Source organism: Triplophysa dalaica, chromosome 21 (assembly GCF_015846415.1).
Source record: "Triplophysa dalaica isolate WHDGS20190420 chromosome 21, ASM1584641v1, whole genome shotgun sequence".
Taxonomy (NCBI): Eukaryota; Metazoa; Chordata; class Actinopteri; order Cypriniformes; family Nemacheilidae; genus Triplophysa; species Triplophysa dalaica.
In genome coordinates, this window is record NC_079562.1 from 579,837 (window position 1) to 651,925 (window position 72,089).

At 39.2% G+C, this 72,089-nt stretch overlaps 3 protein-coding genes across 6 annotated transcripts; 2 read left to right on the forward strand and 1 right to left on the reverse strand.

Annotated features, from left to right (window-relative positions):
* Positions 1-4,525: 4,525 nt before the first annotated feature.
* On the forward strand, positions 4,526-11,905 carry opn6a (opsin 6, group member a). 3 transcript variants are annotated; one of them, XM_056735113.1, is made up of 7 exons: positions 4,526-4,611; positions 4,789-5,001; positions 7,710-7,915; positions 8,625-8,724; positions 8,806-8,910; positions 9,951-10,174; positions 11,309-11,905. In XM_056735113.1, exons 2-7 carry the CDS (start codon positions 4,884-4,886, stop codon positions 11,780-11,782), a joined length of 1,227 nt encoding a protein of 408 aa, XP_056591091.1. In that variant the 5' UTR covers positions 4,526-4,611; positions 4,789-4,883; the 3' UTR covers positions 11,783-11,905. The 3 variants fall into 3 exon arrangements, with proteins under 3 accessions (XP_056591091.1, XP_056591092.1, XP_056591090.1); XM_056735114.1 differs by lacking the exon at positions 4,526-4,611 and having other exon boundaries at positions 4,736-5,001; XM_056735112.1 differs by lacking the exons at positions 4,526-4,611; positions 4,789-5,001 and having other exon boundaries at positions 7,561-7,915.
* A 2,060-nt stretch (positions 11,906-13,965) lies between these two features.
* Positions 13,966-38,246, reverse strand: strn (striatin, calmodulin binding protein). Of its 2 annotated transcripts, XM_056734413.1 has the most exons (18): positions 37,872-38,245; positions 26,524-26,627; positions 25,590-25,663; positions 24,885-24,966; positions 23,129-23,305; positions 22,789-22,924; positions 22,215-22,377; positions 21,300-21,410; positions 19,893-20,036; positions 19,675-19,811; positions 19,301-19,476; positions 19,175-19,222; positions 18,951-19,072; positions 18,705-18,872; positions 18,304-18,450; positions 18,042-18,143; positions 17,187-17,273; positions 13,966-17,105 (listed from the first exon to the last, which is right to left on the reverse strand). In XM_056734413.1, the coding sequence occupies exons 1-18, from the start codon at positions 38,085-38,087 to the stop codon at positions 16,936-16,938; spliced, it is 2,364 nt and encodes a 787-aa protein (XP_056590391.1). In that variant the 5' UTR covers positions 38,088-38,245; the 3' UTR covers positions 13,966-16,935. The 2 variants fall into 2 exon arrangements, with proteins under 2 accessions (XP_056590391.1, XP_056590392.1); XM_056734414.1 differs by lacking the exon at positions 21,300-21,410 and having other exon boundaries at positions 37,872-38,246.
* A 1,064-nt stretch (positions 38,247-39,310) lies between these two features.
* Positions 39,311-40,714, forward strand: map1lc3c (microtubule-associated protein 1 light chain 3 gamma). Its single transcript, XM_056734415.1, has 4 exons — positions 39,311-39,516; positions 39,616-39,671; positions 39,748-39,854; positions 40,229-40,714. The coding sequence occupies exons 1-4, from the start codon at positions 39,459-39,461 to the stop codon at positions 40,416-40,418; spliced, it is 411 nt and encodes a 136-aa protein (XP_056590393.1). The 5' UTR covers positions 39,311-39,458; the 3' UTR covers positions 40,419-40,714.
* The last annotated feature ends 31,375 nt before the right edge of the window (positions 40,715-72,089 follow it).

Consider the following 72,089-nt stretch of genomic DNA (forward strand, 5'->3'; position numbering starts at 1 on the left):
TGATTTAAATGTTTATAAATCAATATGTTAAAAGATCTTCGATCTTATTATATGACCTGTTGTTAATTTTCATCTGTTTGATATTTCTGATCTCTGTTCACAGCTGCAACACTTCACCGTTCAGTGATTTGATCCAAAACCCTTAAAACTCTTTCTCTCATCCTGTTCATTTGTGACACAGACTTTAACCTCAATGTGTTTCATTCATATGTTTCTTTGTTGTATTGCAGACATCAGATGTTTTAGGTGGAGAGGCTTTTCTTTCCGTCTGTGGGACAAAACTGATCAAGTTCAGCTCAGTAAGTTCTATTCTGGTAAGACGAAATGAAAGCAGAAATGTTGTTTATCTGTCATGTTAGACTTCTATAGAAGTACAGGACGAGTCTACAGGAGAAGTAAAGATTCATCACACAAGTAAACAGAATATTTATTTATTTATTGACCCTAGACATCATGATGCTTGATTTGTTTGATGTGTTTAAAAATAGTCTTTGTTCTTTTGTGCAAAATCTAAAGAGATATGATCAGACTGGAGAGTTTCACCAAACAAATCACTTTTATGTATATAACGATTTTCACAATTTTCATTGTTGCAAAGCAGCTTTACATACATCATAATAATAAATGTAATAAAAATAATATTTGAGAATATACGGCATTTGCATAGCTTTCATGGTATTATCTTGTATATTTTTATTATCTCGTAAGTTTTTCTCTATGCAATGTAGACTGATGTCAGAAACTATTAATTATTCAATGGAAGTTTACTTCATTATGTATATTTTTATTTTGCATAATGTTATCAGGACTGGGAGCCCAAAATGTATATATTCCAGAACAATTTGCAATAATAATCAGAATATATTTAATTTAGTTATATTATTAATTAAATAGTGTTATGAGGACTGGGAGCCTAGAATTTCAATAAACCAGAACAATTTGCAATAATACCAAAATTTACGGAAAGAATATATTTGTTAAATCACAAACCCACAGCATATGGAGATTATAGAAGATCACCTGAGGAGCATCTTCTGATCTCTTTTTTCTAAGTTGTTCGTGATGTATGGAAGTAAAAATGTGTTGACGTTTACATTAATGTTCAATTTTATTCATCACCTTCATCTGAACTGAGTCAGAACTCTCCGTCTGTCTCTTAGAAGGTGCTTCTATTAAAAACAAAAGACTTCCACAAGAGCCACTTGACAGAATAAAAGCGTTTAGTGCATGAAAGCACACAAGTGCACTCTGACCAGTAAATGAAGAAAACAAATCACACGAAACGAAAGACGCAAGCTGTTCATTGCGTCAGAACATTATTCATCAGAAATGATGGGCTGGATTTTTATTTGAAGGTAAAACAGCTAACTCACGCGTGGAGACCTTTTTAACACATGCAGTAAAGGTTTAGAAATAAAATGCTGCTAATGTTTGATTCTATTCAACACAACTAGTGTAAAGTCTGAAGAATATGAAGCTCATTTCACAATCAGACCTTCACTTGATAAATTCATACAACTGAGACGAAAAATCAGTGATGAGAATATTTTTGTTAAAGGTTTTAAATGTCAAATTTCTTGTCCACATGAGTGAAACTCTCTATTCAAAGAATACAATAAATAGTCTTATTGGGGTTTTATTTAGTTATTATAAGTAAAAGATCAAATAAAAAATTGTTTGGCCAGTTATCCGATTGATGAAAAAAACAATCGTCCGATTATTCGATTATCAAAATAATCGTAAATTTCAGCTCTTATTTATTGTGTATGTCTAAATATAAACTTTATTTACTGAAATACTGTGCAAAAGGAGTTTTAGGCGCACTGCACTTGCTTGTAAAATTAATTGTGCATTAAAGTCCTGTTGACCGTCAGTTGTGACCGAAACTTCATCTTACAAAGCTCCCGCTTCAGAAATAAATGTGTCTCCCTCCATTTCAAACATCCCAAATCATGAAACACTGTCAGACCTCATAAACAACAGCAGATATGATGTTAAGTTCATTGTGGCGTGTAATTTTTTCTTTATATGTAATTTAGAAGAAATGTTGTCAGAAGTTGACAGAAATAAACAAAAATGATGATTTTACCAAAACACATTCTTATCAACATTTTTTTTAAATGGTCTCTTCATTTTTTGCGGTTATATGTGGTAAATGCCCACCCAGGATGTCTGCTAGCCCACCCTTTTGCAGGAACCGGGGCCTGGTGTAGACCTGTGAAGCAGTTTGTAAAAGGAAACCTTGATGCTTCTGTTATATTGTCACGTTCACATGATGTCAAATATAACAAGAATGACTCCAAAGGTAATATACAACTTGTCTGAGGATTTTTTAATTTGTTGTGTGTTTTCTATATTGGGATGACCGATGGGGCCAATCTCTGTGTATTGTACATTGCCAAAGCACAAGATTAAATATAAACATGCAGAAATACAGATTAAGATAAAAATAAAATAGAATAAAATTAAAAGTCTATAAGTAAAAATCTATATATATATACATCTCAATATAAACAGAAAAAGAGTTTAAATTAAAGTTCTCAATGAGGGTGATAGTGTCAGTTTGTGTGTGTTGTCCTGTCAGTGTTGTGTTGTGTTGTGCTGGTTGTTCTTTGGTCGCGGCAGGACTTGACATATCTTGCAGCAGGTTTGAGCTTCTTGACTTTTCTCCCAGTATGTATGAGATCTTGTCCTTTTGTTGAAACTGCTCAAAGTCTTTGTGTAAGTTTGTAAACTGGGGGAAGAATGTTTCTCTGATGTGTGTGTAGTTGGGACAGGAGAGGAGAAAGTGCAGCTCTGTTTCCACTTGATTGTGTGTGCAGTGTGGACACAGTCGCTCTTCTCTCGGTGTCCATGTGTGTCTCTGTCTGCCCGTCTCTACAGTGAGCTGGTGATCACTGAGTCTGTACATGCTCAACACTTTTCTTAGTTTAGGGTCTGATACGCTTGTGAGCTATTCTGACACTTTATATTCTCTCTTTAGTGACAGATAGCATTCCACTTTACTTTGCTGAGCTGTTGCTTCTGTCCAGTGTTTGAGATATTTCTCTTTTTGTCTTTTCATCATTTGGTTTAGTCTGGCTGGGGTTTGGGGTTGACTTGGGCATGTTTGGGGTTGTAGAGTTAGTTGTGAGATCAGTTGGATGAAGGGGTTTCTCTCTGGGCTCAGCTCTTGATGACTTAAGGCTTTGTGATGGAGTGTGTCTGTGTCGCTGTTCTTAAGGTGTGTGTAGAATTTTAAAGCTCTTTTTTGTATTTTAATGATTAGAGGATACAGTCCTAATTCTGCTCTGCAGGCGTTGTTTGGAGTTTTTCTCTGTACCCGTAGAATGTTTTTACACATTTCTGTTTGCAGAATCTCTATTGGGTGTTTGTCCCATCTGCTGAACTCTTGGTGGGCGAGAGGACCCCAAACCTCACTTCCATACAGCGCGATTGGTTCTATAATTGATTGTATTTTTTTCAACCAGATTACGGTTGGGATGTCAATTTTGATATTCTTTTTGATGGCGTAAAAGGCTCTTCGTGCCTTGTCTCTCAGGTCATTCACAGCCTTGTTTAAGTTTCCGGTGTTACTAATGTTTATACCAAGATATGTGTAGTTCTTGGTGTGTTCTAGGGGCACGTTGTTTAGTTTGAAACGGTGATGTTAATTTTGGCTACTGGGCTTTTTTTGGAATATCATGACTCGAGTCTTCTTAAGGTTAACCGATAGGGCCCATGTTTGGCAGAAAAGTGTGCAGGGTGTCCAGATGTTGCTGTAGACCCTCTTTTGTGGGTGACAGCAGCACCAGATCGTCTGCAAACAGGAGACATTTCACTTCGGTGTCTTGTAAGGTCGGGCCGGGTGCTGGTGACTGTTCTAGAGCTCCAGCTAATTCATTCATGTAAATGTTAAATAGTGTAGGACTTAGACTACAGCCCTGTCTCACTCCACGACTCTGGGAGAGAAAGTCTGTGTGCTTGTTGCCAATTTTAACTGCAAGTGTGTTATTGGTGTATATTGATTTGATGATGTCGTAGGTTTTCCCTCCAATGCCGCATTGAATCAACTGAAGAAAAAGTCCCTCATGCCAGATTGAGTCAAAAGCTTTTTTGAAGTTAACAAAGCATGAGTAGAGCTTTCTTTTATTTTGGTTTGTTTCTTTGTCAATTAAGGTACGAAGAGTGTATATATGATCGGATGTGCGGTATTTGCTGTTTACACATATTCTGCAGTAATTATTAGGGTGGAATTTGTTTCCACTTTTATGGATTGGAGTTATGAGACCTTGGTTCCAGATTGTGGGAAATATACCTGTACTAAAGATGATATTAAACAGTTTGAGGATGGCGAGTGTAAGTTTTTGGTCTGCGTGTTTAATCATCTCGTTCAGGATACCGTCGATACCACTTGCTTTTTGGGATGTAAGTTTTGGTATATTTTGGCCCAGTTCAGCGAGTGTAATTGGATAGTCTAAAGGGTTTTGGTAATCTTTAATTGTTGACTCCAGAGTGCATAGTTTGTTGTGTAGGTTAGTTTGTTCACGGTTTGTTGTGTAGGTTAGTTTGTTCACGGTTTGTTGTGTAGGTTAGTTTGTTCACGGTTTGTTGTGTAGGTTAGTTGTGTAGGTTAGTTTGTTCTCTCTCTCTCTCTCTCTCTTTCTCTCTCAATGTTTTAAATATTAAGGGGCTTAAAACTCTCTTTACGTTAAAGGTTATATTCTTTTGTAAAAGACAGAAACTTTAATGTGTGCTAAAGCTGTTTTCATTCGTGTTTTGCTCTTCCGGCTGCTGCTGGATTATCAGACGGGATATTTTTAACGGGGATTTGCGGACACGCGCTTTTTTAACGGAGCTGCTCGCGGACGGTGGCTCATTCGGCTCGTGGAAGCGCGTGCAGTATGTCTGTGAAGCACGCGAACATCCCCTGGAGAAACAACAACTTCAGTCTGATGAGCAGCGATCAGACTCTGTCCGATCAGGGCGAGACCATCATCGGCTTTTATCTGCTGATTCTGGGTCAGTCAACTCTTAGTTATTTTCTGCAGTTTAAAGAACTCTTGACGTTCTACTTTAGTGTTTAAAGATCATTTGTATATTGTAAACTGTTGTACATTTTTCAGGTTTCAAACCTTACAATAATAAATATTTTAGTATACAGCATTAATTGTTAATAGTTCAATTCAGTAATGTATATATTTAATGAAGATATACTCTGTCTATGAGGAGCCTCTTCCTTCTTGATTCAACTCTATCACTTATATCTCAATCATTTATAGTTTAATAATTGTAAAGACATTAAGCATATTAATCTGTACAGTACATATAAAAAATTATCTTTAAAATGCGTTTTAATAAATGATAAACCCCCAGTGTTATATTATAAATCATTAATGTTCTATTAGTGATTAAACCTTTAATTCTTGAACTTGTTGTAAAGTAGAAGGGCCTCATGTTTGTTAAGAGTGTTTCACTGAAGCAGACAGATTACAGAGATCAGACTTCTTATGTGTCTTGACGGTAGAATAAATCCTGTCCGTCTGTCTGTCTGTCTTCATGACAATCTGTGATGGTTACCATGGTGATATTACACTCATGCTGTCAGTCAGTAACATACTAAATTATGTCAACTTAACATTGTAGAGTAGAACGCAAAACCCTATAATATTGGACCTCTTATCGAGTTCACTTCATATAAACAAGTTAATTCACCATGAGTGCTTTGCGTAAGACTGTATTTAGACAGTCAATTTGAACATTTAAAGTTGAAAGAGTTTGTTGTATTTGTCAGTTTAATGTTTGTCATGTTTAGAAGAGTGCTACATGTGCTTAGGGCGTGAGAGGTATATGAGGTCTGTTGTGTAACTGTGCTAATGCAGTACTGAGATGCTTCTTATTACTACAGTTAACAACAGTCATTTGTAAACTTGACTAAACTAAACAAAAAATTCTTGTTTTTCGTGTGTGTGTGTGTTTGTTTCGTGTTGTATGTGTGTTTCTTGTTTGGGTTGGGTTGTATGTTTGCATGTGTGTTTATTGTTTTGTGTGTGTGTGTTTGTTTCGTGTTGTATGTGTGTTTCTTGTTGTATGTGTGCATGTGTGTTTATTGTTTTGTGTGGGTGTGTGTTTGTTTCTTGTTGTATGTGTGTGTGTGTTTCTTGTTGTATGAGTGTGTGTTTATTGTTGTGTGTGTGTGTGTGTTTGTTTCGTGTTGTGTGTGTGTGTGTTTCTTGTTGGATGTGTGTGTTTCTTGTTTTATGTGCGTGTGTTTATTGTTTTGTGTGGGTTTCTTGTTTTGTGTGTATGTGTGTGTTTTGTTTCTTGTTTTGTGTGTTTCTTGATGTATGTGTGTTTATATTTATATGTGTTTCTTGTTTTATGTGTGTGTGTTCGTTTCGAGTTGTGTGTGTGTTTCTTGTTGTATGTGTGTGTGTGTTTCTTGTTTTCTGTGTGTGTGTGGGACTTTGTTTCTTATTGAGTATTGCTTGTTGTGTATTTCTTGTTGTGTGTTCTTGTTGTGTGTGTTGGTGTGTGTGTGTATGGGTGTTTGTTTCTTGTGTGTGTGTGTTCTTGTTGTGTGTGTTGGTGTGTGTGTATGGGTCTTTGTTTCTTGTTGTGTGTGTTGGTGTGTGTTTGGGTTTTTGTTTCTTGTTGTGTGTGTGTGTGTGTGTATGGGTCTTTGTTTCTTGTTGTGTGTGTTGGTGTGTGTTTGGGTTTTTGTTTCTTGTTGTGTGTGTGTGTATGGGTGTTTGTTTCTTGTTGTGTGTGTTGGTGTTTGTGTATGGGTGTTTGTTTCTTGTTGTGTGTGTTGGTGTGTGCATGGGTGTTTGTTTCTTGTTGTGTGTGTTGGTGTGTATGTGTATGGGTGTTTGTTTCTTGTTGTGTGTGTTGGTGTGTGCATGGGTGTTTGTTTCTTGTTGTGTGTGTTGGTGTGTATGTGTATGGGTGTTTGTTTCTTGTTGTGTGTGTTGGTGTGTGTATGTATGGGTGTTTGTTTCTTGTTGTGTGTGTTGGTGTGTATGTGTTTGTTTCTTGTTGTGTGTGTTGGTGTGTGTATGTATGGGTGTTTGTTTCTTGTTGTGTGTGTTGGTGTGTGTATGTATGGGTGTTTGTTTCTTGTTGTGTGTGTTGGTGTGTGTATGGGTGTTTGTTTCTTGTTGTGTGTGTGTGTGTGTGTGTGTATGGGTGTTTGTTTCTTGTTGTGTGTGTTGGTGTGTGTATGTATGGGTGTTTGTTTCTTGTTGTGTGTGTTGGTGTGTGTATGTATGGGTGTTTGTTTCTTGTTGTGTGTGTTGGTGTGTGTATGGGTGTTTGTTTCTTGTTGTGTGTGTGTGTGTGTGTGTGTGTATGGGTGTTTGTTTCTTGTTGTGTGTGTATGTGTATGGGTGTTTGTTTCTTGTTGTGTGTGTTGGTGTGTGTATGTATGGGTGTTTGTTTCTTGTTGTGTGTGTTGGTGTGTGTATGTATGGGTGTTTGTTTCTTGTTGTGTGTGTTGGTGTGTGTATGTATGGGTGTTTGTTTCTTGTTGTGTGTGTTGGTGTGTGTATGTATGGGTGTTTGTTTCTTGTTGTGTGTGTTGGTGTGTGTATGTATGGGTGTTTGTTTCTTGTTGTGTGTGTTGGTGTGTGTATGTGTGTTTGTTTCTTGTTGTGTGTATGTATGGGTGTTTGTTTCTTTTTGTGTGTGTGTGTGTGTGTTTCTTGTTTTGTGTTTGTGTGTTTCTGCAGGCTGGTTGTCGTGGTTCGGGAACAGTATCGTGATCTTCGTCCTCTTCAAACAGAGATCATCTCTGCAGCCCACAGACTATCTGACTCTCAATCTGGCCGTATCTGACGCCAGCATCTCTGTGTTTGGATATTCCAGAGGAATCCTGGAGATCTTTAATGTTTTTAAGGACAATGGATACCTCATCACATCAGTGTGGACGTGTCAGGTGCATGAACGCTTCCGTCCGTCTGTACACACCAACACGAGCACATGCTTCAGTCTTCTAAATGTGACGCGTGTCAGAGTGTTGGTGCTCACTCGTTTATAACATCAACTTAACTTAAAAACTCACTGTGTAAAATGAGCATGCAGTACAAAAGCATGAATAGAGAAAATCATCATACAGTACGACTGACGTGACTCCAGTATGTGTCGTGTGTATAGAATGAAGAAATGAATAAAGGCATCTCATGAAGAGTGTTTTCTGAAGATGATAATGGAGATGATGTTAAAACCCATTAGATCTTCACACGTGTGAATAAAAGCAGCAGGTGCTGATGGATCTGACATTAAAACACAATTATTCATTCTCCTGCCTTTAAACAAATCATTAACTCATGTCGTAACTACAGCAGCGTCCGTTCACACATAAAGGAAGAAAAGCTATTGATGGATGAATGTTGAGTCGTTAATAATCCTTTTACTGCTTTCTATCACATCTGTATTCACTTTTCTCAGTTGTTGTGCAGCTCTGAATAATCCTCTGACTGAATACATCTCTTTTATTCCCTTCTTTCTCCCATTGCTTCTAAACATGGTTTAGTTTAGTAAACTTCATTTATTGTTTAGCTTTAGATAAATGAGCAAATGAAGATCATTTGGTAAATGAGTGATATTGATTCATGTGTACACACCGTTGTTTGTTTGTTTGTCAGGTGGATGGATTCTTCACTCTTGTTTTTGGTCTGGGGAGCATCAACACACTCACTGTTATCAGCATCACCAGATACATCAAGGGCTGTCATCCCAGTAAAGGTGAATAACAGCGGCACATTGATTCTTCACAGTGTCTGAATGAATGTTACGATCTGATGTGAATGTCTGATCCGTTCACAGCTCACTGCATAAGCAGCACTGCGGTCATCATAAGTGTTCTCCTCATCTGGACGGGAGCTTTGTTCTGGTCCGGTGCGCCCATCTTCGGCTGGGGCAGTTACACAGGTCAGAAACAAACGAACACATCCATTACAAAGCAAGTATACTTCAGGTTCATTAAGCTCAAGTATACTTCATGTACAGTAGCGCGGGTATACTTGTGTACTTTTTAGTTTGCAAAAACTGTCCTTTCAAGTTTACTTAAAGTGCATATTGCATGTTAGATTTTTTTTAAATAAAATCAATATATAACCTTGTATAAAAAATACCATATGAAAAGTTAATGCCGGGTTTCAAATGTTTTTCAAAATTTAGTAGAAAAAGTGACCGTTTCCTATTGTCTACATCGACCGATCGACCGAACTCCCTCTCGTGACGTCACTTCCGGTTTTGGCAGTTTTCAGATGCGACAAAGAAAATTCTCTCAAAAACGTCCCCAGAAGCCCAATTAGCGTATTTATAAGTATATTTTAAAGAACATGTAATTCCTATGCTAATTTTTCTATACATTTACTCTCTGGGGTCTCCAACTTGCAATATGCACTTTAAAGTCCCCATGAACCGGAAGTAGCGATAGTTTTACTTCCGTATTTTGACGCATTTCCAAGTGAAATGTAATTTCTAATGAGACTAATAGTGGCCGTGGCTTTCGTCCTTCTCTGCGATTTGATTGGATTTATAAATCGTTGCATTTTGAAATGGAACTGGCAGCAAACTGACAGTGCATTTTCAGATCTAAATGGAAGATTATGAGGGCACACCAATTTTAAAAAGAGAATGACCAACATTGATAAACTATTTTCTATAAACGCTGTAATATTTCATGAAAAAATACAAATTGTAATTTTTTTATTTCACTGGGACTTTAAAGTGTGATGATAATAATAGTGAACTTTGGGTACACAGCTAATATACGACTATGTTTTTAAGAGAAGAACATAAACAGTAAAATGAAATTATATATCCTTTTTTTTTGTTTAAGGGGATACACTTCATAACTTCAAAATCTAAACTCTAAATTGTGTTGACAGAGGGAAGCAGTGAGATGTAATGAATCATCCCGAACGAATGTTTGTTCAGTGTCTGTTTATGTCTCTGTTTGACAGATCGAGGTTACGGCACGTGTGAGATCGATTGGGTGAAAGCCAATTATTCCACCATCCACAAGTCCTACATCATCTCCATTCTCATCTTCTGCTTCTTCATGCCGGTGCTCATCATGCTCTTCTCCTACGTCTCCATTATAAACACAGTGAAACGAGGAAACGCCATGTCCGCAGAGGGAGACCTGACCGACCGACAGCGCAAGATCGAGAGAGACGTCACGATTGTGAGTCTTAAGGAGGATTTTTACTTCTGCATCAGACCAACGTGCCAGTTTTCGTTCATACTTGTGCGCAATGACCACTAGGAGTCAGTGTCCACACGCGTGCTGCTTGTTGCCAGAGAAGAAGCGGTTTGTCGTGTATGTTGTCTGAGAAGCATTAGCAGTAATAGCAGCAAGTAAAAAGTCACTTTTGCAGCTTGAGTTGTTAAAGTCCCAGTGAAATAAAAAAATAACAATGACTATTTTTTCCACAAAATATTGCAGCGTTTATAGTAAAAAGTTTATCAATGTGAGTGATTCTCTTTTTTTATATTCATGTACCCTCATAATCTTTAGTTTAAATCTGAAAATACACTGCCTTCCTGTTATGACTATCCATCTCAAACGACGAATGTAAAACGGCTTGGGCGGAGCCTCCGTTAACTCCTCCCCTTCATCTGTCAGTCTGCTGCCAGTTCTATTTCAAAATGCAACCAATGTTTTTATACATCCAATCAAACCGCAAAGAAAGATGCAAGCCACGCCCACTATTTTCTCATTCAAAACTCCACTTCACTCGGAAATGCGTCAAAATATGGAAGTATATTCATTTGTATGTTTATTTATTTACTTCTATTATTATTATTATTAACATATTTCTTTTCTTTTCATTCTTATGGTGGACTTTTGGGAAGGGTGGTGGGTTTTCGGTGTTGTGTTAACTTGTGCTCTTTGTTTTGTCTTGATAGACATCATGCTTTTCTAAAAATTGAACACTGCTAAAATAAAAAAATACAGAAGACGATCACAACTTCCGGTTCACAAGGACTTAAAATACATAAAAACACGTTTTTATTTATTTGCGAGTAAACCTGACGCTATCTGAGTTTCTTTCACCTGAAGGGAGGGGGTAAAGCAGACCAATCACAGTGTTTGCAGTCTGCGTCACATTGACTATGGATTTAGGCTATTTAGGGTAATGTACACATCTCTGCTTATGCTAAAGCGTTGGTTTACGCAGAAGTAAAACTCATGCTTTACTTTTATCACTTTGTTTATGTGAATACTTTCTTTGGATAAGAGCTTCAGCCAAATGCATAAATGTAAATGAATGTCTAGTCATGTTTCTCAGTAAGCTGTTCTCTTCTGTTCTCTCAGGTGTCTATTGTGATTTGTACAGCGTTTATTCTCGCCTGGTCTCCGTACGCCGTGGTGTCCATGTGGTCCGCTTGGGGTTTCCACGTGCCCAATCTCACCAGCATCTTCACGCGGCTCTTCGCAAAGTCCGCCAGTTTCTACAACCCGCTCATTTATTTCGGCCTGAGCTCAAAGTTCCGGCGAGACGTGAGCATGCTGTTGCCCTGCAGAGGAGATGGGAAAGATAACGTCAAACTTAAACGCTTCAAAAAGATCCGGGGGAGGGCGGACGGGTCACCTGAGGTCTTGCGGCCCCACAACCAGCAGCCCCAGTTACAGAAGCGTGAGATGAAGAACCAGCCGGGTCGAGAGCCGCAGAACCCCGCGCCCAGCCCTGACTCTGGGGTGGGCAGTCATCCTGAAAGCCCTCCTGCCAACAAAAACGTGTTCTTCATCGACACGCACGAACCCGAGTCTGAATGTGTCAGACTGTAGATCCGGGAATGTTTTGCTTTTTCCTCTTTTCTTTTATATTTGAACTCATTAAAGATCATTTTAGCAGCTCAAGATGCTATTTTGTAAAAATACAATGAATTTAAATGTGAACAGTTTTTTCCCTCAAAATGTAAACCTCTCAACTATATCACTATTAAAGTTTTTCTGAATTGCTAAACCACTAAACCCCAATCTCAGGACTAAATGGGTCAGTTTACTAACTAATGGTTAGAGAGTCGTACTCGTGACCAGAAGGTTGCTGGTTTGATCCCCAGGGCATCAGGTTCCTGTTCAATTGTACTGACAGGTACACCACCTTACTTGTGTGTACATTTGGGCGGTCTAAGTCACATCAGACCACCAACTGACGTAGATTTGTGGGGGTTTGGTTTCACCAGGAGTATCAGGTCTGGGTGAGCTTTTAGATAGAATACATCTTTTGTTCCCACACTTTCATTTCTGCAATTTTACGTCTAATACATGCATGAGCAACTTATAACACACCAAAGACACAGCTAAATATGACCCCTTTAAATTCTTTCTAGTAACAATAAGATTTACAGAGCACTATAATTCAATTTTTAATAGTTAGTACTAATTCTGATAAGAGAAGTCTTAATTATTACTAGTAAGAATACAATTACACAGCTCTCTAAATGAAGATCTCTGAAATCATAATTGTTACTTGTAAAAAATGAATACGGAGCTCTTTAATTAAGTAAGGTGGGCATACACGCTTTGATTTTAGCGAAGTTCTGGTTCGAACACGAGCTCTCTCTTGTGCTTATGTATGTTGAGGCTTCTGCATATAAGCAACTGTGGAGCCTAACATATAAACGTTACGACCTGAGTAAGTGGAACATATGTATGTAACATTTTTTTTAGATCTAACGAAAATGAACCATATTTTTTTGGTGCATTGATTACTTAGGACAAAACAATGGGTTTACTAGAGTAACCATGTTTTTTCAATTTTATCTGTGGTAAAAACATGGAAAATATTCGTAAGGGTGCCGACAGGGCGCATGTTGTCGACATACATTGCGTACGTTGGTGGGCTGCAGAGTGGCGATGACGTATTATACTACGGCATAGTTCTGACGTCACACTTTGATGTGGGCCTTGTTGGACATCCGGTGCAGTCAGGTCGCAGCATTTTGTAGTGATGTGCAGAAAAAAAAACATGCGACAAAGTATAACAAAAGGCCTTATTTCATATCTTTGCACAAGCAAAGATAAGACACAAGCTCAAACAGACAAATTTTAAACACGATTTGAAATATAAATCTAAAAATGTAAGTTCTTCATTTGTGGTAATTTTCAGATTTCGTGCGTACACATAGTGACACCTGGTGGTCAAGGTTGATATCACTGATCTGCGTTTCATTCATCAGTTGTCAATCTTTAGTTTCTTAAATCTTCGGATTAATTTTATGCAAGAACTTTGAAAAAGTAGAAAAATCTTGATTTACAACTCCAAAAATAAAGAGGGCAACTTGATTTTTAAAATAGTCTGTTAAAATCGTCATTGATATAAAATCATCAAGTAATGATCGAGACACAGACATGAGAGCAATGAGGAACTCCACAGTTTACAAATCTGAACATTCGTCTTTTGTCAAAACTCTGATCATAAATACATTCTTGTGATCAATAAGTTTAAGATTCATATCCAAATGTTTTACTCTTTGTTTTCACAACTTTGGATTCAAAACTGGTAATTGGTAAGAATAACTGAATAAAAAATGACTTTTGATACTTACATTTATGCATTTTGCAGACGCTTTTATCCAAAGCGACATATATTGGATTATCCAATATATTGGTTTCTAAATTTATGCAATCTCCTGGGATCCAACACACAACCTTGGCGTTGTTAACACTATGCGATTACCACTGAGATACCGGAAAGCTTCTTATGTACAAGTAAAGAAGTTTGTGCTTTTACAAGAACTCAAGTCTTTGTAAGGTTCACTTGTAATAAAATTAATATTTGACCTGTCGTATTTGGAATGAAGTTCTAATAAGAATGCATTTTACATACTCTACAAGCATGAACTCTATATCATCATCTCCACCAGGACTTCCTTAGTTTAGTGCAAGAAATAAAATGTCAAATAGGGTTTTTCCAGATCCCCAAACTCATGTATGCACATAATCACAGTGACTTCAACAAAACAATGTGAAATACAACATATTCTTTATTATTGTATTATATTGATAAATGTCCATCTGGTGGGGGAAGAATACAACAATTAAATCAAGAATAAACTGTAATATCAATAATAAAATATGTACAAGAGGAGTATAGCATTTATTCACACAATCTTTCCAAACTCTCTATACAACCGAAAGGTTAAAAGCTCAGTGACAGCTCTATACAGGCAAAATCCAGACTGCAAATTTCCCATTATGACATCATAATAACATTCGTCCAATCACATTCGAAGTGACTGCATGCCATACCAGGTCAAGGTGACGCACTAATGTGAAAACAGATTCAAATTCTCCTCAAATATACACTTCTCACTCTGTTTGTGTGAGATTTTATTGAAGCGTTTCAATCGATCAGTAATCAAATCATGGAGTCCGCGAACAGTACCCATCTCTGACCAGCAGGTGGCGCTAAACTTCACTCTCCTGCACAACTAGGATCACAAACATTGGTTAATCGTCACTGTTAGCTTTGCAGGTTAATATACACTGTATTCTGTTCATAAATAGATTGTTGACCAATACTTTAAAACTATACATATTTTATATCTCTAAGATTAATACGCACCAAATTGAACGAAATCGGAAAATATATTTACTATTACGAAAAACAACAAACGCTCGTTCACGCACGCACGCCAACGTCCCACCCAGCTACCTGTGCACGAGCTTTAAACCAAATTTAAAGAGACAGTTCGAAGTAAAATGAACACCATTTACTCATCCTCATTGTTCAAAATCCAACATTCATTCGACTAGAAATCATAAAGCTAACGTGTGGCTCAACAGGAGAGCGAATGAAGCTTATGAATCACACAGATTCACTTACATTTGAATCTGCGGATAAAATCATTCACTTGCATGATTAAAACATGTCCTGCTAAATCTGCTTTGTGCTCGGTTGCAGTAAGAAATGAACACTGGATTCAGAATGAGGGCGAGTACATGATGACAAGTGAACTCTTTAAAATCATTTGGCAAAGTCATGATTCCCTTGCGTCACAGGACCTGAAGGAAACACAAACACTTGTTCTGTAGTGCTCATGTTATCTGTTAAAGGCAAAACGATTCCAGATTAGAATGAAAACTCACACACACACACACACACACACACATTTCAAGTAATGACAGACGAATTCATATAAAACAAGAATTAAAATAAAACCTCTTCCTGCATTAAACTCGAGTCACAACCATCTGTAATCTCGCTCAGCAATCACACAATGAGAAAAATATCACTACTTCCAAACAATTATATATAAAATATATATATTTTTAAATAATCTCATCTAAACATAAACCATCAGTGATGCAGGAGGGAGTCGTGAGCAGAAGACATCAGGTGAATCACACACACCTGATGATGTAAGAACTAAAGCAGAGGGGGAATATCATAAAACATTACATCATTACATTAAGTGTGCAGGTCAAGTCTTACTCAACTCTAAATTCTAATTAATTTGGCTTTAAAGGCAAACAAAAATAAATAAACATCACGACAGATTTAAACGTCCAACCAATATAAATGTTGAATCATTGTACAGAGTTCAGCCTGTCAAAAACACACTGAAGCTCTAATGTAAGACTTCTGAGTGAAGAATCTGCTCTAAAATGGTCAAATGATGACATTCTCAAGTTTTTTGGTACGACGCGCATCACAAATGGCAATGTTTGAAAAAAAAAACAAGTCAAAACAGAAGTGATCTGCTCCGATACGAGCTCATACTTGACCATAAAACATTGAAAATAAGCTTCAATATTAATCCAACAGAACACACGTCATGAAGTTAAACATGTGTCACATGACAGATATTTTACCAGAAAATCAAAAGAAATGATTTGTACCATAAATCAATCAAACAAAGCCTATTGTTAAACCATTTAGAATTTCTGTACTGTGACATTATTTTCAACAGCAGTTTAGCACAACCCTCAAAAAACCTGTTAATCCTAAAATAATGAGATATTCTGTAGTATTTGTTATACTGCTTTCACTCAATTTTTTTAAATAAATGTAAAAATGTTGATGAATGTTATACAATAACTAAGGAATCTAAAGTAATTACCAAACCATCATAGTGATGATGTGCAAAACTGTCATGAAGATAGTGTCAGAAACTAAAAACACAGTTGAGCAGAAACAGGCTTCATTTTCGTTCAAATGTACTGAATTTCTTTTGATTTCCGCTAAAATGTTTAGTAAGATGTTCTTTCATTGATATTGCGATAATGACTGTCGCTCCAGTGTCACATCAAGTAAACGCCGTACAAGAGAAGTGACTTTTACATTCTGTGTTAAAATCACTGAACGGAATCAGATCTAAATAAGTCTGATGTAAGAATAATCGGATGCATTTGGTGACTTATAAACAAGAAAGACGCTACGCTGTTTTAGTTCCCTCTTTGAAAAATACAGTGTGAGAGCAAAGAAAAGACATTCTCAAGACTGTTTGAAGCAAAAGGCACATGTTTTTAAAAGGAGCAAATGTAAAACCAAACCAGAGGATCAAACATCGCACGGGTCAAACGAACTCTCACGCAAGGAAATCGAGAGAAGCGGGGAAGCACTCAACTTCCTGTGAGGCTGAAGAGAGGCCGGCAGTCAGTGGAGTGTCACAGATGTTTGATGGAGGAGCCCTGAAGAGCACCTTACTGCAGAAACTCCCATCTGAACGTTTTCGGCGGGGCAGGAATATCCCTCTGTGATGCACCCAGGCCTGCCCGGATGAGTCAGACGCTGTCAGGGGTTCATGAAGGGAGCGGGGGTGTCGGAGAGCTTAGATGAAATTATTCTACTTCCTCAAGACACCATCATTCATTCCTGCATAACCTCAAACCCACATCGGACCCCTCATTCACCGTCCTGTTTACTGCTCAGGTTCCACGCCTCACTCCCCTCTTACGACTCTGTGAAAGCAGTTTTGGTCAGAGGTCAAAGGTCATACGAACACTTTGGCGAGGGCATCTGCTCCCGCACTGCCGATGTAGCACTTGGTGGGGTGAAATGCCACATCATTGATGGACTCCTCGAACTTCTTCCTGTGAGCGGTAAACTCCTGAATACACGTCTTGCTCTCCATGTTCCAGAGACGCACAGAGCAGTCGTGACCTGAGACAAATACATCACAGTTCTCATCACAGAACATAAAGAGAGTCAAACAGAAAGTGCACGAGTGTGTGCGGTACTTACTGCCAGACATCAGATAGAGTCCATTTGGATCCACGGCGAGACTGGTCACAGCATCCAGATGAGCCACCATTGAGTGTATCAGTTTACCTAAAGAACATATAAATATGACTTATTACATCATTGCCTAAATTAAAATGCAGCGCTTCAGAGGTAATCCTTCAAAACAAATGAAAGCTACTGTATCCGTTCAACTCTGTTACAGTCTTCAACCCCGTCACACTATTCTCAACCCTGTTGTCATCTTCAACCCCTGTCACACTATTCTCAACCCTGTTACAATCTTCAACCTGGCACATTATTCTCAACCCTGTTATAAACTTTACCCCTGTCACACAAATCTCCACCCTTTTAATATCTCCCACCCGCAAACTATTCTCAACCTTGTTACAATCTCCAACCCCTGTCACACAATTCTCTACCCTTTCATCATCTTCAACGCGCAAACTATTCTCAACCCTGTTACAATCTTTAACCCCTTTTACACTATTCTCAACCCTGTTACATTAATATTTTTGAAAAATACAAATAAAAAGCTTTTCTTGCAGACGTGTTAAAATTGTGATTTTTAACTTAAACATAAGTACAAAAATCAAGAGACCAAAAACACAAAATGTATATTTATAACTTCAATCACATAACAATCATTAATGTTTAGCTTGTAAGAATTCAATTGTAATGACAGACATGTGGTGAAAAAACATGATTTGTTGAATTTTTATTGAATTTGTAAATACCCTACGTTATCAGGCACATTTCAATGTAGTTAAAACATGTTTGTGTTCAAGCCGAAGTATAAGTGAATCTCAGGAATACACATTAATAATAATTCTCTAGTACTGTGTTCAATCCTGTTACCTGTGGTGTTGTCAAAGAATCGGATATGGCGATCTTCCTGTGCTGTGACTGTTATCGGCAGCGTGGGGTGACTGAGAACTTTATTGATCTGACACGGCGCATCTGAAGAATTCAAATGGAGGTCAAAGGTCAGAGTGAATGATGCTTTACACTAATACAGTCTATATATACTGTAATACAGTAACAGTCCAACAGATCTTTTTAAAGATTTCAGTTTCATCTCATCAGTGTGTTTGTGTAAGTGAAGTGTTTGAACAGTTACCAGGTTTGCTGGCGGACTGGGACTCCAGCTCCAGAACCAGCTGTCGGGTCTCCATGTTGAAGATGCCCATCCTGCCGTTACTGAACGCCGTGACCATGTAAGCGGGATCACTGCACACCAGATCCACAGAAGATGGGATGCCCATTTCTATACGACACAAGAACATTTAAGACGGTTGTGTAGAGACGCTGTGGGAATCAGTCAGTTTTAATCGCTTGTCTGTTTAAATTTTTTTCTGTATTTTCAGTATTTAGCTTGACAACAGTTTTACTTATTTCACAAATCAATGTCCGATGGACCAATCAGAAGCTAACTGCGGCACAAACTTCTATTTTTCTTTAATATTCTCAACCCAAGAATAAATAATAAATGGACATTGAATATTTTTATTGCAGTGATACCTTTACTCTCATTGAAGACTGTGATGGCCGGTGAGGTATCCGCAGCATTCCACAATCTCACCGTCCCGTCCGCGGAGCACGACAGGAGTCGGTGATGAGCCGAGCTGTAGACCAATCCCCACACAGCATCTGTGTGACCACTCAGCGACCCCCGCAGCACAGACGGCTCTACAGGAGACAGAAAGTCAGCAATCATTTACACTACACATTCATATTACCTGCAGTGACATCTAAACAGGAACATACCATACGAGTCATACGGGTCGATGTTTGGATTGGGAGTGTTCCAGCTCTGAATGGTTCCATCCAATCCACCACTGAAACACTGATCTCCACTAGAACTCATCACCACACACAGAACCGGACCCCTACGACAGAGACACACAGAAGAACATCAGACATGTTTGAACAAGAGGATCATGACATCACATCCCATTCATGTTCAGATTTTGGATATGATTCGCACAAACCTGTGACCCCTGAACGTGTAGATGGGTTCCACATCCAGAGCTGCACATCTTAACACACAAACACAAGAGAAGATCAAGAACCGTCTGAATGTAATAACACAATGAAAGATTCAGCAGTGTTCTCACTTCTTGGCTGGAGCCGTTTTCTGCAGGTTCCACATCTTCAGAGTGTGATCTTCAGACGCGGTGATCAGAACCGGCTCCACCGGGTGGAACGCCAGACCGCGGATGGAGTCAAAATGGTTCCTCAGCGTGAACTTTGGGTTCCACGTCTTGCGCAGGGCATCTTTGTTGGTGGTGATCTGAGGGAAGGGAAATATTAGAGCTGGAATGTGAAGCCGCAAACCGACGTGTTAAAATGAACTGACATCATGAGACAATGCATGATGTCCAGTGTAAAACCCACATCGGTCAAACACAGATTACAATGTGCAGTGATACTTCAGCTCTGTGCTGTATTGTTTACCACGGTCAAATCTGGCCTTGATCTGTAAACTCACATCATAAGACAGATTCTCAGCTTCATTGGCCACTGTGAGACCGGCAAGTTCTCCGAGACCCAGTTCAGTCTCCAGAGCCTCATCTGGCCCCATGATAAATGACTTTCCCGAGGAGGGGGGGAACGTCATGGCTTCAACTGAAACACACACACATGTAAACACACAAGCACATGTAGCCTGTAGAGGAGTAAATGTTTGTGAGTGTTTTTTAGAAATACCCTCGTCCGTGCGGCCCAGCTGATGCTCATTGAGACGGGGCAAACTCGGGCGAACCGGAGGTGCCACCGGAGGCTGAATGGATGATAAATCCTCAGCGTCACGGAGATTAGCCAACATGTCCTGAAGTTTACACCTGTTGGGCCCTAAAGACAGAAGAGAAACGCACTTTATCTAGAACTCCCACAGTCATATATCACTGACTGATGCTGTGCAAAATCCAAACCATGGTCAAATGTTTCGAGAAAATAAATATATATCATAATAATACTTCATAGATCTTTGTGTGCAGTATATGATTATGATCGGCTGTTAAATATTTCAAAATTATATGACAGTAACAGGACAGGACAGGTGTCAAATTTTGATCAGGCATTAAAGACGTCTTCCCCTTGGGGTCTGAAGAGCGTAAGATTTGGTAAAACACCAGTCGTTTTAAATCTGTCTGCATGGAATGACCGTAATGACTCGCTTAAAACAGAAAATCAAAATGAAAACATAGTAATATTAAATATGGGAAGGGGAGGAGGAGTCTAGATGGGCCACACTCCCTCCCAGAGCACCAATCAAAAGGAGAGGAAAACAAACTAAACCAGTCGGTGTGGCATTGAACAAAATGTTCCACAAGAAATGAAAACGATGCAGAATGAGAGGAATGAGAATGTGAAGGAGAGCCAGGGTGACACCAGACTCGAAGGATGATGGGTAAAAAAAAACTGAAGGGAAACACAACAGAGAGGGAAAACTGAACAAGGAGTGGTGGTGAACCACTGAAGAGAGCTGCTGGTTTTTGCTTTTTGGTCAATCGAACAAAGAGTTTAAGAAAGAAAGTGTATGATTAGAAGAAGCAGTGATGAACCGATATTATTGATTACATCCTTCAATGGCAGATATTTAGCATTTCAGTTTAAACTGCAGAAATGAACATGAATGAAGAAACAGGTGTATTTTACTAAACATTGTCACTCAAAAATGATCATAAGACAAACATGCAAAGAAATTAAAGTCAAGATTTTTCTCTTCCTTTTTCATGACAGTAAAACCCAAATTTCTGCACTGTAAAAACGATCATATTTAAATAGTCAAATATTGAAACACCACGCTTGTTTTGACTTCCTTTAAACTCCACTTAGTGTTACCGTAAAACAAGAGAAAATAACTGCATTTCCATATTGAGAATTACAGAATTAACAACCAATGAAAATGTCTGTGAGTATTACAGGAAATGTAATCTGGGTGGCGGTGGTGTGTCTGGTTTTCTAGCACAAATTCCACTTGACTTTTTCCTTATCTTTGGGGTGAAATGAGAGCTGGACATGATTGTGTGAGATCTGATATGGGTTCACCACTAGAAGTATAAAAGTAAAGAAAGAGGAGACGGCGAATGAAAGAGCTCCCGGCCGACTTACTCTTCACCCCTTTCTTGCCCTTGCGCTCCTTCTTGTACTGTTCCTTGAGTTTAGAGATCAGCCCCTCATCCACGTCCCACGCCTCAGACAAAGGGCTCTGCTCTACCTTCTCTACATGAGGGAGGGAGGGAGGAAGACACATTACACGCCTGATACACGCCCTGATGATCAGCGCCTCCTTCACATGTGGGAATAACTTGATGGAAGCAGCCCGTAAAAATAAGATCAGACAATTACAGATGCCATGGCACTGTTGTTTGTAATCCACTGCTGTATTGCATCACAGCTTTTTGGCATAATAAAGCTGTGTTGCGTCACCAGTGCATCTCTCATTGAAACTGAATAACTTCAGGCGACTGTGAACAGATTTCAGTGTGAATGGCCATAAACACACGTCATCACGAGAATCCCCACACAAACAGAGCTTGAGGCATGAAGCAACTGCTTGAGATTTAAAGCCATGATGCCGATCGATCCGTACAGGGATGATGGAGAAAAATCAGTCCAATTCTCTTCAGGGGTGAAGGGGTGTGTGCGTGTGTGTGGAGAAACACACAGATAGACAGACAGACAGGCAATCAAACACAATCATCTACAGGAACACTTGATGTGGAGCTATTTAGAAATAAACGCCTTCACATTTACAGGAATTTACAAAGACAGGCGTCTGTTTTTATTTAAGATGTTTTTATTTATCTTTATTAAAAAAATAAAAAAAATACACTAACCCTTTCTCTCAACAGGTAGTGGTCTAGCTTTTGTTGAAACCAGTAACTTTGTATTGGCACCTAATGTATTATGGCTCCTGTATGAACTATCGCTTATTGCTCCTAAACTCTTTGTAAGTCGCTTTTGATAAAAGCGTCTGCTAAATGTCTAAATGTAAATGTAAATGACTGAAGCTGTGAGTCTCACCCCAGTCACCTCGCTCTCCAGCAGGGGGCGCTTCAGTCAGACCCTCCATGTCCTCACTGTTAGCCAGAAAATCAAAACCCTTCAGAACCTCGTCAGTTTCAAGATCATCGCTCGTGTCTGCTGAGGAAGAGGAGGGCGATGGAGACACCTTCCTCCTCACCATCTACACCACACACACAGAGAGAGAGAGAGAAATGTGTTAGTGATGACAGCTGGTGTGTGTCTGTCTGTGTTGGTGTGATGTTCTGAAGAGTTTCTCATGAAGCTGAATGTGTGTTTCACTAACATATACATCTCGTTCTCTCTCACATAAAGCACTCAATCATTTGTGCTCGATCGGATTTTAAATTAATTCAGTAAAATTCACCATAAATTCACAGGATCATTTTACACTTGCTTCAATACATTTTTTAAGAGAAATTGTGTAATGACATCCCATCGTTATATGATTATCCCTGCGTACTGATTTCCATGCTAACACATCTAAAACACTGCTCAAAATGAACATCATCAAGTCCCAAATTCAACTATTTTGAAACAAGTAAAACTATTTGTAGAGTGTAGCTGAACTCACTGTGGCAAGGTCCATGATGGTCTTGTTTTGTCCATCACTATCTTCATCCTCATCTTCATCAGTGAACTCTGCAGCAGCTTTCTCGATGAACTTGAAGGCTTCGAGCACCGAGGCAGAGTCGGACATCTCTGGTTTACTGCGAGCAGAAATCCACATGCGTGTGAAACACACAGAGTAAAAACAAACCTTCATATGAGCAGCTCATATCCTGAGGCTCATTCATCACATTACTGTTTCATATTACACATCATCACTTCCGTCTGTCTCAGCACATCGCTCGAGTCATGTACAGATGGACAGATAACTCAGATGATGTGTCTTTACTGTGATATACACTGACCCCATCATGGTGTTACTGCTGTCCTTCACTGAGGACGCTTCAGTTCCGTTCACCATGGGTTCCTGTCTCTGATCACCGGGTCTCTCTCCACTGTCTCCTGCCAGACCGAGCAGAGCTTTGACCCGCTGGGACTTCACATCCAGAATGGTGTCTGTGTAGCCCACCTCCTGTAGGTATCTGAAAAGGACAGAAACAAACACCAGAGGGTGAGTGAGAGAAATGTTCATGTGTGGGTTTATGTTGCGTGTTGTCAGTGCTGGAGAGAGTAAAGGTTATTTTCCAGACCCTTCAGATCGCTTATTAACTCAGCGAGAGGGCCACTTTCAATCTATATTCATATATTCTGTTAATACTTATTCAAATGAATGATCAAACAACAATAATTGTGACCCTCCTGATTTCAGCTGCTCTTACACAACTGACATCAAGAGAGCAGAACGATCTCAAAAAAAATAGTCTGATCTCACAAAACCTGTAAAGAACAAGTCTGACCTCATCAAAACCTTCAAAGAACAAATCTGATCTCATAAAAACCTGCAAGAGCACGTCTGATCTCACAAAACCTGTAAAGAACAAGTCTGATCTCATCAAAACCTGTAAGAGTGCGTCTGATCTCATGAGAACTGTAAAGAACAAGTCTGATCTCATCAAAACCTGTAAGAGTGCGTCTGATCTCATGAGAACTGTAAAGAACAAGTCTGATCTCATCCAAACCTGTGAGAGCGCGTATGATCTCACAAACCTATGAAGAATATGTCTGATCTCACAAAGCCTGTAAAGAATATGTCTGATCTCATCAAAACCAGTAGAGAATACATCTGATCTCACAAAGCCTTTAAGAGCTAGTCGGGTCTAATCAAAACATGTAAGAGCACTCCGGATCTAATCAAAACCTGTCAAGAACATGTCCGATCTCTCTCAACTGTACCACTACAGAATCCATGAAACAATAAAAACGGGTTGAACCCATTACTTACCTTGTGTTTTATAAATCCTATAAACCTGATCTAATGTCATGAAGGTTGTTGCTGGGACAGAAATTCTTAAATGTGAGTTTTAAAAAGTAGAGAAACAGCGAGGGAGAGACAAAGAGAGAGAGAGAGAGAGAGAGAGTGAGCAGTGTGCCGTCTCTTACTGTACCAGTCTCTCACTAGGCACACAAAACTCAATGAGCAGAAACAATCCAGCATTCATTCACAATAACTGCCTCTGACACGCACACATGCATGTGCTCACACACACACACACACACACACACACACAAATGTAACACATATTAGTTCCCCCTTTAAATCACACCAAACGAAAACGTGTTAAACACAAAACCTTCCTGTTGTTTTTTTTAAACTGCTGTTAGGTCATTCTGTTTAGTGTGTGTGTCTGTGTGTGTGTACACTTTTATTTATGTTAAACATGATGTGTACACTGTCACTCACAGAATAACGTCTGCTTTGATATTCTACAGCTGTTATGGCAGAGGTCCAGATTTAGCAAAAAACAAATGTTGTGTATAAGTGTGAGTCTTTCTATAAATTCAGTACATATTCTATTTAAATACAGAATATAAACAATATTACTATATGTAGTACATATATTATATGTATATAAACACATACTAGCTGCATTTATAAATATATAAGAAAGACATCTGATCTCTTTGTGATTAAACAGAGCTTCTGTAAGATTCGGCAACCTATTAGCTGCTTTTAAAAATGTGTAGTCGTGCACATCCCCAGAGTGTGTGTGTGTGTCTTACTGTCTCAGCAGCTGCCGGCCCTGTTTCCAGCTCAGCTGACTGTTGGGTGGTTCAGGAAGCGTCTCGTTCTCGTTGCCGTCATCTAAGGGTCAAAGGTCAGACACAAGATGACAGAAGTGTTTCACTCACGGTTTGTTTGCACACCAATCTCTCACACCCTCCTGTCTGTCCACATTCCGTTAGGACTCTTTGCAGTGGTGCAGCTACAAACCATGCCGCTTGTTCACCTCCGTAACGCATGTGCGTTTAAATGTCGGAAGAGCTCAGACTTGCTCACCATTCCACTTTCCTTTGTTATACATAGCATGTAAAGAGACCATCATCACTTTCATTGTCACATAGCTTTCCACTAGATCAGTTGTGAGAGCATTGCGTTAATAACGCAAGGTTGTTGGTTCGAACCCTAGGGATTGCACATACTTAGAAACAAATGTATAGGATAAAGCAATGTAAGTCGCTTCGGATAAATGCGTCTGAAAAATGCTTAAACGTAACATGTGAAAGACAGTAAGAACAATTGACTGCAGCTTGTGTCTTGAGTTTAAAGTCAATCAATCCATGTTTTCTAATTCTGGCATCTTCCTGTGAATTGTTACCCTGTGACAGCGGTACACAGCTGATATGCTGGTGTTGTTTGTGGAAGGCGACAGTGTGAAGTTACACATCAAGTACATGCCAAGTCCTCTGGGGTGGTGTCACGTTTACCTGAGTCGTAACTGGGTGGTTTCATGTCGCCCTGATTCAGCTCGGCTCCATATTTCAGCTTGTGGTATTTTGCCCTGCGGAAGAGAGAGCATAAGAACACAGGTTTAGAGGTTCTGTTGCCACGGTTACAACACCTCCTTCTGATCCCAGCGTCGCTTCACGTGTGTAGGATGAATCTATAAATTCCTCTGAATGTGAGAAGAGTTTTCTGCGGTGAAGATGAACCGACACACAATCTGATTCGATCTAATGAAAGAATAGCTGAAATAACACGGGAAATTGCTGATGTGATGGTGTGTGCGGCGCACACTGGTGTTATTTTCAGCTTTTAGATGAGTTGACTGCGGTTTAAATGACAGAGAACACATATCATGTATGGACGACCAAAGTGTCCAGACAGACAGAGGAACTTCAAACAAACCACTTTACCAGCAATCATTTATGCACTTCATTTAATGTGTATGTAGTTTATTCGACATCACAGGTGAGTCGTGTGGGATATGTCATCATCTCTTTTTGAAAGGAAATGAAATATCTCACCCAGGAGGTATATTTTCTTTTAGACATTTGTGTGGTGTCTTTATTTTCATGGGAATGAAGCACATTTATAAATCCTCATTACACGAATAAACAATATGGATTTTAAGACTGTAATAGAGATTTTGACATAAGTTGTTGTGCCACCTTTTCATGCTGCTTTGAATATTTGCCAGAATATACACAGAAAAATCTCATTTGATTTCCAAAAATGGTTAAAACACTGTATTACAGTTATCACACAAGAATAATACAAAGATTCTTACAGTTATGATTTTGCAGTACAGTAAGGATTCATGCTAGAGTAAATCAAATATGACTTAATGCAGAAAATTAAAAAGAGAAGACATCATGTGTATCATTGAGATGTGTGTGTGTGTGTGTGGTTTGTGCAGACCTCTCTTGTTTAAGAGCGTACTCCAGCATCTTAATGCGTCTCACCAAATCTTTCTTCAGATTCTCCTGGCCTTTCCTCTCGCCCTGCAGGAACGCGATCTGAGCCTACAACACACACAAACACACACTGTCAGACATGACCTCGGACACGCTGTGATGCGTAGCAGTCAAAACTCTTTCAAGGATTTGATGTCGTGACCTTCAAAGATGAAGTGATGTTTCTAGCTGGACTGATACAAACATGTCCAAGATAAACGTAAAGTTACAAAATAGATGAAGAAAATAAATAAACAAATAAAAGAAAATGAATTAGTAAAAAACAATGCACACATAAAAAAGAGAGAGAGAGATATGCTTTGGTAAAGTAAAGATTCTTTTTATTCTGCCAATAAAGTCTTGACAGACGGACGGACAGACAAACAAACAAAGAGAGGTTCATGTCACTCACGATGACATCAGTTGACTTCAGGAATGTGTGCTGTTCTGTGATCCGATGAGCATTCTCTCACACACACACTTGTGTTATTTTCATGACAAACGTTGTTTAATGTGATGGGAATAAAAACAATATTTTCTGGATGCTGAACATGAAATGACACACGTCCGGTGTTCTCGTTTGGGCTGTTGTGTTTTATGCAGCAGAGGTTTGATGCTGCTGTTATCAGTGTCTTGTGTGTTTCTCTGGAGCATGTCAAATGATCTCAGTGAAGAAGCATGTTAACCATTAAACACCTCCCAGAGATTTCACCTCTGAAACAGACACATGCGGAGTAGACAAATCAACTTCCAGCATACTAACACACTGAACACTCCACTGGAATCAGATTAAAGCAGCACTAAAGCAGTTGGACGTCGCACCGGACTTAACAAATCACATCACAACAGCATGACAATCTCATGTCTTAAATAGAAAACTTAAAGTGAAGCAGCCTAGATGTTCACAAGAGAAGTCTTTAAATCAGAATCTTATTCTAACGTTCTCCTATAGTCACCTCGACACTGATACCTGGAGTTGCCACGGTAACAGTCTCAATCGCTGATGGAGGCTTCAGGTGACATGAGGGTTTACAGGACAAACCTGAAGCTTTTTCACCTTTCTTTTATTTAATGTTCCTCTACATGACGCACAACAGAAAGACGGATTGTTAGGATCTGAAGGACAGCCTGTGTGAAAAATAACAGATGGTGGGAAACCAGATTTATCTGACTAACACATTTCAGAGACCTGGTGATGTAACCAATGTATGATTTTGTAAGGGATAATCCACATCTATTCGTGCGCTAAAGGGTTTAATGCATGACATTAAAACCCTTCAACACACGGCTAGCTGTGGGTTATACCACTTATACCATGGTCATTTGCCAAGTTACAGCTTTAATTGATGTTCACAGTGTAATTTTAGATCAAACATGTGAATGTGAAAGGGAGACATTTTTCCACTTGCTTAAAGTTAAGGTTTATCCAAAATCATGCTAGTCGCTATCGCACCACTGTGCGCGCCTGTGTGTATAGCCCGATTTTTACCTCTGTGTCGGACTTACGTTTCGGTTTTCATTTATACTTCTACGTCGTTGTCCGCGTCGACAGACAATGACCACTTGACGTCAGTGTCCACGCACGTGTTGCCTGTGTTACCACGACAAGTGCTGAAGAAGAAACAGCTAGTTGTCAGTGATAGTAAACTTTTGTTTCAGATTTGAGATGTTAAATACAGAAGCACAAATAATTCCATTCCATTCCATTTTCTACCGCTTATCCGAACTACTAAGCACAAATAATTAACTAAGATAATTCATTTGGAAATGAGTTAGGGTAAAGATGACTTTCGAAGAGTTTTTTGACCTGAGGGAGAGGTTCAAACAGACCAATCACAGCGCTTGCAGTCCGTGTTGAGTTGACGCGTTGTTACATTTTTGGAGAGGTGCGCATCAGGCAACGAGGTAGGGTACGCGGCTCTGTGTAGGCTACAGCGTAGGTCCGACGAAGAACCATAAATTGGGCTTAAGTGTGACCACGTGATATGGTGGTGTGTTTAAGTGACGGATGCATGCATGGCAGAATAAAATCCAGAAAAAACGCCTTAAACAACGTTATCGCTGTATTATTATGAAAAGTATTAAAAGATTTACAGTTCGATTTGAAAAAAGGGCGAAACAAATTAGACGGTGGTGAGCAGTCATAGTTTAAAGCCTTGTTTATACACGCGCCTGGCTCTGCACCGCGAGTCTAAACTGATCACGCGTGGGTTTTCCTGAATGCGCAAGGCGTTTATGAGTAATGATTGTGAAACATCCTTTCCTCCGGTAACTTACGATCACGTTCTGATAAAAGGAAATGATTGGATGCTACCAACTTGACGAAAAGAGAAATTTAAAATTTCACTCATTGTAATCCGTCAAAATGACGGACGGGCTTCAGATATTTCCGTCACTGGTGAAAAATCTGTCAATGATGGAGAGTTTTCGGTTAACGTGCCCTCTGACGGTAACTGCAGCACTTAAATCCTTCAGTGAATCGATATCAAGATCATCTTTTTAAAGACTTCATTATGTTGACATGTCCATAACTTAGCCATATGAATATGAAATATACTAAAGAGTTTACAGATGATTCAAAGGACAAGCAATTTATCTGATATCAAAACTATGAATATCTTACAAAGACTTGATGTCATACACAACATTCATGTAGCAGACTGCTATAAACAACAACACAACCAGCCAATCAGCTGACAGCTGTAAAAGGCTATATACGCATCAGTCTGTAAATGGACTGTGGGTGTGACGTCTGAGACCTTTCACACAAGCATTCATGAATCTCTGCAGGGAACAACAGACCAGACTCTGCCTCGGGCAAATATCCCATCCAGAGTCATAAGGCATGATGGGAGAATTCCTCATTTACTGGATCTGTTAATAATGTAGATTCACAGCTTGAAAAACGGTCAATTCAAGTACTTATTGACCTCAATAACACAGCCGGTCCTTCTCTCTCTCTCTGGCAAGTATGACACATTTTGGAGACTACACAGACTCCTCGACTCGACTGGGAAACAAGAGCATGCAAACCCTTCAAAACAACTTCCGTCTCCCAAAAGACTCCAGCGGAGGCGCCCACTCCAAAAAAGGCCAGTGTGTGTTTAATAAGAGAGAGCGCGAGAGAGAGAGAGAGAGAGAGAGAGAGAGAGAGAGAGAGAGAGAGAGAGAGAGAGAGAGAGAGAGAGAGAGAGAGGAGATTAGAAATAGTTCAGTGACGTCGGGGCGGCCCACTCGCGTCCCCTGGGCATCTCTTGACATGCCTGCTGTCACACAACTCTGCACCGACACACAGAAGATATCAGCTGTAAATATAGATAACTATGAAGGTATTTATTATGTTTATTCACGCATGTTTGATGGCAAATGAACTAAGAAATGCAATAAAAAAATGTGCTGGGTTACAGATTGAACATAGTTTAATAGTGAAGTGTCTAATTCTGCAGTTCTACAAAAACAAAACACAAGATGACATGATGGCCATGAGGAGAGAGACCACATCAGCGCAACCACAAAAAAGGTTTCTAGGGCCTCTGGGTTTATTCTGTTTGCATTATAACATCAAGCTGCTTTAAACACATTACATCATATCTCTAAAATTATATGAAGAAAAATGCTAACTTAATGAATTAATAACCAATTAATACAGTATACATCAAACGGTGACATGTATATTGATCCCTTAAATTGAACCCACATCTATAGATCAATGACATTCAGATGATTAAAGTGAATAAATACATTTTTTGGGCCGCTGTAATGAAGAGAAATGACTTGAATTAAGCGGATTGAATATGTCTTGTGTGTCAGCAGTGTTTATGTGTGGTGTGCATTAGTCAGCATCTAAACAGTGATTTCATGTTAGTACACAGACAGACAGAAAGTGAGTTTAAGTGTGTGGAAAGTGTGACATGTGCAACACAACTCTGTGTGTATTCAGCAACACTGTGATGGTTTAATGGCGCTTGTGCAAAGTGCAGAGGAGTAGTTGCGGTGTGTTTGTGTGGTTTGAAATGACTGAGCGTTCTACTGTTCCCGCGCTCTGACGAATAAAGATGTGATTCGTTGAAGCGATCGCAGCAGCTCTCATCTCTCGTCAGACGGATGCAGATGGGGACGATCGGAGGATGGACAGCGCATGACAGACAGAAATAAGATTTGACATTAAAAGCTGATCTCTGACTGATCAACACAAAGACGAGGAGAAGGCAACTCTCAGGTGGATCACATGACCCGTAAAAAGTTGTCGTCATGAAGAAAACTGAGGGCACGGTTATGGGGGGACAACACAAAAACATTTTTCTAGCAACAGATCACACGCTTAAAGCTGCCACAGGATGACCCGATTCATCCTCAAGAAGGAAAGAGTTTTATTTTTTGTGAAAATTAATTGCGAGATAATAATCATATATACATAACGTGATTAGCTGTGACTAACCATAAACATAAGAATATAATCCAACTACAGGGCGAGCCCCTGTGAAACACCATACTGTGAATTGTGAATGAATGAGGTTGCCCTCATTTGCAGCGTTCAGGGATGCCATTAGCAGAGGAGAGAGCGAGAAAGAGCGAGAAATAGAGGGAAAGAACGTGAGATATAAAGAGCGAGAAATAGAGCAAGAAAGAGAGAGAGCACAGCAGCAAACAGACCGTCCAATCCCCCAAAATAGACACTAATTTTTTTGGCCATACAGAAAACTACACAGGATATCCTCTAATGACTTCTGTACCCCAGTCAGCACACTATTAAGGGGGTCAGTTAATGGCTTCTGCCGTCTAAGCAGTAGACTCTCTGGTCCTCTGAAAGCGGTTATAGATTTATACGTGCACTCCCCGAGGGCAGGTGCTGAGTGTCAGGCGAGTGTGGGTGGATTACCGGTGTGTCATCTCGTCTTTGAACACATCCAACAAAAACGCAGCATAAAAAGAGCCTCACGAACGCCCGAGCGATCTTTTCCCAATTCAAATGAACATTTATAGGTTTTAACAGCATTTGGTTTAATCACGCGCCCACACGTACATCTCTGACACACAGAGGTTTGCAGAAATGTAGGAGGAGATATTTTTGAGCAAGAGTTTTATTAAATCTAGAGATATTATCCTGAATCACATGTAGGAAAAGCATTAACTTTTGTGAAATACACAAGTATTACATTTAAGCGATATCATTTTTTTACAAATAAGGCATGAGGCAGCATCTGGTTTTGAAGACAAAGTCAGTGTTAAAGGGACACGAGTCTCGAGAATATAAAATACACCAAGAAACTATTTTGATATTCTTTTTGTTTTTTCTGAACGTACTGTTTCTAGGTATGCATTTATGTAAATTATATTTTTTTTTATTCTGTGAACTACAAACATATTTCTCTCAAATAAAATAAAAAAATCATGTTTCTATTTGCAGAAAATGAAAACTGGAGAAACAGGTGAAAAGTTCATATTCACTTTTAAGCAACACAACAGTAATATTTGTACATATATTTAGTAAACTTTTTTGAAGGTGATTTTTATCAGTTTTCATGCGTCTTGTCAGTCTTTCAAATTGCTGTTGGAGGACTTTATTTTATTTCCCGAGGTTTGATTTTTGTTGAAATTAAACAGACACTGGAATTAAATGTATTTGTACGCTTTAACAAGAGTTTAAAGGGATCATAAGGCGCAAATACATGTTGTTCTGTGTCTTTGGTGTGTTATAAGTTGCCCATGCATCTATTAGACATGTTACATTGCATAAATGTAAGTGTGGGAACAAAAGATGCATTCTATCTAAAAGCAAATGCTCAAGAAGCCTGAAACGCCTCGTGTATTAACACCCCCACAAATCTACGTCAGTTGGTGGTATGATGACTTACTGTGTGTTCCCACCTAACTTAAATGAAGTGTTTAGCGCGAGTGATTTACATGTTAAGTCAATGCAAAGACGCGATAGGACATCGCGTGATTCGGCGAGTTGAAAAATCGGAACATGTGCTAAAATTCGCGCCGCATTAACCAATCAGGAGCATGCTGCAGTAGTGATGCGATTATTACGTAGCGAGCGCAGGCAGAAATCAGAAGCAACAATGGAGGACAAAATCATCGTTGCTGTATGTGGAAACCTGGAGCTGTACGATACATCTTACGATACAAAACAGGAATGAAAAGGATCTTGCTATGAAGAAAGTGAGTTGAGGAGGTCGGACAATCTGGTAGGTTGCAAAAACTCTCACTCAATTTGAGTTAAATATATATATATATATACACGAGAATAGAGCCACCTGGCAGAAGCCCCTCCCATGATTTACTTCTGTTGTGAAGTGAATTTCACCTGTGATTGAAGCGAGTAAACTCAAAATGTTCAAGCGTCCAACAACGAGCGAATAGCACCATTTATTCGCGCAAGTCGCATTTGGTGGTAACCCTCTATTAGACCGCCCAAATGTATACGCAAGAAAGGTGGGCGTACATGTCAGTACAATTGAAGAGGAACCTGATGTTCCAAATATGGTCATAAGCGTTACATTTCCCTCACATGCTTGCAGTATTCCACCAATTACTACGCATTGGTTAACTGGCCAATCGTAGCACACCTGCCTTTTCAGAGCCATGAGCTTTGTGAAAAATGTGCATGTTTCAGAGAGGCGGAGCAAAAAGGAGACACAAACATGCACGGTATGTGGAAAATACAGCGTTGTTGAACCTTAAAGCGTGTATACAAACATTGCATTACATCCAAAACAAACCATAATATTCCTTTTAGCAGTGTCATATGACCCCTTTAACAGGACCACTGCATGTGTCACATGACCAACAAGTCTATCTGATCACATGATTGTAACTGATGTTAATCATGTTAGACCTGCACGAGATCTTAACGTCAAAGACCAAAAACACTTCCAGACCAGAAACATATACAAGTGCAGAGGTCACACTGGAGAACAATGTCTGCTTAACACCTACTACTACTAAAACAGGACAAAGAACACAATATTGATCACAAAACCTAGTGAGCTGATTACCTAGACAGGATTTTAAGAAATTATAAATGAAGTGCAGAAGAAAGGTTATATTGAATAGTAGGCAGCAACATCATGAGACAGAATTCTGATCAAATTTTTAAGGCTCCATGTATCTTTTCTTAGTGTGACATAAGTACAACACGATCAACACAGAAAATTACTAATACATATGCGTTTTTCACCCAAAATATTGAACAATGGCTATACACAGTAGTAATAAATAATGCAGCTCGTTTCCGTACTAAATGTCAAACCGTTTGCCGAGCTCACATCACACGTGACAATCAGTGAAGTACGAAGGTGTGGCACAGGGCGTTTCCTAAACCGTTTACCTGACAGAACAAGCAGGGGTTCATACCTTTCCATACAAGGCCAGACCTGCACAGGTTTAAAGGGTGGCATTACTGAGCATGTCATACTGGTTCCTCGCTTTCCAAACAACTGCTCTTCCTGGCAAACAAGATTACAGAGTTTAGCGCGTCAAAAAAGCTCATTTCAGAGCTGCGAGCTAATTGGTTATTAGATGGAAATCAAGTGCATGAATTAAGAGGTTAGCTTTTAGGAATTAGCCGAGCAAGCAGATTACACTAGATTAGTATGTACATTAGCAGTTCAAAACGAATTAAGGCAATTTGTGACTGTTTCAGTGCTCAACCTGAAGGCCGTCTTAACACCCGACACATGACAGGCACACGATCCACAGGAAGAGAAACTTGAGAGAGAGCAGAACAGGGTTAAGCAGTCAAGCCCGTGTGAATCAGACAGTCTCGCCCAACAGGTCAGATGGGCGAACATTCACACGCATACACAAACAAACACAACGAACGCAGAGTGAAAACCCGGATTTGGATGAAGTGTTTACTTCTGCGTCTGTCCTCCATGCAGGAGCTCCAGCCTTACGGTTAGTGCGTCCATGAGAAGAGAGAGAAACAGAGGATAAGAAGATTAGAGAAAGAACCCTGAGGAATAAGGATGTCCCCGGGGATCTCAGATTAGGGATGCCTCAAACCAGTTTACTTAAAGGGATACTTCACCAAAAAATTCTGTCATCATTTCCTCACCTTCCAGTTGTTCCAAATCTGTTTAAACGTCTTTGTTATGATGAACACAGTGAAAGATATTTGGAAGAATGCTTATAACCAGACTCCCAAAGTAGGAAAAAATACTTTATCATTTTTTTGATCTGTTGAACACAGAACAAGACATTTTAAAGAATGTAGAACAGCAAACAGCTCTGGGATTTACTGCCACAGAAACAAAATCAAGAGACTGAATAATTGTGAATTGACGATTTAAAGGTACACGTTTAAGAAAAATAATAATTTCTGTTCTGTTCTGAGCTAGTGAAAACATTTAGTTTTTTCATTTGCAGAAAATTTAAAAAGGACACACTGATCAAAGACTGATCTCGAACTCAGATACAAATATATTGTATAATCAATGCCATATAAGTTGTTTTAGATAAATGTATTGGCTTGTCAGGGCCCTTCACAACCAAAACCTGATAGACAAACGGCCAATGAATGGTGTGAAAATATCAGAATATATATTTCTCATGACTAATCAGAGACTTCACGTGACCATCAGACAACAACACTGTCATTCCAGTTGCATAAACTCTCTTTGTGTCCATCACACCTGTATTCAAATGTTGTGGCCCTCTATCACTCCACCATCACTTCTTTTATTGAAAGCACTCAAAGAGAGTCAAGACTGTTTTGTTTTCATTCCACCAGAACTGTACTGAACATTCTAAAAATGACCCAATACATAAAAAAAGTGGTTCTCACAAAGTGAGTCATGCAGAAGAACAGTCACATCAGTCACAGCCGCTGCCGGACACATGCTTGATCCACAAACATCCTCTAGTTAAACCAAGCACATTCATATGAGAGAGAGAGAGAGAGAGAGACAGAGAGAGAGAGAGAGAGAGAGAGAGAGAGAGAGAGAGAGAGAGAGAGAGAGAGAGAGAGAGAGAGAGAGAGAGAGAAAGAGAGACACACAGAGAGAGATGAGAGAGAGAGAGAGAGAGAGAGAGAGAGACACGAGAGAGAGAGACGAGAGAGAGAGAGAGAGAGAGAGAGAGAGAGAGAGAGAGATGATAGAGAGAGAGAGAGAGAGAGATGATAGAGAGAGAGAGAGACACGAGAGAGAGAGAGAGAGAGAGAGAGAGAGAGAGAAAGAGAGAGAGAGAAAGAGAGAGAGAGAGAGCGCGCTAAGCATCAGCAGTATGAGTCACCAGCTCATAAACTCTTCAGTGGATGTTCTGAAGCGTTTCACAGCCTCACAGTGACACAGAGATGAGACCACACACACTCACTCAAGCCTGTGCCGGACACAGAGAAAACCTGTAGCACTTATCTTCCCAACATCAGGTATTACAGGCCCGACACACAAACACCACAAATCATATTCCATGTTATTGATTGTGAATGTCCTCGAGGGTGATTTCAACAAGGCGACTTCTCCTACACGCTGTCGCCCACTCGGAGCTATGAAAGGCACGTTGGTTATAAAAGTGATATTAAAGACAACCCCTGAAAGGTTTTCCTCATGTACGCCGACTGCAACCTGTTCTGTTAGATATTAAAATAACCAACAAGAAAACTGGAACAACCTAGGCCTGGTCAAAAGGGGTCAGACATCACATGACTTAAACAGAACAATTTACAGTTTGCCCTTCATTTATTATGCATAATAACTCATGTGGAAAAACTGGATGGATGCCGGGATAAATGATCCATATTACACAAACCTTTCCACATGATTCATGAATCAATTATTGCCTTTAATGTCTAAATAACTTGAGCGTTCAGAATCACAACAGGTAACAGGGAAACGGCAACATTGTACCGAGCCGGCCAATATCATCTCAGCTGTTCAAACATGACAGTAATCATTTCAATTAAGTACTACACACTAAAGAGTCGGGCTGCAAGATATAGCCAAACTATCAAAAATAATGCAAATGTTGAATTATGTTACAAAAACTTTGCATCATTTAGCAAGTTGCCTAAATTGTGCAACCCTACAAGATAGTACACACTTGACCAGTTATACACTAAAGAGTCGAGCTGCAAGATATAGCCAAACTATCAAAAATAATGCAAATGTTGAATTATGTTACAAAAACTTTGCATCATTTAGCAAGTTGCCTAAATTGTGCAACCCTACAAGATAGTACACACTTGACCAGTTATACACTAAAGAGTCGAGCTGCAAGATATAGCGAAACTATCAAAAATAATCCAAATGTTGAATTAAAAATGATTTTACAAACTTATAGCATTTTCGTATTGCATAATGCACACAGCATCATGTAGCAAGTTATCTAATTGTGCAACCCTACTAGATAGTACACACTTGACCACTGAACATTACATAGACAACAGATCACTAGAAAATTTAAATCACAAAAATGTAAAAAATCTTGGAAATGTTGATCTAGTCCTCATGCCTCACTAATCAGAGGAGAAATCCACATAGTTAAGATAAAACACTGTGTGAAGTGTCAGCTAGATGTTAACTAACGTTCTCAGACCTGTATAGTCTATCACAGGGTCATGTGGGAAGAACTCAACACTGATGACATCACCGGCTGTCTGTGATGTCACACTGGGAAATAAAGTAAGAATAACAATAATTCTGTAGGATCATGTAGATTTTTCTAATTGCATCATTTTTATAACAAAATCTCACACTATGTGAATATATTTAACAAATGCTACAGAGTCCAAACACTACCTTTTCAATTAAATTTCAGATCTAAATATTACATAATCAATTCAGGGGGATGCTTAATTGTCAAAAATGGGGTGCATCTATAACCCTGAAAATATTTATATACTTCGTGATAAAGAATATGCGTCATTTTCATTAAAATTGCATTCAAAAAAGATATAATCCATTGCTTGTTCCTGACAGCTTTTACAATATCCCCTCGACGGAAATTATTTAATAATTTACATTTATACAAATAATAGCTGAAGATGCTTTTGTGTCTTTGTGGAAATGAACCTATTCTCTCAGAAGTGTCTGTCACAATAACAGAATACACAAAAGACTCAGTAACAGAGAAAACTCAAGTTTGTGTTGCTGGCTGCGGTCAAGCTCGTGTGTGTGTGTGTGTGTGTGTGAGAGAGAGACAGAGAGAGAGACAGAGAGACAGAGCGAGAGAGAGAGAGAGAGAGAGAGAGTAGCGTCAGCGCGCGAGAGAAAAACAAGCCCTCAAATGTCTGTTAGTGACTTTTGGCGCCGCTGAATGCTTTCAAAATCGCCTCAGAAAATAACGAACAGAAACGCGCGCATTTACCTGCAGTTCGGCTCGTTCCACCTCCCATTGCGCGCGCTCCACCTCGAAACGGGCCCACTCGTGCTGCAGAAAGTGTAAAATCCCCGGGACACTGTACTGAGCTCGGGCCGCCTCTCCGCCGCCGACGTCGCCCGGTTGTGGCGCTTTCGCTCCGCCGGGAAGAACCGAATTGTTATTGTTGTTGAAAAACACACCAGGACCCGCCTGCTCGTCCATGGATGGGCCGGGAATCGAAGGTCTGATCGACCACACGGGCACTGGATTTCGTCCGATGGCTCTCTCTCTCTCTCGGTTGCGATATCCGCCTCGGTGCTCGAAGGGGGAAACGGGGCGGCTGCAAGCGCTCAACTCACAGGCGCTGCTGCTGTCTGCTGTCACTTCATGACGTTTCCGCTACTAGCATCCGATTCGCGACTGAGTAGTAGCTATTTGGAGCTGATTCTATTTAAATGATTCGTTCGAACCGATTCTTAAAGCGAATCACTGAACAGTGAGGAACAAACTGATATATTTTATAACATAACAATCTTTTTGTACTTAATACTTCAAGAATACTTTAATGTAACAAGAATAATATTAACGATATAAATATTGATATTTGTCACAGATATGTCATATATCAGCGATTTAATTTAATAATTATAAAATATTACTTGTATAGTTGAACAGGTTTTGTGTTAGCATACAGATCATGCTAAATTCTACTGGCGATGCGATGAGAGTTAATATAGGGAATCGATTTAACGAACTAGTTCATTCAATTAATGAATCATTTAGTTCAAATGAATCGTGCTCTTCCGCGCTGGCTTCCGCTCATCTCACGCCCACAACCAGGTCAACAGATCGCAGCCAACACGAAATGCGTTCATTGGGCAGAACAAACAACTCGCAGTGCGAATAGCCAATCAGAGACGAGTGCACTAAGCTTGCTGGGATGTGTGGTTCAGAAGCGTTTTATTCTTCATTAAAAGTCCTCATTCTAGTCACTGTTTATTGTTTCTATTTAAAACTATTCGACAAACTACATATTTTACACACACTTATGTCATTTTTATAAAAGTAAAGGACGGAGGGTAGTGCTGAATGCATTTATTTACAATTATGTACATTTTCAAATGCTTCTGTCTGGTACTTCATAATGGCATCATGAGTTAAGATTTGCAAGTCTCGTCACGCAGGAACTGTTAAACAACACTACAATACAAACCTGTTTCAGAACACATCCACGCATTCATTTCTAAAACGCGAAACTCGTGAACAGAACAAAGATCCATTCAGACCCGCATTTACCTGCGACATTATAGTAATGTGCTTCTTATACTGCATACAAACACACACAAGATGTTGATATAAGTGCAGCTAACGTTCTTATATTATAATGAACATAAAACAAGAACGTTTCGTTTATTACTCAATCTAGTTTTTACAATTCACGGTTACGTTATGTTGTTTTTATCACGTGGTTTCATCTAGCGCGGTGGGTCCTGCGCGATTACGTCACCAGGCGTGCACTATTTAAATGGCGTTCATGGGCTTCGCGATTATGAATCAGTGCGCGTGCGGGTCAGAGGTGAGGCGCAACACATCATGCCTCCGTTTGAGAAAACGCAACATCCCAAACCTTTCAAACAGAGGAAGAGTTTAGGTACGTCCGTTTCAGTTATAAAGCACGCAGACTGTGTTTTTAAATCATATGCATCTCAAAAGTGTGTTTCTTGATTTTTAAATATCGATTATTAATCAGCCACTAGGAAGCAAGAGGTGGCGGGAATACGGACCAAGTTTCCCACAAAAATTCCGGTAAAACGCGACTGGAGTGTATCAGTAAGTCATTCATTACAGACTGGTATTTGTTTACTCTTAACTTGTTTTATAGGTAATTATTGAAAGATATCAGAGAGAAAAGTATCTACCGCCTCTGGACAAAACCAAGTTTCTGGTCCCTCAAGAACTCACCATGACTCAGTTCGTCACTATCATAAGGTAAACTTAAATCATCTCGTGTATTCATAACCATGTTTAATTTGATTAATAATAGTGTCGCTATATTCCTGGAGAGACTTCTGCTTCTGAAGGGGTTGAATAATCGTCTTAAAATCAGTCATGATGTTTCATTTAAAGTTAGTTTTTTTGTGCCTTTTAGTTATTTGTGTTGTGCTCTTTATGCTTTTTTTGTGTACATCTTATAGTGTGTGTGTGTGTGTGTTGTCTATTCTACACACTGTGGTAACCGTAGAACATCTGTAATGTGTATGTGTGTCCGCTCCCTCTCATCAGCTGACCGGTCACCTGGCTGGGTTTAAGCACTTTCTCACGATGTGTGAGGTTTGACCTCATGTCTGGCTTTTATTTCTCAGGAATCGAATGACTCTGATGCCCAATCACGCTTTTTACCTGCTCATCAATAACTCCGGCATCGCCAGCATGTCTCTGACCATGGCTCAGCTCTATAAGGACTATAAAGATGAGGATGGGTTTCTCTACATGACATACGCCTCACAGGAGATGTTCGGACACTCTGAGAATGTCATGTATGGTCATAGGTGAAATGTTGAGATTGTTTCGGGGAACAGTGGGTAAAAAAACACAGTTAAAGGTAGAACTGTTTAGTATTTAAAGTCATGTACATAGTGTTAGATTTTTAGATATACTATTGCCTTTTGTATTGTGTGTTTTAATTGTAATAAATTCTTTAATTCTTGCACGAGTCACTGCAGGTGAGGGGGTGTCTGTATGGGGCACATACATTCAAACTGTCTTTAAATATGCCTGAAAAATTAAATGAGTAAAAAAATAAATTTAAGTAGCCCATTGGTGAAAAATAAAATGTAGTGTTTGCTGAATCTAAATTTCTTGTATTTTTAATAAATAAATTAGTTTTTGGAAAAGTTAACAAATACTTCAACCAAAACTGAATATAATTCTATAGATGCATATTAAAGGGATATTTAGAAATTGTGCTATTTTTTTTTTTATCATCTACTCTGCATTAAACTTTACAAGAAAAGATGTGAAACCTGCTGTAAATGTTCATCAGTTCACAGGTATCGCCTGCAGGTGGCGTTCTTGAGCTGCTGTGACTGACCCCCGTACACATATGAGGGACAACAACTGCAGTTTTTCTTTAGTTTTTAAAGAACTAGGGTGGAGTTCTTCACATAAACATTCTATTAATGTTCTAGTTATTAAAGGAATTGTGGGATTGTTACTGACGTGACCAGTTAATACCGTCACAATGCCATCGCAGTTAGTATCAAACTGTAGTTCTAAGCAATGTTAATATGAAGGTGAACGTTAGACTCTTGTTGTAGCTATACAATCTTTAATGCTTCATAAAGACACAACATTTGTGAGAAGCAAAAATCTTATCTTTCTGTTCACATACTAACATTTTGCAACGCACAAAAAGACCTCATTATTAAATAAAACACAATGATGTAAGCTCTGCAATCTAAAATGAATATCATAGCACTATACAGCTGACTCATTTACTAAAGATTTTTGGGCAGTTTTCTGTTGAAGTGTCTGTCGGATGCTTGTGTAATGTGTGATATATGACGGAGTGATGTGCTGAGCTTGCTTCAGTTGCTTTGTCGTAGTCATGGCAATCTGACAGGTGATGGATAAACTGCTGTCTGACATGCCAGTCTGGAAACAAAGGTTTGACTGTGTTCAGTGCCATCTAGACATGCAAACAGTCATAATGAAAAGCTGTCATTGTCCTAATACCAACAAATCGATGTGAGACCTTAAAGAGACGGTTCACCTGAAAGTATATAATCATTATTCACTCAACCTGATGTCATTGCTGATGTTACGTTTAATTCTGTAAAAACAAAACAAAAATCTTTCAAATTCAAATTGATTGCTAGTGTTTTTTTCTATTTTGCATTGTTGCAAAGCAGGACAGAATACACAGAGGGAAAAAACAAAAATTATAAAACAAGAGTACATTATTGCTTATTTTTCAATAAGATGTACATTGATGAAACAGAAAAGAAGACTGAATTGATGACAACTACATAAACTGTCAACCATTTCAAGAGATGCGTTGATGCTTTATGAGAAGACGATGACTCATAATCCGTCAGTTAGTTTAATAGATGTTATTTAACCAGACAGTTTGCTGGAAACGGACTAGAAAAAGATTTGCAGAATCTAAATGTTAAAAAGGGAAGGGTCTATTAGATTGTAATCAGACTGACGTATTAAAAGCAATATTTACAAAAGCCTAACCTTGAGCCTAATATGTTTTGTGCTTGTATTCTCACATGACAGTATACAGAACAGTTCAAGGTCTATAAAGGAACACAAACGTCACTAAAGTTCAAACAAGTTATCCTAACCCTAGATCAGACAGTATTTTTCGTGAATAATTAATGTTCTATATTCTCATGTGCCTGACCTTTGACCTTGACTTACCCTGACACACAGCGGCTCATTTTAAAGATTGACCTTGAGAGAGTGACATCACTGCTCCCATCATGTCTCACTCCTCCTGAGAAAGACAGCAGATCCCTGACCCCTGGTCATGTGACTGCAGATGAATCAATGAATATTTCATAGGGGTCTCTGGAGCCTTATATCCTGTACACATGATTCTTTAATAGGATGAGAGGAACATCAATGAGATGTGTGTGTTGATGGTGCAGCGTCTTACTTTAAGTGCTTCCTGATGGATCTCATGTGTTATGAGGCGTTTCACTTCACAATAAGCCAACAACATCATTAAAGACATTAAAGTGCTCACAATCGATAGAGATAAGCTTTAATGCCTCAAGGCTTGATAAAGACTTTGTTATGTAGTTTGGAATGAATGTATTTTAATGTCTAATGGACCGAAACCTGCAGAACAAACAGACACTGAAGTTTAACATTTACGGTTCAGTGTTTGTGGAGAATAAAGAGAGTCTACAGCAATAACTGTTATGCACATTCTACGATTATATCTGATATAAATATACCAAAACTGCAAGTGCTCAAGATTGAGTTTTTGGCAAATTAATGGGGACATTTGGTCCAGAAACTGTAGAGTTCAGGACCTTCCATTAACAGTTATGGGAATTTCTGTTTGTGAATGTTTATCTGTAGGGGGCAGTGTTGCATCACACAGAGAGAGAGAGAGAGAGAGAGAGAGATGGGGATTTAATTTCACTCTCTCTGTGTATCTTCAGGACTCATATCTGATTTCAGGCCGTCATTGCGTGTGAAAGACGCTGGATTGCAGAATGACTTGACTGTGTGTGTATCTGAGTGTTTTTGTTTCAGTCTCCACCCTCTCAACTCTTGTGACAAATCACTGTCATGTTAATTTAAGCGGCTCAGCATCACTCCAGCTATCATCTGCCAACAAAACACACTGATCTGAGCTGATGGACATGAGGAGACGGTCTCTGGCTGGAAACGGATGCTGTGCTCCAGTAACATATGTGTGTTTGGCTGCTGGTCAAGAATCTGTGCCCGAAATATTGAGTGAGACGCCCACTGACTGATCTCAGATCTGTACCTAAATACATCAACTGTTATCCAAACTGATATTTTTTGGTATCATAAAGGTTTTACAACAAGTCTCACGGAATAGAGTCAAACTCATAGATTTACTCATCAACAAACAAAGAGAAAGAAATGAAAGTGAATTCAGGAGAAGAGATCTTCGGTCTGTAAGTGAGTTATACTTAACAACAATAATAAAAGTCTTTTTTTTCTCCCTCATGTGTTTGTTAATCTGTGTTAGGGATGTACCGATAATGTAAATGTTGGCCGATAGTGATAACCGACAGTTCTTAAAATCCAATACGTCCCAGTGAAATAAAAAATGACAATTCTTATTTTTTTCATGAAATATATATATTTTTGTAATTCATGTGTCCTCATAATCTTCAATTTAAATCTGAAAATGCACTTGCTTCCTGTAATGACCATCCATTTCAAATGACGAACGTTAGACGGCTGGGGCGGAGCATCCGTTAACTCCTCCCCTTCAACAGTCACTCTATGCCTGTTTCATTTCAAAATGCATCCAATCAATTTGAAGTGAAAAACACAAACCACGCCCACTAATTTTCTCCTTTTCACTAAAATGGATTAGAGCCCATCTATCGGCTATGACTATTAATCGTCCGATAACTAATCGTGCATCCCTCATCTGTATGTTTTCAGTCTTTTTTCAGCACAACAGAAGATATTTTGAAAAATGTCTCAGTGGTTTTGGGTTCATACAATGGAAGTCAATTGAGTTCAGTGTTGTTTGATGATCAACGTTCTCGAAAACCTGACCTATTGTTTTCTGCAGAAGAAATACTGGTTTGACGTGACACAAGGATGAATAAATGATGACAGAATTCTCACTTTTGGTGAACTATCCCTTTAAGGAAGTAAACATGGTTTTGATTTTTATGAAAAACAAGATTTACATCTAATCTTGAATGAATTGACATAAATAATTTCTCTTCCGTGAACTCAGGTCTGGATTTGCTTTGTCTGTTAGTAGTTTTATTTTTACAGGACAAAACCTGTGAGCCGGACGGGTTGTCAAGAAGCTTTAAACTCGCCTGAATCATACACAGAGAGATTTAGTGTCGGCTCACATAGGTATCCATTTCCCTTTAACTCATGATGTCATCCCTATCCCATGAGGCTGAGCTTCTGTTTCACCATCACTTCAATTGTTCACAGTCTTAAATTGAATCAGTAGAAGTGAAGAGAGGTTCTCCTCCAGTATCACTACACAACATCAAACATCATTCTGTAATCACACATCCATGAGAGTTTCCAGGAAAACAGACACACTCGGGTTGAGTTAAAATCTCTTGCCCGCGTAAACAAAGTGAGACAGACACGCATGAAAACTCTCACATACGCACGCAAAGCCTAGAAAATAAACACAAACAAACAGCCATGACTGTAAACATCTCTGTAAACAAACAGAATAACACACTTAACTGTTCCGGTAAATACACAAACACACATGCACACGTTTATTATTATCCTGGTTCACATCATCATCACAATAACACGAAAGCTTGTACAAACCGTTTCTACAAACATTCTCACCTGTGAAAGGTTTTCTTCATTTCTTCGAGAATTTAAATCTCAGCTGTTCTTACATTCACAGGCTTTGCAATGTTGTTAAACTCATGCAACTGATGTTAACCGTTCCAAGATGGCAGACACGGTTGGCATCTATGTATGTTTATCTATGGTTTAAACACAGGGACCAATCACAATCCATTTTCATACATTCTGTGAAACAATCGAGGGTCTAGCGGGGTACAGTGTGACTGAAGCAGAATCATTTCTCAATGTCTCTCACAAACAGCAGAAGAAAGTTGCAGCGGTTGAGCCGAGACCAATCATTTCACTGTTCAAAAACATCATGAGCAGCTGGAAGAGTCAGAAGAACATTCATCTTTCATCCTCCAACACAAAGACACTCCTTGTGTCCGTCTCAACGCCCATCACGTCTCTCTCTCTCTCTCTCTCTCTCTCTCTCTCTCCCCATGGAGATTAGGTTTCCAGAGTCTGGAAGAAGCAAAAGATGCAGACAGGAATAAGTTACAGCATTGGCCTTTCACAGCTGTTGGGAGACGGGCCGGCCCGGGCGTCTGGTTGCTAATGGAGTCATTTGGGATTGAAGCCACTGAACTCAATCTTGTCTGAGCACAAAGTGAGACCCCATCGGCTAGATGCAAAATCTCATTTGTTAATGAAAAAAGAACTAAAAATAACCACGATACCAGTGTAAATTGCTGTGAAGTAAATATGAGAATCATTCAGTATCAAAGGTTGTCATAAATGAAATGACATCATTCTACCGCAGTAAAACGCCAATAAGCTAATGTAGAAAACAGTATGTGAAAATCACAGTACAGTAGCAACAATTTGAAAGAATAATTAACTATACAACTGAATTTGTGTTAATCCCTTTAAGAAAAATCACCTGCATCTGAAGCTCCAGCATGAAGGATAATAGTCGAAGAAATGTTTGAGGTTTATACAGAAGCTTGGAGAATGTGAGCTTTTTTTGTTTAGTTTTTGTTATGAACGACATCTGGCCCGACATCAACTCACCACTGAAATACCTCCAGAGCTCCAGAGACGCAACTATAAACTTACAATTCCCTGAAAACTCTCTGTCATGAAAATTCCCTACACCCTTCAACCACAAACTGCTTCACCCAGACACACACACACACACACACACACACACTTTTGGTTATAAAATTGTCCTCATAAAGCACACAGAGAAATAAAACTGTGTTATCCAGCGTTTACATTTAAAGTTATGATGGCATTGTGTTTAGTAGAGAGGTTTAGACAGTGTCCATCACAGACAGCAGAGCGCGGGGGGCTTTACTCACTCAGTCTGCTCTACTTTCCATTAATGGTAACTGGAGCTGATCAGCAGTGCACGCCCGGTCACAGCACAACACCAACCCTGAGATATCTCTCTCTGACACGCAAACACACCGTTACATTACTGTACATGAGTCTAAATCAGAGAAAGAATCAAGATTATTTTACCTGCATGTGACAGTCATGTGTGTGAACTCAATGTTGTCTGGTCCTCTAAATCCTGATGGATTATTCCTGATTCAAATATCAAATACACAGATGAGGTCATGTCTCGCTCTGGGTCATTTCAGGAATCAATAAACTCTGTAGCAGCTTCCAGGAAAACACTTCCTCCAGAATAATCAAAAGATTTTCTGACACCACGCAATCAAAGAATGATGACGTCATCACAGAATCATTAGATCAGCATGACCTCATAGCTCAATGAACAGAATTCATAACCGCTGGACACACGCTATTGCAGTTAACCTCTGACCCTGTGACCCCGTGACCTTCTCCCCATGTTGACTGCTGAGAGGTTATTCTTTATGATGTGACGTCTTATAAAGCCTATCCGTTCTGCTGTCAATCACAAACAGTTAGTCTGATTTACCGCAGTGATGAGAGCGAGTATTAATGCCAAACATGTCACATAAACAACCACAGACAGTATGATAGTCAACAATAAAACAGAATGAAATCATAAAACGTCGGGATAACAATAAAAGTGAGAATAACAAAAACAAGAATGAAATCCAATAAACTTTTGATGTACAAAAAGTTTGAAAATAAAGATATTCTGAAGATTTAACAATAAAAATATTTTTTATGTTGTTAAATAAGACAATATTTATGCATAGTTGCAAAGCAATAATGTTCTTAAAGTAAACCAAACATTGTAATGTAATACACTAATACAGCAATACGATTGTTTTGTTAGAAATATAATACATAATACTATATATTCCACTCAGCATAACTGAACACATTTCCAATCAAAGTGATATAAAGCTATACATTTCTGTATCTGTGTATGAAAAAAATGACATTTGTAAAAATAAGATTGAGAAACACAGAAGAGAGCGGGATCAGCAGGAATAATGCTGTCTCCTCTCATGTTAGCTCTCCTGTACATCTTGGCATCCGTCCACTGAAAGTGAGATGAACTCTGAACGATAAGACACAATGAGCCATCTGATACGTTGAGAACGGAAGAGCCGTCCAGCTTCTTTTGTGCACCTGCAAAGCATTCTGGGACGTTTTGTGTGTGTGTGTGTAAGTCAACGTTTGGAGGACGAAGGGTCTGGGCCAAGAACGTCTGAGAAGAAACATTTGTTTCTCATTTGGCCGCTTGAATGAGCCGAGCGGATGCTCACATTTCTCTTGTTCCAGGATCTGGACTGTTTTCTTCTGAACGATGAAGACCTCACAAAAGCCTGAAGCTCTGCTGTTACTCAGGAAAAACAAGACTGAAATAAAAGCAGGCCATATGGAAAGCTGCTGGCTGGAGGATTGATCGCAGGGTCTCGCGGGCCATTTTTCCAGGAGAATTCCGCGGCGCAAACTTTTCCTTTCATGTGAAAGAACGTAGCAACGGCGGGTCAGTGCTATGTAAACAATTCCTGCAAGATGTCTGCTAAGAAAAACAGCGCTGGATGTGTTTGTCACGGCATCACTGAGAAGATTACAGTCATCAGAAACACACAGTACACACATTCTGTGCTGATCTCACTTCAGTTCACATCTGCTTTTAATAATGTGGGCCTGCGGACCCCCGGCCTCTCTCACACCCCCACTGATCTCACCAATGCTACACAAGAAAGAAATCAGATGTATTTCACCTCTGTGTGTGTTATCAGAGAGAGAGAGAGAGAGAGAGAGAGTGAGAGAGAGAGAGAGAGAGAGAGGAGAGAGAGAGACGAGAGAGAGAGAGAGAGAGAGAGAGAGACGAGAGAGAGAGAGACGAGAGAGAGAGAGAGAGAGATGAGAGAGAGAGAGAGAGAGAGAGAGAGACACAGAGAGAGATGAGAGAGAGAGAGAGAGAGAGAGAGAGAGAGAGACACGAGAGAGAGAGAGACGAGAGAGAGAGACACAGAGAGAGATGAGAGAGAGAGAGAGAGACACTAGAGAGAGAGACGAGAGAGAGAGAGAGAGAGAGAGAGAGAGATGATAGAGAGAGAGAGAGAGAGACACAGAGAGAGATGAGAGAGAGAGAGAGAGAGAGAGAGAGACACAGAGAGAGATGAGAGAGAGAGAGAGAGAGAGAGAGAGACACACAGAGAGAGATGAGAGAGAGAGAGAGAGAGAGAGAGACACACACAGAGAGAGATGAGAGAGAGAGAGAGAGAGAGAGAGAGAGAGAGAGAGACACGAGAGAGAGAGACGAGAGAGAGAGAGAGAGAGAGAGAGAGAGAGAGAGAGAGAGAGAGAGATGATAGAGAGAGAGAGAGAGAGAGATGATAGAGAGAGAGAGAGACACGAGAGAGAGAGAGAGAGAGAGAGAGAGAGAGGTCAGTTATGCAGCATACTTTAATTCTGAGAAGAGAAAAAAAATGCAATTTCAGTGTGACTCTCAGTGGCCTCGTCTCTCCTCCAATCAGAATGCAGAATCACCATCATGACAACGGGTTACTAAGCGGAATGTCCTGACAGAAGATAAAGAGTCAGTTCATTGATGATGAAAACGCTTTCATTAAAGTTCTTTATTTCAATCCAATGCTTCTAATGGTAAAAAAACAAGAATAATAATTTCCAGTCTTTTTTCTTTTCCAACGTTTTTGATTTTGATGACGTCTCTGTCCACCGCAGTACAGAATATATACAGTAGATCTTTTAAATGGTTTAAATAGTTTTCTTTTTTAAATATCTGTAGATGATGCTAATTCAACATGATATTCAAATATAATTGTGGTGTTAATGTGTCAGGCGTTGAAGGGTTAAATGTTAAACGCAGTTGTTTCTTTTCTTGTGTGTTAATCTGAATGTGTGATCTTAAAATAACACGATCCAGTCACCGTCACCCCCCCAAACCCCACAGCTGCTATACAGAAGAGGTTTTGTTTTTGATGATTATATTTTTGTTGGCATCTCAACTTTATGAACTCAAGACCACCCGGAGTTTAAAAGTCCCCCTGTGTGTCTGTAGTCTGAACTCTCAGACGGGATTAAATCTGTGTGTGTGTGTGTTTATAACAGAAGAGATTCTCTGAGGTCAGGTCTCTTCTGTCACAGGCTCTTCAATGCATGTCAGTTTTTAACAGAGCACAAAGTAAAATAAAAATCTCAGTTGCTTTTTTTTCGACAACAGTGACATTGTAGACCAGGTTTAGACTTCTTGTGTTTCATGTGTGTGTCATGAGAGTTTGTGAAGAGACGTCAACAGTGTGTCAAACTGAGCTCTGATTTGTCTCGTCTGTGATCAAAATTCAATATTAGTGAAGATATCGATATCAACTCAAACATTTCTCATCATGTTTACTCAAATCAACATTTATTCACACTTCCAGACTCTTTACGTGTTTAAACAATTACACTCTTGTTTGATTCAAAGATTAGATGCTCTATGGGCATGTTTGGCAGATGTAAAGGCATGGCTGTCCCTAAACTTTCTGAATTTTAACGAAGAAAAAACGGAAATTATTGTTTTTAAACCCTCAGATTCCATGACTGCTGCCGAACCAAATCTTGGTGGGTCATCCTCATGTGTTAAGCATTATGTGAAAAACTTGGGTGTGGTATTTGACGAACATCTGAAGTTTGATAGGCAGATCAATTCTGTGGTCAAATCTTCTTTTTTCCAGTTGCGGCTCCTGTCTAAAGCTAAGTCTTTTCTTTCTTTTAAAAATCTTGAGAAAGTGATTCATGCTTTTATTACTTCTAAACTAGATTACTGTAACTCACTTTATACTGGGATTAGTCAAACAGCTCTATCCCGTCTACAACTGGTTCAAAATGCGGCAGCTAGACTTTTGACCAGGAGTCATAAACGGGATCATATTACTCCGGTTCTACAGTCTTTACATTGGCTGCCTGTGCGGTTCAGAATAGATTTTAAAATTTTACTTATTGTCTACAAGTCACTAAATGGTATGGCTCCTCCATATATCTCTGACTTATTGATTGAGCATAATGTAAACAGATCTCTTCGGTCCTCTAACCAGAGACTTTTGTTTATTCCCAAGACGAGGCGGAAGTGCAGGGGTGATCGCGCTTTTGCTACAGCTGCGCCACGACTCTGGAATGATTTGCCCTTGCCTATTAGAATGGCATCATCTGTGGCTATTTTTAAGTCTAAACTAAAAACCTATCTGTTCGATAAGGCGTTTTATCCTGGTTGAAGCACAGCGTGTTTATGATTATTTTGGTGTATGTCAAAATGTACTCTTGTGTGTTACTGTTGTTTTTAGTTATTGTATTGTAAAGCACATTGGTCAACTCTGGTTGTAGTAAATAGTGCTATATAAATAAATTGCCATTGCCATTGCCATTAAAAGAAGCTTTATTGGCATGATAAAACAAACGTTGACATCGCTCAAGCACAGAGAAATGAAATATAAACATGCACAAATACAGATTAATATAAAGATAAAAGTATATAATTGTCTATATATACATCTCAATATTACCAGAATATTCACGAGAATCGATTGATAGTTTGATTGTCTTATTTCATTCAAACCAATTTTGGGAGAAACATCTGAGACTGAGTTACAAACTAAACACAAGTGAGTTCTGAAAGAGAAACCTGTGAGAAATAAGTGTGTGTATTTGTTTGTGTGTTTGTGTTCACTTCATTCCTCTCAACCTCCGTTGGGTTTCATGTCAGACCCGTGATCTGTTATTACTGAGGTGGAGCTCTCTCTCCGGAAACCTCTGAATATCTCACCCACTTAAATGTCTTTAACTCAATACAACAAAAACAACAGACTCCAGGAACACAGACTGTTCACACTTCTGTGCAGAACACAAGATTCTTAAACACACACCACAAACAGATTAAAAAGATCTTCGAAAAGAAAGTATCCCGGGACAACTGGAGCTATTCTAAACATTCCCAATCCTGAACTCAGGTCTGGACTCGCCTAAGAACGTCAACTGGTTTGATGGTGAATAAGAGATTTAGACTCTTTAGACTTTTTCTAAAGAATGAAACCAGACGAATCTACTGGTTACTGCACTTTACTCTAATAATACCACGATGATGTGAATAAGAGATTGTGTTTAGTTTGTTGTGCTGCGTGCAGCGTGTTTCTTGTGCGTCTTCTCAAAGACAGAGGTCCATGCAGACCAGAGTGGGTGTTTCCTCAAACATCCCTCACTATTGGTCCTGAAGAGATCGAGCGGTGGTGTTGCCGTGGTGATATTGTGCAAGCGAGAACAGGGCTGTGTGTGTGTGTGTGTTTGTTCAGCTGTCATTAGGTCTGTGTGTGGCTCTTGGAAAATTACTGGCCTAAGTCTTTATAAACGCGGCGCGGGTGACCTCGACAAACACACAACAGAGCTGAGAGAATCTATTTTAAGGGTCAAGACACACTCAAACACAACAGAAACCCATCTAAAACATCTCCTGTCTGTACACACGTCATCGCTGTCCTTTCAAAAACATTGGATATCTAAATTCAGTTTTTCAGGAAATGGGAAAAAACTCTTTCCTTTTATTCAATTAAACACTGTTGTCAGAGTTGACAAGCACTTCTAAGTTTTATTGGTTAGGTATTTGAAAGCAGTGATAAATATAAATGTGACTAATAATGATTTGTGCCAACAAAACCCCCCCACAAAATATGGAGATACAAGATTTCAGGTGAATTATCCTTGACTGGTTACGGTGTTTTGTGGATTTATGTTATCATGCCTCAGAATTGGACCTAGAAGAGGTCTCTTGAAGACAGCGTGATGTTCATAAACAGTCAGGAGATGCATCGATCATAAATTAAAAGTGTCATGAAACAGATGTGACAAATGATCACAGTGAATCTGGACTGAACAATTAACGCAGAGGACTGACTGTGGAAATGACATGTGTGTGTGTGTGTGTGTGTGTGTGATGACTTGTGATAAATAATCATTTATAGCTCTTGATCCTGAAGGAGGAGTATTCAGCTGTTTTAATCTCATTGGAGACATTAAAGATCAGTGATGTTGATCTGGAGTGTGAACTGGTGTCAGTGTTTGTCCTCAGTCACTCTGAACTCTGAGACAGACAGCAGATGCTTTCTGATGCGTCATCACATCTCTGACAGAGGCATGTTTGTGTAAATAATCATCAGGCGTTAAGTTATGACGCTAACAGACAATGTTTACTGGCCTACAGTACTACTGCTGCTACTCTATCTCTCTCTCTCTCTCTCTCTCTCTCTCTCTCTCTCTCTCTCTCTCTCTCTCTCTCTCTCTCTCATTCTGTCCCTCTCTCTCTCTCTCTCTCTCATTCTGTCCCTCTCTCTCTATCTCTCTCTCTCTCTCTCTCTCTCTCGCTCTCTCTCTCTCTCTCTTTCTCATTCTCTCCCTCTTTCTCTCTCTCTCATTCTGTCTCTCTCTCTCTCTCTCATTCTCTCCCTCCCTCCCTCCCTCCCTCCCCCTCTCTCTCTCTCTCTCTCTCTCTCTCTCTCTCCCTCCCTCCCTCTCTCTCTCTCTCTCTCTCTCTCTCTCTCTCTCTCTCCCTCCCCCTCTCTCTCTCTCTCTCTCTCTTATTCTCTCCCTCCCTCCCCCTCTCTCTCTCTCTCTCTCTTTCTCTCCCTCCCCCTCTCTCGCTCTCTCTCTCTCTCTCTCTCTCTCTCGCTCTCTCTCTCTCTCTCTCTCTCTCTCTTTCTCATTCTCTCCCTCTTTCTCTCTCTCTCATTCTGTCTCTCTCTCTCTCTCTCTCTCTCTCTCTCTCATTCTCTCCCTCCCTCCCTCCCTCCCTCCCCCTCTCTCTCTCTCTCTCTCTCTCTCCTCATTATTATTGTTTTCTCTCTGAGCAATGTTCTGAGAAATTCTGAGAAATCTTTCAGATGAAATATAATTGAGGGTCTGTGTAGTGCACTTGTTTTCTTCTTCTATAAACCATCAAAAATAAAATGTTTTTGTTTTGTTGATGCACTGTTTCTTTTTTTAAGTTCTTACTCTATGTTACAATACTGTTGTGAAGTCTCCTGAACATCTACTGGGTAAATATAATAAATAAGACGCACAAAATACTAGTTTCAAATGTCAGATTTCTAAAGGCTCAACATTGCTTAACATGTTTTAACTGAATGTATGATGCCACAACAGTTAATGATCACTCAGACGTGACAGAAGTCTCCTGACTCTTGACATGTGCTGTATGTTGGCTTCAGATGGAAGGTGATCTCTTTGGGAATGTGACATTAAATGCAGGAGGGCCGTCTCCTGTGATGAATAGAGATGTATTTGAGTTACATGAGGAAAGAGTTTGTTTACACAATGTGCTGTACAATTCCATGAGAGGACACACACGCATGTTTGTTCCGTGGAAAGAAACCGGTCTCCTTGGAGTCGTCTATCGGGTCACAATGCGTCGGTGTGTCTTCACGCCCCGTAGGCCTCTCGTTCCCACACTTCATAAATAACCAATGAAAACCGAGCCAGCACGAAATTTAAGACGCAAACCTGAACTTTTCCAACTGAGTGGCCGTTCAGTCACCTGATCCTCTCAACCAATCACACGTCAAGACTCCTGTGATAAGAGCGGACTAGCCCAGCGTGTGATTCGGTGTGACATAATAAACCTCGCTCAATGTGTGTGTGTTTCCACAGTGAACGTTTCATCAGGTCAGACACGGCATCACAACATCTGTTATTAATCACACACGCTTTTAAACATCAAATCATCGTCAAACACTAAATGTATGTACTAAATGTAAACACTAAATGTACGTTCGGGGCACAAAACTGAAAAGGTCTTGAACACACAGTAGCTTGTGTCACATGATGGATTTACACTGAACACAATGAGTTCAACTGATCTCTCTCTCTCTCTCTCTCTCTCTGCCAAAATAGTCTCACTTTCACTAGAATGATTGTTTTGTCACTCTGCATCAAATCTGTGTAAATGTTTATAAAAAAGCAAATACTTCTCAGCACACACATACACTTGAAGAAAACTGATATAACTTTTTCTACAGTGGCACGTGGAGAATGACGATGAAGCTGAAAGTGTGATGGGATAAATCAAGAGGAGTCCTACTGAAGCAACAGCTGTCATCCAGTTGCATCTGTGAGACGGTTGCCATGGTGATGGACCACGGTCTGTGTCTCTCCATCTGTCTGAGATGCTGCTGTGACAAAGCACACATTCAGTACAGTGTCAGAAAAGCGGTCAAACGAACCGCACTTTAATATCTCAGTTCTTCTGTGTCAGGGAACTGTAAAACCCCTGCTGGAGTTTCCAAAGTCACATTGACACTGCGTGAGAGAGAGAGAGAGAGAGAGAGAGTCATTAGGATTCAGTCAGTAGCACACCTGTGGCTCCATCTAATATCCATCAGTGTGTGTTTGTGTGTTCTAATCCTCTATCTATTTTTATCGCTCATCCGTCCTTCAGGAGTCATGTCGTTTCTGTCGTCATCGCTCCAGGTGCTTGGTGGGCGGTCGCCATGGTTACGGTAATGGGATTACACCCAATCAGACAGCGGAGGAGCCGGGAGTCACGGGGAGATCTGTGTCTCACACACCACGTGATGTTTTTCAACGGTGCTCTTAACCTGATTCTGTCCGTGATTCCCTCCACTGCACACACGGGCACACACACACAGGAACGCAAGCACACACATACGCACGCACACAAACGCAAGCACACACATACGCACGCACGCACACACACACAAACGCAAGCACACACATACGTACACCCGCACACACACACACAAACGCAAGCACACACATACGCACGCACGCACGCCCGCACACACACACGAAAGCAAGCACACACATACGCACGCCCGCACACACAAACACACACGAACGCAAGCACACAAATACGCACATACACAAACGCAAGCACACACATACGCACGCACGCCCGCACACACACACGAAAGCAAGCACACACATACGCACGCACGCACACACAAACACACACGAACGCAAGCACACACATACACACACACACACAAACGCAAGCACACACATACGCACGTACGCACACACACACAAACGCAAGCACACACATACGCACACACACACGCACACACACACGAACGCAAGCACACACATACGCACGCACACACACACGGACGCAAGCACACACATACGCCCGCACACACGGACGCAAGCACACAAATACGCACACCCACACACACACACACGAACGCAAGCACACACATACGTACGGACACACACATGAACGCAAGCACACACATACGCCCGCACACACGGACGCAAGCACACACATACGCACGGCCACACACACACACAAATGCAAGCACACACATACGCCCGCACACACGGACGCAAGCACACAAATACGCACGCCCACACACACACACACGGACGCAAGCATACAAATACGCCCGCACACACACACACACATGAACGCAAGCACACATCATGATCATGTTCACACTGTTCTCAAAATGATCTTAAAGAAAATCATGAAAGTCTCTCGGTATTATTTGTCTGTCTCTCTGTCTGTCTGTCAGTAAATGTCTCATTCATCTGTTTCTCTCTGTCCATCTTTCTGTCTCTTACGATCTGTCTGTCTGAAGTATGGATGCTCCCTTTGAAAGTCGCTCTATGTAGACAACAGAGATCATGTGTGATCAATCGTACCATCATCCAAAACAGGAATATTGTTTTTACCTGTACTGTTTAGTTAATGTAGAACACATCATCAGTCGTGAACTCACATGTTTTTCTAATGTCATGATGGAGTTTGTGACAGTGTGAGCCTCGATCATGTGTATCAAATGATTCTCCTGTGAAGAGACAATAGCTATGTCTGAAACCGCTCCCTATCTCCTATATAGTGCACTATATCAGCGTCTGCCGTTCTGTAGCGGTGTCTGAAAACTACTTCACTCCCTACATTCGTTCACTCTTTTGACCCACAATGCACTCTGCTTTTGATTGAACATCTCATGTACACTCCTTCATTCATTATTTCCCACAATACAACACGAGACGACAGCTTTCTAAGAATCAGCTGGATGACACTGACCGTTAATGTTATTAATGTGTGATTATACTCACACACGTTTCTTCCTGTTGACGCTTATTTTATACTTTTAAAGAATATGCAGATTAAATTAATTTGATAAACAGTGGTGTTTTATTTCAAATATGTAAATATTGTAGTCAACGTGATACATAAGCATGCCTGCCAATGAATGTGAGGGTTGTTTTCTTCTCTTTATTTTAAACTAACACAATACATGTGACAAATAAAGTGAAAATGATTTGAGTATTTGTATAAAAAAACAACCCACAAAGCCACACGAGTGTAATATAAAATAATCATAAAATAATCGTTGTGCTCAAGATGAACTTCTGCGACAGGACTCTCAGACGCAGGCTTTATACGTCAGAATCCCAAATCTCATTTTCATTCACTTCTTCCACATAAAGTGGACTCAAAGGTCATTGGCTCTATAGGGAATAGTGAAGGAGTGAGTGAGCGAGTGGTTTCAGACACAGCAAATGTTCTGTTAATGTTTGCTGTATTATTTCACTATATTTAGAGCATTGAGAAAGAGAGAATGACCTTTGAATATCAGCCAGTGTAAACTCAACTTTCACTGAGTTGGGGAAATAAACTACAGCTGTTGTTTTGATTTTATACGCAACATGAAATTCCAGCAAACAGGAGGGTCAAAGGTCGAGACAGTTAGGATAACAAATTTCTCTGTGGTGTCCTACAGCTTGACACTATCTTCACAAACACACACACATGTTGGTTTTAAGACGCAATGGTTTTTAAACTGTACAAACTGTATATCATATTCCCTACACCTAAACCTGACTGTCACACAACAATTTCTGCTCTTTTACATTTTCAAAAGAGTTAATTCTGTATGATTTATAAGCTTGTTTCCTCATGGGGACCCAAAAATGTCCCCACAAGGACTAGGACAAGATATTGCCATCTTTGTGATTTTGTCCCCACACCATAGGGTTTACCCTACCCCCCCCCACACACACTGGTTTCCATGTTTTACAGGGACATTCCATATTATTCCTTTTATATCACCCCAACACCTAAACCTAATAATCACACAAACCTTTCTACTTTTTTATTTTCAATTAATATAATTCTGCATGATAATTCTGTAAGTCTGTAAACCCACAAGGACAAAATCTACTGGTATTACTATCTGTGGGGACATTAGGTCCTCAGACAGTGATGAATATCAGTACACACACACACACACACACAGAATGTGATGAACCTGTGAATCTCCTCTCAATGCTGAGGTCAAACCTGACGGGTAATACATACATTAAAGTCTATTCCAGAAGGAAAATCTTCTATGAAAGCGTGACTTTACGGCGGCTCTAATCAGATTGTGTTCCTGCGGAGCTGCATGTCACGCTGATATAACGACTCAGTTCCACTGATGAAGAGACAGACGGCCGGAGGACACACAGAGACGTTCATCACACACCTGACAAATCACTCAAAAGATCAACTTTTACATGATCTGACACAAACTCTCTGATGACCTTAAACGCCTTTTAAAACTGTGAGTGACGCTGATGTTTTCACAATATGTTCTGTTCTGATATCAGCGGCTCACAAAAACATCTGGAATACTGTCAAACACACACTGGCACGCACCTAAACAAACAAAACAAATCAAAACACACACAAAAAATAAGAAAACAAGAAAAGGCAAACACTCATATTCACACAAACATATGCAAAAGCACACAAACACACACATGTGCACACTTACAAAAATATACAGAAATATACTGGAAAAAAGCCTAATGATATTAAATAAAACATGTCCATTAATTGTCACCAAGTGCTTATATTTTTCAATATATAAAAATTACAATTCCTTATGTATTATTCAAAATATTGTAAAATTTAAATACATTAATTTAGTCGATATGTTCTTAAATAAATCATAAATTATGAACTATATTGACAGGAAAATATATCACGACGAGCAGCGTCTGAGACTCATGATCTGTGATGACATCATCGCTCGCCATCAGGGTTTCCTGCTCTGTCAGCTGTGGATCCGGTTTCTCCTGCAGTCATCTCCTGAGACCAACACGAGTCCAAATTCAATCATTCCTGGCCGTCTGAAGTGCTGAGAATGAGCGATGAAGTAATGCTGCTGAAATCTCGCTTCTTGTTAACATCCTTCATTAAACCTGAACATTAAATATGGTCTCGTTGGTTTAAAATGTACAAAAAGCCATTTCAGATGGAGATAAATAGATTTTAAATAAGTTTCATTTCTCATTTAAATTCCTGGAAATCTCCATTGGCAGCATTGCTGTGTAAGTTACAATAATTGAGGCATCTCATTTGTGAATTTTCTTTTTTGTGTAAAGTGACATTGAGTTGGAAAGTAGTTTGTACTTCTAAATGCTGAAATCTAAATGTGTTCCCAGGTATATTTAAACAAATCCTCCTCGATCATGAACAGACCCCGAGAGCTATAAATGATCCTACATCTCTGTGTAAGTGAGCTCTTTAAACTGGGCTTTGTCGTCGTATCCGTGTCTCTTCGGGAATCTTCAATAACACAAGCTCAGCTGTTTCCAGATCAGTCATCTCCTGTGGCTTCGCCCTGGCAACATTCTGGAGGACAGAAGAAGGCAGGCTGTTGGCATTCTGCTGGGATGGCTGAAATTCAGCCCCTGCCGTCTGGTGTGGGTTACCCCGTCTCCACCAACTGATCCTCCCTTACCAAAATGAACATGATCTAAATGTGTAGCAACCGTGTTTTGGCAGACCATTAGTGTGATCACAGTTGTACTACAAACAGCAGGATTCAACTATGATCACAGTTTCTGATGGTTAACCTCTCTCTCTCTCTCTCTCTCTCTCTCGGCCACTGTCACTACATTAGAGAGAAAGGCCATTTACAGACGGAGAAAGTTCTGTTCATCAGCTGACATCATTCACATAGTCTTTCACTTCTGAAAATAAAATCACTGAGTCATTACACCGCAGTTCATACTCGTGAAGTAAAGAAATCACATTCAATTTATACAATTCTACCATTTTCTAAAGTACACTTCGGATGTGAGTTTGCTTAAATATTTTTACTTTCCCTCGGTTAATTGAAATGTTTGCAACAAGCAGGTTGTATTGAAACATGATTTTTGTTAATTGTCTGTAATCAAATCAAATGAGGTTTTACCCTTTTCAAACAAAACTTAATTTAATTGCTCATACAACTTCACTCTTGTATTTGTGTTCATGTTCATGTGTCGTATGATAACAGATGTCAGATCAGACCCGCTCTTCATCATCTCATGCTGGTTTTGGCTTCAGTTGAGGTGAGATGAGATGACTGATCTCAGGTCAGCAGATAAAGACTCAGACTGATGGTGAGACTGATGGTCTGGTGTGTTGAAGTCTTACTGGTTGTCATGGAGATGCCAGAATGCGTGACATTATCAGGTGTGATCACCTGCCTCTTCAAACTGCACGCTGCCAGGATTCAGGAAGCAGGTGTACACCATTGTTTCCATGACAACACAGAGTTTCCATCATCCATCTGTTCATCATCTGTTTACCTCATTTGTAAGTGGCTTTGGATAAAAGCGTGTGCTAAATGACTAATTGTAATGCAAATGTGAGAGACCCTCAACTCACAGCAGCTGAGTGGACATCTTTAGGAAAAGGTCGTGACCCTGTCACTGAACACGCAACCCCTCAACCAATGGACAGAACTTCAGCGGTGACATGGGTCATCTATGAGAGAGAGAGATAGAATTAGGTAAGGGGTTTAAAAAATGTCTCAGAGGGGAGGGTGAAACACACACACACACACAGACACTTATGCACACACACATCTGCAAGGTCAGCCTCATGGCTAAAGCTGTTGGGTAATCTGGCCCGACTCCATCCCCCCTTTAAAGCCCCTTTTACCCCACCGTGACACTCTAAAGCCTGAAATAAACCTGTGAGGATGAGACTCACGGGTCATCATTCAGCCCTGCCGTACTGATGGACGAGGAGATTTCAGATCTGCTGCTTCTAAAAATAAAACCACAGATATTTTTACCCTCTCCACATTCATTTATCACAAGTGTTGGCTGTAACTAGTTAATAAGTAATTAGTTACTGTAATTGAATTACTATTACCTTGAAAAAGTAAGGAAAGGGATTACACACTTTTTTCTGTTATTTAATTACAGTTACTTCTGATGGAATTTATTGAAAAAACGTGTTTTTTCGTGTTTTTTAAAAATTTGGGTAATCCCTTACGTTGCTTTTTCGAGGGAAAAGTAATTAAATTAAAGTAACTCTCTATATCTTTATCTTATGTTTATTGAATTGTATTTCTTTTATACCCATAGGCCCTTATTTAAATCATCTGTGTACTGTATTCTATTGTGTTCTGGTCTCTGTGTATTTCTGTGTACTGGATGCTCCTGTCACCAAAACAAATTCCTTGTATGTGCAAACATACTGGCAATAAAGTTCTTTCTGATTCTGATTCTAAATACTGTGTATAATACTGTATATGTGTATGTGCATTAGTGGAATTGTCATCAAAACTCTAAAATCTGTGCTTTAATGTATAATTCTCACAATACTTTGTTCAGTTCATAAGAATAATTTATGTGGTTTTATAATATTTATTTGAATTAATTAAAAGAGGCATTTAGAGCACTTAACTAATCAAGATTGATGAAGGATATAGAACTTAGTTAGTAATAAGTCAATAAATACTCTTTGGAGAGAGTCATGTGTACAGTGATCTTAAGACACTATTGAATATGTAATTACTTATGAATTAGTTTTTCAGAGTAATTTACCCAACACTGTTTATCACGTCCACCCAAATCATATCCCCTTACATTCTTTTTGTTTTTTTAAAACATCCACAGATAGACCTGCTCTATAACATGAAGTGTCAAACATCTCACAAGAAAGAAAACCCACACATGATATCTCCATAATGTCTCAATTATTTCTCCTAGACCTCAGTGAGATTCAATGCAGAGCAAATGGAAACTTTTGCTTAAAGGGACAGTTCACCCTAAAATTAAATGTCTGTCATCATTTACTCACCCTCTTGTTATGTAGAACCTATATGACTTTCTTTCTTCCACAGAACACACAAGAAGATATTTAGAAAAATGTTGTTGACCGAACAGCGATGGCAGGCATTCACTAGCATTGGTTTAGTGCACATACAATTTAAGTCAATGTGTGCATCCGCTGTTCGGTTTTTAACATTCTTCAAAATATCTTTTGTGTTCTGGGGAACGATGACAGTATTTAGTATTTTTGGGTGAACTATCACTTAGTCTCATCTGTATCTCAGATATTTCTCAGATATAAAAAGAGTCAGAAATGTGACAAATATGTGTGTCATGAGAGTTTGAGAAGAGATGTCGGCTATGTGTCAAACTGAGCTCATATTTGTCTCTTCTGCGATCAAAAGTCAATATTAGTGAAGATCTCAATATCCACTCAAACATTTCTCACCTCTACAATCTACATTCATTTACACCTCCAGACTCGTCATGTGCTAGGCGAAGTGACAATGTCTACGTTATTTTTTTACGGCAAACTGTTTGTTACAGTATTATGAATCTCCATGTCAACATTTTGGGCATGTTGAGAAATAAATGAGTTTCTTCGGTCTGCAACATTGGTCTTGTGTAGTGTTTGGTGGATTTACATTATATTTGTACTTTGTTCATGGGACCCTACTCTAATCATAGGGAAGTAGAAGTGCTTAAAGTGTTGTAGGTTTATCACAGCAGAGTGTAACTCGTGCAAACAGAGTATAGCAGAGGTGGGGGACTCCAGTCACATGACTTGACTCAAGTCTGACTCGAGTCACAATTTTCAGGACTTGGGACTTGCTTGATTGATGTAGGAAAATGACTTGACTTTGACTTGAGAGCAAGTGACTTGAGACTAGACTTGACTTAAAGTGGAAGACTCGACAATGACTTAAAGTAAAATAAAGTAATACAATTAGTTTTAAAAATAATTATTGTGACTCAGCAGCACTAATTAGCGCCTGTTTCTTTAACGCTGCACAACTCAAACCGCGCCAAACATGGCAGACCAGTGGTGTAGTCTACGTGATACGCAGGTATACGCCGTATACCCACTAGAAAAGATCAAGAATTTCAGTATACCCACTTAAAAAAGCGCAAGGTTACGTAACAACATCGTTTGTGTCAGAAAAGTACGACGCACTGACTTTTTGACACTATCAATGTTATCGTAAGCCTGCCCCCGAAGCTACTGGCGCATCGTGCAGCTGCAGCAGGTGTTACACATAATGAGTCCGACGAGGCTCATGCGATGCTTTACGCGGGGTCCCCACTCCTCGCGTTAGTGTTCCGGGGTCGCAATGTGCACACTGTTCGCCCGTGTATTATACTTTCTGCCTTTAACTCACCCCACTTTCAAAACCACTGCGAAGTCTTTAATAAAACAAGCATATTTGTTATCATTTAAAATAACTGTAAGTCATATTGTGACTGTTGGCATATTACATTGTATCTAACTAGCCAACTTCACAAACATTAGTTTGTGTGTTGAATCAATACATGAGGGAGAAAGGGAGAGATAACTTATACTACGATGTTTATAATTGTTTTAGATGATAAGAGATGAGAACTCCTTACAAGCCTTGTGAAAGTCAAGCTAGAGACACTGCCAGCAATCTATAGGTGCAACAGGTGCTTGATAAAACTGCACAAATGTTCATTGTTAATTATTATAGTTAACTATCAATGTCAATAATAGATGCAACTTACACACATAAAGTGTTTGAAAAATCTAGTTATTAGGGACGAGTATCAGAGTTTGATTTTAACCATTTTTTTCAATATGATTTACTGTAAGTTTCTGAATGGCCTTAGTCAAACTAAATCAAAATCTAAAGTTTATACATTCACAAGATATTCTTTACATTATGTAGTTGCCCTGCTTAACAAAAACAATAGAACCCTGCCCAAAACACAAGAGATGCTGATGGGAATCAATAGAAAAGGCATAAAATAAAAAATTATAAAGAAATGTGTACTCCATCCAGGGTGTATCCTGCCTTGATGCCCGATGACTCCTGAGATAGGCGCAGGCTCCCCGTGACCCGAGGTAGTTCGGATAAAGCGGTAGAAAATGGAATGGAATGGAAAGAAATGTGTTTCATAATGGTATTTAAATGGAAACCACTAGAATGTATGTAATTCTATCTTTAGCAGGATGGGTTTATGTAGAAATACTTCATAGCTTTTCCCGTGGATCACTAATGTGCATTGAAAATTGCCAGTTGATAAAACCTGTGCTTTAGTGACTGTATACATAAATAAAACTCTTAACTGACTGATTTAAAACCAGCAAGTCCCCCCAGCTGTCATTGGCTATTGAAATCTTGCTTGCAATAAATCTTTCTGGGTCACATATAGAGGCATACTCTATCCTTGCATTCGTGAGTGTGGTGGTGCTCATGGGTTGTCGACCTGGGACGGACTAGTAGGCTGGGGGGAATCAGAGTATACTCACTACAAAAAACTAGACTACACCACTGGTATAGACTTTGAACTTTATTGGACCGTGTCAAGAAAAAAAGATTTGCCAGATGCAGAGTATGCAACCAAGAATGTCTCACACCACAACCACAGCGTCAAATCTCATCCGACATTTCAAAAACCAGAAGGAAAGATAAGAAAGTAATTTAGTTTAGTCAATTTAATAAAACGATTACTACTGTAATGAATTAATCGTTTATGTTTGTCATAATTTGGCCTTGGTTGTTTTTCTATAAGTATTAGAAACGTGATCATCGATCATCACTGATAAGCCTACGTCTCATCTCATAGATGTATTGGGGAATTTGGCTGTAACAGTGGCGTAGCCCGAATTTTAATGTCGGGGGTCATTTTAAAAAGAAGGGGCTTCTCTATATTGCACGTAGGCTAATGTCTAAATTTTCTGGTGTTGGTGTGGACTGCGTTTGGAAGCTGAATATCAGCTTGTTTATAATGCATGACAGGCTGATGGGCGCGCAGGTGCGATCACTTCTACTTAAAATACTCTTTAAAACCTTTTCGGTCATACTGACAAGAATAATTTCATCATTCATATCGTATAACCGTCTACATTTTTTTGTGTAAACTCACAATAACAATATAACGTTTTGTGTTGTAGAATAATGAAACCAGTTCAAATAGAAAATAAATGTTCTCAAATTATATATTACGTATTGATAGATCTGGATAGAAACATACATTGTTTCTTGTTTATTTCATTTTATTATTCTATTTAATTTATCCCATTTATTACAATATTCATCATATGTATTCATTCCTTTATTTTATTATTCACTTCTATTCATATTATTTGCTCCTTACTTTCCTGTTGTTTAACCTCGTTGGGAGTTGTATTGTGTCTTATGCTGATATGAGTATCCGTTGGTCTCCATCTCAAGGTCCATAATAATGTCATGAGACAATGTTTTGATACTGTAATATTGAATGTTAAAAACACATATTGAATCTGTTTCTAGTCAGACGAAGTTTGGCAGAGTTTGACTGAGCATCAACGCACAACTGAGATTATTCAATAAATCATTTGTCTGTCTATTTAACATCACTTCATCTCCTGCCTGCTGTTCTTCCCTTCAGCTCTATATCTCCCTGTTGTTTGGGTTAAAGGATTGACTCACAACGGAGTTGATATCTCCAGGTGTAATTTGTTCCTGACGGAGAGAGATCTAGTGAAACTGGACTCAAAGTTTAGATCTATAAGATCTACAAGCCATATCTCATAGTTGGATCTATCAGTATGAAACATGCATATTGCGCGTCCAATGCAGAGATGACGATAAAGCATCATAACTTCATCACTGGGCTATATTACAGTAACAGACATTAACATTTTTCTATATTCTGCCGAAATGAAAAACATCTGTTTATTTTGATTAGAGTTTTTCTCAATTGTTTACACTCAAATTCTGGTAATTAAGACACAATGACAACAACGTGTAACTCATTCACCAAACCCCCAGAACCAATTCTGCTAAAGTACAAGCACAGTTCCTGCTTTACACTCAAATTGCAGTTCAAAAACACACTTTTTTCAAAACACTACACACAATTTTCTGCTTTTGGCACAATTTTCATGCAGAAAATATCTTGTTTTCACAAGGAACACACTGCCATTCAAATATGCACACTGACTCATCACAAGGGCAAACACCTGTCACACAGTTTTACAATGAGCAATCAGAGCTTTAGCATAAAAGGGCAACAGGTGAGCTCTTCTGTTTTGGAGCAATGGATGCCAACATTGTAAACAGATGCAGAGCCAGAGGAGTGAGAGTAAGAGGGCCGAGAGGACGAGGAAGGCCAAGGACCGTAATCTCTGATGAGATCCGAGCCACTTTGGTTGATCATGTGGTCAACCATGGTCTAAGAATGAACATTTGAGCATGTACACTGTAGCATCCATCATGTGGACTTTCTGAAATGAGAATAGGGAAGAAATCTACTCTCACTAGAAAATTGCAGTACTGCATATCAATACAGTACTCAATGAGTAAAGTAGTACATTACAGTTTTTTCCAACTGCTTACACACAAAATCTTTTCATGTCACATGCTTTTTGAAACCTCTCACTCAAAGTGCAAAACTACACACCAAATCTCCAAAACCATAAGCTATTTCTCAGCCTTTGACTCAGTGTTTATTGCATAATACACTTTTTTCAAAACACTACACACAATTCTCTACCTAAAACACAAAAATCTAACAGGAAGTGATTTGCTTTCCTTTTCCAAACACAACCAATCAAAATGCTATACGTAATCACCAGGTCACACACACACTCCTCACATGTGGAAACACTAATTGCTTAACTGATCACTATCCAATCACTGCTTTATGGTAGTATTGGCCTATAAATAGATTGAAGGTCAGATCACCTGTTTTGAACAATGGATGCCAACAATGGACAGAGAGCAAGAGGAGTAGGAGGAGTAGGAGGAAGAGGAGGAAGAGAAGGAAGAAGAAGAGGAGGAAGAGGAGGAAGAGAAGGAAGAAGAAGAGGAGGAAGAGGGCGAGGGCAAAGAAGAGAACGAAGGAGAGCAATCTCTGATGAGATTAGGGCAACACTTGTTGATCATGTGATCAACCACGGTTTGACCATGAGAGAGGCTGGAATGAGAGTCCAGCCCAACTTGAGTCGATTTACAGTGGCGTCAATCATTCGAACTTTCAGAAATGAGAACAGGTGTGGAACTATCTAATGACTATTTTAGCTATAAAGTAATGTACAGTAAAAATACCCATTACTACATAGTATTGCATAAACATTTGTAATTCTAAACCATCCATTTACTGCACTGCATTGAATGAATGAGGTTTGTTATCATGCTGTACTACAGTTTGTGTTGTAAGTTGTTTGAAGTTCCTATGCTGAACACATACTGTGTTTCAATTCTGTACAGAGTGGAAAGGCAAAGATATCATGAGGACGAAGACGCTTGTTTACAGATGTTTATGGTTTTGTTGAATTCTACTGTATAAAACAGTAATCTTTGGCCTAATAAATATTTTCTGTTGGTACATTGCAATTGTGTTTACAGTGTACTTGTTACCACTCTCAGCGGATTACTTTCACTGTTGAACATTGTATTGAAATATAGATATAAACCCATGAAAGACCAAAGAGCTTTAAATTAAGAACAACAGTGTTTACATGGTATATCGAAACTATTCAGTATTATGAAAGAAGTGTTTGCCATTTGATGCAAATGCTTCATTCTGACATGTGTTTATGGTATTTCGAATGCAGTGTTACATTTTGAAGGAGATGTGAGGCATTTTGCATTTTGTGTGTTCATTTTTGGGAATTGTGTTTAGAGTTTTGAGAAAAGGTGACATAGTTTTGAAAACGTGTGTAAGCCATAAGAAAAAACTGTATTGCCTGTGGACTGTTCTGTAGGACTGAAAAAAAACTATGAAGTATGTTTCAAGTATTTAGGAAATGTATACCTACTTTGTATGTACAGTCTTTGACTATTTGTTTGGCAGAACTGAAAGACTACCAACACAAGGTGGTCGGGAACGTGTTCTGTCTCCTGAACAGGAAACTGAAATCATGAACATGGTCCTAAACAACGCCATAAAATTACGGCAAATACAAAGAAAAATAATAAAAAACAATGACATGTTTCAAAATATTGATAGGGTAAGATTATCAACACTAGACTGGTGTCCTGCTCAGAAATCATCTCAGGATGAAGCAGGTCTACAGGGTGCCATTTGAACGCAATTCAGAAAGAGTCAAAGAATGTCCCGACTGCAACAGAAGAGAGGATGCAGCATAGTTTATTTTTTATATTATTTCTTACTGTAACTGTATACAGTAAATTCTTCTGTTGTTTTGTATGTAGTGTATGTGCAACTTTGTGTTGATTGGGAATGGGATGTACACTGTGCACATTGTTTTTGCGGGAAAAATAAAATAAAATTTGACTGTGTGTTCGGAGTATAAAAACAATATTCTCAAATGTTTTATAACACACTTATGTTTGTACTGTCTGTAGTACTGTAAGTGTAACACTGAACCAAATAAAGGCCTAAGTCATTATGGTGAATGGAGAAGAAGTGTTTTACATTCATCATAGTGTTTTACATTGAGCACATCAGTGTTTGGTTCTTATAAATGTCTATACATATGATGGTTCGTGTGTGTCATTTGAAAACAAAATCCCATTTTGAGAAGAAATAACATTGTTTTGAATGGAAAGTTTCATTTTGCAGGAGAATTGAGGGGTTTTGCCCATTGTGTGTGTTTTTTTGGATTTGTGTGTAGAGTTCTGAGAATATGAGGCATGCTTTCAGAAAATTTGTAAACAATTGAGAAAACTGTAACGAGATTCAAGATCGAAGTCAATAAAATTATCCGAGATTCCCATCACTAGATGTAAATTCCCTACTGTGACTTATATTGGATCAGTACAAGAATTATAACACCATATACATATAACATATAATAGGCAGATTTTCAGACACAATACTTATTTATAAGTATTTATATTATTTATTTATAAGCTTCATATCCTGCATACATGCTTAAGTCTTACATTCTGTCAGTTACAAGTATTTCCATTTAAACATATGAAAATCTGTGACTGCTGCCAAACTTTAAGCACACACATAGGCAAGTGATCAATCAAATAATATGTACAATTGGTTTTCCTTAATATATGTGTATATATATTATATATAAAGATATATACAGCTTTCCTGTAGCTCAGTGGTAAGAGCATTGCGTTAAGGTTGTGGGTTCGATCCCAGGGAATTGCAAATTCCTATGTATAAATGTATAGTATAAAGCAATGTAAGTCGCTTTGGATAAAAGTGTCTGCCAAATGCATAAATGTAAATGTATATAAGTTCATCTTTTTTTCAAAAATAAACGTGTATCGTAAAAATGTACCTCTGTTTAATTTAGAACTGTGACTTGACTTGAAACTTATCAAGACTCGACTTGAACCCTTGACTTGACTTGACTTGCTTGATTTGTCTAAAGTGTGACTTGAGATTTGATGGTTAAGACTTGAGACTTGCTTGGACTTGACCATATGTGACTTATCACCACCTCTTGAGTATAGTAATGTGAAACGTGTGTGTTTCATATGGTAACAAAGTGTGGTTTTTAAACAGAAGTGTATAGTTTTTACAAGAGTGTTTAATTATGCAAAGGATCTCTAGTGTTTTGCTAATTTTGTGTAGTGTTTTGAAAACACGGCCCCTGTTTTGAAAATCGTGCTTAAGCTATCCAAAAAACTGTAAAGGGACAGTTCACCAAAAATTATAATTCTGGCATAATTTCCTCACCTTCCAGTTGTTTCACATCTGCATAAATGTCTTTATTCTGACGAACACAAAAGAAGATATTGTGAAGAATAGGACAGCAAACAGTTCTGAGGCACTTTTGAATATCCTTGTTTTCTATTGCAGTCAATGGGTGTTGAGATCTGTGGTTATGAGCTTTCTTCAAAATATCTTTCTCTGTGTTCATCAGAACAAAGACATTTATACAGATTTGAAACAACTGAAGGTGCAGAAATGATGATTTATGGGTGAAATATCTCTTTAAGTGTTTTTACTCCACACACATCAACTATAAAGCATCTCCTCTATTAACAGTGTGAAACTCAAACAATGCTTTCTGTGGTTGTTCATTTCCTCTCAGTGATCATCAAAGGATTGTGGGTGTTATGACATCATCACTTTCATCCATTAGTTTAGTTTTTAACCACAGGATCAATCATTCATCCGTCTTTAAATGTGTTTTCTTGTTTTTGAAAGTTGTGTTTGTGGTCAAGTTGAATGAAGTTTTCTTCTCTGGTCAAACATGATGTGAAACTGTAGGGTCAGCACGACCTCTTTCTATTAGACTGTGTTTGTTCTAATAATATGAAGTAATAATCATTAGAGCTCATATCATCTTTAACACAATAATACACAATGTGTGTGAAACTGACTCTAGGTGGAGAATCACTGCCATATAACTGATCCAACTGAACATATCAAAAGTGCTCTCAGAGTTCTATAGACAGAGACAGACCATCATTCACATTTATATTCACAATCCATCATTTCAAAACTTGAGATGTTTAGACTTTCATTTCAAAGCTTCACAGAACGTCTCAATGTAACTAAACAATCCTGGATGATCATGAGATGATATCAGAGAATACCGTAGTACAGGTGAAGATGCATTTTAAAGTGATGATGATGTGATGAGAAAAGATGGAAAGAGTTTTGTATGATGATCCAGAGACGTGTGGACTCATCTGAGCTCTTCATCATGTGTGGCTTTATTTCTATGTAGAAACAGAAAAACACTTAGACAAACAGATCCTGTGGTTAAAGCTAATAGATGAAAATAATAAGAACAATAATCAAGAAACACTGAAGAAACATGAGAGGAAATGAACAACCTCAGAAAGCATTGTTTGAGTTTCACACTGTTAATAGAGGAGATGCTTTATAGATAAAACACTCAGTGATGATGTGTGCGTGCGTGTGTGTGTGTGTGTGCGTGCGTGTGTGTGTGTGTGTGTGTGTGTTTAATGCACTTTTGAGGTTTAACATCATTAAGTGACAGAATCTCTCAGACTATAAAAGACCCGACAGCCCATAAACATCATCATCATCTGATGAACAACATCTGAGCAACTATCTGACTCCAGCTCACATCATCATCACTTCTATCAGGTAACATCATCATCTTCATCACATCTATCAGGTAACATCATCATCATCATCACATCTATCAGGTAACATCATCATCTTCATCACATCTATCAGGTCTCATCATCATCATCATCATCATCACATCTATCAGGTCTCACCATCATCATCATCATCACATCTATCAGGTCTCATCATCATCATCATCATCACATCTATCAGGTCTCACCATCATCATCATCTTCATCACATCTATCAGGTCTCATCATCATCATCATCATCATATCTATCAGGTCTCATCATCATCATCATCATCACATCTATCAGGTCTCATCATCATCATCATCATCACATCTATCAGGTCTCACCATCATCATCATCTTCATCACATCTATCAGGTCTCATCATCATCATCATCATCATCACATCTATCAGGTCTCATCATCATCATCATCATCACATCTATCAGGTCTCACCATCATCATCATCTTCATCACATCTATCAGGTCTCATCATCATCATCACATATATCAGGTCTCATCATCATCATCATCATCACATCTATCAGGTCTCATCATCATCATCATCTTCATCACATCTATCAGGTCTCATCATCATCATCATCATCACATCTATCAGGTCTCATCATCATCATCATCACATCCATAAGGTCTCCTCCTCATCACATCTATCAGGTCTCATCATCATCACATCTATCAGGTCTCATCATCATCATCTTCATCACATCTATCAGGTCTCATCATCATCATCATCATCACATCTATCAGGTCTCATCATCATCATCATCTTCATCACATCTATCAGGTCTCATCATCATCATCATCATCATCATATCTATCAGGTCTCATCATCATCATCATCACATCCATAAGGTCTCATCATCATCATCATCACATCTATCAGGTCTCATCATCATCACATATATCAGGTCTCATCATCATCATCATCATCACATCCATCAGGTCTCATCATCATCATCAGCATCACATCTATCAGGTCTCATCATCATCATCACATCTATCAGGTCTCATCATCTTCATCACATCTATCAGGTCTCATCATCATCATCATCTTCATCACATCTATCAGGTCTCATCATCATCATCATCATCACATCTATCAGGTCTCATCATCATCATCATCACATCCATAAGGTCTCATCCTCATCACATCTATCAGGTCTCATCATCATCACATATATCAAGTCTCATCATCATCATCATCATCACATCTATCAGGTCTCATCATCATCACCATCATCATCACATCTATCAGGTCTCACCATCATCATCATCATCACATCTATCAGGTCTCATCATCATCATCATCATCACATCTATCAGGTCTCACCATCATCATCATCTTCATCACATCTATCAGGTCTCATCATCATCATCATCATCATCATATCTATTAGGTCTCATCATCATCATCATCATCACATCTATCAGGTCTCATCATCATCATCATCATCACATCTATGATCTATGATCTATG

What these genes read in the sequence shown, in the direction of transcription:
- strn (XM_056734413.1), bottom strand. Translation starts at nt 38,087, where the DNA reads ATGGACGAGCAGGCGGGTCCTGGTGTGTTTTTCAACAACAATAACAAT. An exon ending in ACCACCCAGTTACGACTCAG is followed by an intron (nt 24,967 to 25,589) that starts GTAAACGTGACA and finishes TTTGACCCTTAG; the next exon opens with ATGACGGCAACGAGAACGAG. An exon ending in TGGAGAGCGAGGTGACTGGG is followed by an intron (nt 21,411 to 22,214) that starts GTGAGACTCACA and finishes TCCCTCATGTAG; the next exon opens with AGAAGGTAGAGCAGAGCCCT.
- opn6a (XM_056735112.1), top strand. Translation starts at nt 7,574, where the DNA reads ATGGGTGTTTGTTTCTTGTTGTGTGTGTTGGTGTGTGTATGTGTGTTT. An exon ending in CATCAGTGTGGACGTGTCAG is followed by an intron (nt 7,916 to 8,624) that starts GTGCATGAACGC and finishes TTTGTTTGTCAG; the next exon opens with GTGGATGGATTCTTCACTCT. An exon ending in CGGCTGGGGCAGTTACACAG is followed by an intron (nt 8,911 to 9,950) that starts GTCAGAAACAAA and finishes TCTGTTTGACAG; the next exon opens with ATCGAGGTTACGGCACGTGT.
- map1lc3c (XM_056734415.1), top strand. Translation starts at nt 39,459, where the DNA reads ATGCCTCCGTTTGAGAAAACGCAACATCCCAAACCTTTCAAACAGAGG. An exon ending in AGTTTCCCACAAAAATTCCG is followed by an intron (nt 39,672 to 39,747) that starts GTAAAACGCGAC and finishes CTTGTTTTATAG; the next exon opens with GTAATTATTGAAAGATATCA. An exon ending in CAGTTCGTCACTATCATAAG is followed by an intron (nt 39,855 to 40,228) that starts GTAAACTTAAAT and finishes TTTATTTCTCAG; the next exon opens with GAATCGAATGACTCTGATGC.